The 72,089-nt window shown below is 34.6% G+C and overlaps 1 protein-coding gene across 3 annotated transcripts; it reads left to right on the forward strand.

Annotated features, from left to right (window-relative positions):
- Window positions 1-4,704: 4,704 nt before the first annotated feature.
- Window positions 4,705-50,558, forward strand: LOC127843800 (protein DEK-like). Of its 3 annotated transcripts, XM_052373614.1 has the most exons (11): window positions 4,705-5,332; window positions 6,341-6,481; window positions 7,132-7,232; window positions 7,831-7,933; window positions 8,259-8,434; window positions 9,058-9,148; window positions 9,683-9,900; window positions 47,380-47,581; window positions 47,844-47,999; window positions 48,437-48,513; window positions 49,915-50,558. In XM_052373614.1, exons 7-11 carry the CDS (start codon window positions 9,793-9,795, stop codon window positions 50,029-50,031), a joined length of 660 nt encoding a protein of 219 aa, XP_052229574.1. In that variant the 5' UTR covers window positions 4,705-5,332; window positions 6,341-6,481; window positions 7,132-7,232; window positions 7,831-7,933; window positions 8,259-8,434; window positions 9,058-9,148; window positions 9,683-9,792; the 3' UTR covers window positions 50,032-50,558. The 3 variants fall into 3 exon arrangements, with proteins under 3 accessions (XP_052229574.1, XP_052229575.1, XP_052229573.1); XM_052373615.1 differs by lacking the exon at window positions 7,831-7,933; XM_052373613.1 differs by lacking the exons at window positions 4,705-5,332; window positions 6,341-6,481 and having other exon boundaries at window positions 6,553-7,232.
- Window positions 50,559-72,089: the final 21,531 nt, after the last annotated feature.

A 72,089-nucleotide genomic window follows, 5' to 3' on the forward strand; every position in this document is an offset into this window, starting at 1 on the left:
AATGGACACTGTATTTTAAACAAATAATCTTAGTTAAGCTCACAAAAACATGTTATAAGGTTGTGACAATAAGCTATTCTAATTAAAGTACTGTGGCAAGTCTATTTTCTACTATTACAGTATAACGTATTTCATATTTCATAATATTTAACATTGTTTTTGGCCATATATCATGGTCTACCAAAGTAATTAATCAATTGGGGTTGTTTGTGCACATTTATTTTACTCTTCAGACATTTTTTTTTCTCCTAACATCAACTGTTTCTAAAATTCACGGTAATCCATTACTCAATTGTGTACCTTATTAATAGCTTGTTTTCAGTGTGATCCCAGTCTGTTATCATTCCCTTGCCGAACCACGACGTTTCGTGTATCTGGCATTTGTTAGAAACATATTTGTCCTACACAAAGCCTCTATCGGAGATAATATCGACAATTTTTTGTGGAAAATTAGCGAACACGTATTTTCGTAAACGATTTTGTCTTACGTGTTGTTAAAATTGTTACCTTGATTTTATCAATGTCATAATTTCCTTTCAAAGAAATTCGGCATTAATTCGGGTAATATTTGTCACATAGAATTTCCTATTTTCAATACAAGTTAAACTCGCAGGTTTACTACACAAATTCTATATATGATTTTTTACGAAAAGAGAAGTATATAATGTGTTATGACAGGTTATGTTATTTTCCTTCTTTGTACTCCTTCCCTAATTAAAAATTGTGCAGTTAAAGTAAACCATTACTTGCATCGTGAACAAACAGAAAATTAATTTATTACACAGTGGCAATCGCTTGTAGGGTCCATTACTTTGTTTGCAGGGAGATTCCAACCGGCCGTCCGTTTTACCTGCGGCATAACAAATGCCTTTCACCGCATTTATATAACGCAAACTGTTAGGCAAGACCTTGAAATGTGGTTAACATTTTTGCGCTAATACCATTGAGTGTCAATTTTCCATGACATTTTCCTTGCGGTCATATGTAAGTTTGTTTCTTGGGAAAATCGTGTAAACGTTACGTCGGTGTATACATACATGGATTTACCATGTCTATTTACTCCTAAATTAAGTTGGTTCTAGGCTAAAGCTAAGTTGGCAATGCAAGCTGAAGCAATCTATTAATGCTATCCACGTTACCAAAGCTTTTCTGGATATTTGACTTTCAAGAGTAATTTAAAATTTTAATTTCTCTTGGGGAGGTTGGTACATTATAATTTTGAGTAGAATACTTTTTCAAGTATGTTACACACTTGTAGCATACTGCGATTAATTATACCTTGGGCGTGGATGCTGGATCTGAGAGAGAGTTTGTTGGGTTAAAGATTAAATTCGCTCTGTTTCTAGCGAGATTACATTTTCGGCTGTTTATGTTTGAATGTTGATAAGTGTGGGTCTGTTTTCACTCGGGTGTCAACTAATTCACATGTCATTGCTTAGATTTCCCAAAAACTGTTATACTTTGTTGAAACGCCAGGCTGCAATCGAAAGGGCAAATTGGGCTACTTCTGTTAAAATGTGTTATTTAATTATGGTTTTGGTCATGTGTGGTTTATCAGGATATAGGTAATGTTGACGCATTTTTTACACCTGTTCAAAGATTATTTTTGTCACAAGCAACAATCGCATGGGTGTTTATTCGACTCGTCATTTTGTCAAATTATAATCATTGCTTGTACAAGAAAATATCTTTCTCTTAAAAATTACCATTCTCCTAAAGAAAGCGCTTGCAAAGTACAGCTGCTCCACCAACCAGTTTATTATTAAACCTGGACGACATCTTGGTACAGCGCATGCTCTTAGATATTGTCCACATTGTCTTATTGTAGATTTCACTTGTGTCATCGAAAACGAATTTCATGTATTTTTCATTGCTCTGTTTTTTTTTAAATAATAATAATTAAAAAACAAAAACAAACTATTACCTTGGTATTGCGGACACAACGAAGAATTCGTTTTCTTAACCTTATGAAACGGAAACATTATCTACAATTGTATAAAATAACATTTATTATATATACCGGTATCTTAAATCAAAAAGTATAAAAAAACACATAAATATTCGTTTATATGCGTGAACATTTAAGTTTACAAGATAGAAGTTATACCGTACGAGAAAAACCTTGTATGTGTCTAATCGCTGGTTGAACGATTCTTGGTATTAAAGGTCCGAGTTAAACAGTGTCTAATCGCTATTTGAGCGATTATGGTGCTTACACGGCCGCGTTGTAAAAAAGTGTGACTTCGCTGTGTAAGCAAGTTAAAAAGCTTATTGGTATTAAATGTCCGAGATAAAAAGTGTGTACTGGTCAAGTGACCATTGGTATTAAATGTCCGTAGTATTAAATGTCAGAGTTGTGTCCGAGTTAAAAAGTGTGTAATGGTCAAGTGACCATTGGTATTAAATGTCCGTGGTATTAAATGTCTGAGTTTAAAAGTGTGTAATGTTCAAGTGACCATAGGTATTAAATGTCCGAGTTAAAGTGTGTAATCGTCAAGTGACCATTGGTAAAGTGTGTAATGGTCAAGTGACCATTGGTATTAAATGTCCGAGTTAAAAAGTGTGTAATGGTCAAGTGATCATTGATATAAAAAGTGGTATGATCGCAAGTTTAGCGATCAAGTAAAAGTGTGATAAGTAAAAGTGTGATCGCAGGTGTAAGTGTAGCGATCAAGTAAAGTGTGATCGCAAGTGTAGCGATCAAGTAAAGTGTGATCGCAAGTGTAGCGATCAAGTAAATTGTGATCACAAGTGGAGCGATCATTGATATTAAGAGGTCAAGCGACTGGTAGAGCTAGGTCTAGCCCAATCAAGTAAATGTTTTTTCCTGGCCCGGTTGCTTGATGATCAAGAGCACTTTTATTTGAGTAGGCAGTGTTGCTACTATAGCGTCGTTACTTCACATCGGTAATTCAACGTGTGCTCTTCCACCCCCGGTAGGCATAATTTTCTTGCAGCCAACTTTAACGAGTGTATCATCCAATCTTTTTCGGGGCTCGTGGTTACCAACGGCTGTTTCTGGTTAACGCTGCGGCCATTATATCCCACTTTCTTACTTGCATAACATGTTATATAGATCTGTTAGTGAATACTTTATACATATACATTCGATTTCATTTGTGTGATGTTTATTGGGAGCCAAAATATATTGTAATGATGTCATTAAAACTAGTCAACTGAACAAAGGTGTTGTTTAATCGATATCGTTGCAGTCGTAACATAATATGAATGTTAGTGACAAATATAAATGTTTTACACTTCAGTGAAGTACCAATTGAGAGATTAAGTGTTTTTATTGAAAAACAAATCAGTAAAGTTGAACCTTGGCTGTGCGATGAAAAATTCAGATGGGAATTTACCTACATAATAATTAGCCTCGCTCTGGGTAAACAGGGCTTAATACTTGTTTGTTTTCATAGGCTTATCAGGCACATAGAGAATAATAGCTTAGTGTTGATTATAGATCAGGTTTATCATGCGAGGCTTAGAAAACAAACAGCACGAGCTTTGGCGAGTGCTTTTTCGTTTTCGTGCCGAGCATGATAAACCTCATCTATAATCAACCCTTATCTATTATTCTATTTATCCCACTTTTTATTTTGTAAACCTTTTTATTTAAACAAAATTAGTTTGACTGGATAATTTCACTGGATTTATGACGTCATTTCGTCGAAATATTGACGTCATTTCCTGCCGTTGATTATAGATGATATTTAATCAATTTAATCAACCGAAATCGCTGTAAAAGTGGGATAAATAGAGAATACTAGGTTAGTGTTGATTATAGATCAGGTTTATCATGCGAGGCTTAGAAAACAAAAAGCACGAGCCTTGGCGAAAGTGGCACCAAAGAATTATGAGGCAAAGTTGTTCGAACTTGAGAAAGACATTTGCTGGTGAAGTGACTGGGTGGGGCGAACATCAAGATCAACTTGTTCGGCGGTAGACAGTGGTTATCTAGGCTGCATTTCGGCCATAGTTTCGGTGCATGAAGGTGAACAAGAGGAATCTGTTGGATTGTTACATTTACTGGACTGTGAAAGATTGAACACTTTTGCTGCTGTTCAACAGATATGTTGGAATAATTGGTTATGGACTGGACATTTTTGTGCCCTGTTATGGCCATGGTTTCAGTGGGTGGAATGTTTGCATTACGAAGTTTTTGGACCAGGAATTTGCGAACTGAGTGGTTCGTTATTCTCTTGTGCTTGAGAAAGCCGGCGTTTTTTGCCATGGCCTTCAGCATCTGACCTAGCTTGTTGACACCCAATTGTTGACGCACGAACCACTGGGATGCAGTGTCATTTGTGCGTATTGCCAGGTTGAAAAGATGCTTTGAAGAAAAGTCAGATGGACGCATATCCGAGTACAGCTTGTAAATTAACACAGGATTTCTTGGTCCAGACGATTGTTTTCTACGGTCAAAGGGGAGCAACTCGAACTGACTTCTTCAAAGGGGAGCAACAACAACAGAACCTATTTGCATAGTGTTAAATTTACCTAATACTAGAGGTTTTAGTAAAAATTAATGACAAAAAAACCCACGTTTTTTTGCTACTTTTCTTTGTTTTAAGGTCATTAAGATTGACAAACTTTTGAGATTATTGATGCACTTGGCAAATACAGGTGACGAGGTGCCTGGAAAAAAGTAGTCCCGGTTCGGCAGTTGATGACGTCATTACGTGCCATTGATTATAGCCTTGCCGTTGATTATAGATGAAATTTCATAAACGGGGCTTTAATCAACCGATTTCGCTGTTAAAGTGGGATAAAAACTTTCTACCTAAACTGGAAATTCTTTTAAAAAAAACACGAAAGTGTAAAGTGTTGTCCCAGATTAGCCTGTGAAGGGTCCACCAACTTATATGCGCCAACTTTTTACGCGCATGCATTGTACCCTGTTTTCTAGGAGGAAGGCTCATATAGTGTCAACTGTATCCTTAAATAAACTGTTTTTACAACTTGCACTGTATATTTATAGAAAGTTACTTTGAACGTTACAAAGATGCCTATCGATATTCAGGTCAACAAGGTCAAAGTGAAAACCTTGCATGACTTTACATAGGACAGTGTAGCTCCTGATTTGAAAGCGCAATTGCACAGGCTGGTCTGGAGCTTAGCTGGTCACACATTGCATAAGGCCCATTTTCACATGACAAGGCTCACATGACATTTTTTGCTAACTAGAAGTGTGACCTGTTTTTCAGATGGTTTATAGCAACTCTGGTTACGGCTGCTGTGGCCCTAGGCGTGGTCACGGGCATTCATCTCACAGAGTTCATTACTTACTTCACAGATCAGACCAATAGAGACATTTTGCAGCCATATCGAGGTGAAATTAACAACCTTTACTTATATAATTAGAGTTATTGTCCCCTATCAGTGAAACCGGAGGGGACTTATGGTTTGCGCACTGTTCGTCTGTGAGTCTGTCCGTCAAACTTTTCTGGATCTTGCGATAACTTTAAAAAGTTCTTTATATTTTTTCATAAAACTTACAACATGGATAGATGGTAATATGGAGATTATGCACGTTATTTTATTTTGCTCCTACATCAATAATTATGGTTGCTATGGCAACAAATAAAAAAATAAAAATAATCTGACAATGGTGGAGTTTCACCGGTAGGGGACCATATTGCTTGGCAATCTCTTGTTATTGTATGATTTGTATTTTGTAGTTTTTGACAAGATTTGTTTCTGATTTGTATAGAAAAATAATTATTGTCAATTTTGTATATTGATTTAATGTTTAATTTCTTTTAGTTGTTTTGAAAGTTTGCTGCAATATTTCCACTGAATCATAGTTTAAAAGCTAATAACAATTAGTTGCAGTAACATATCGATATCTTTAATGTGTCTGTACATTATAACATGTACATTTGTAATTTTCATACAATATACATCATGAATTGCATCAGTCTCTGTTTACATTAAAATAGGATTGTCATGAATTACAAATTGCTGACAAAACTGATTGTTTCAATTGCTGAGTAATATAATTGTTCTTTCAGGATTTACACAATGACTGATTTTCAAAAAAAGATCAATGTACACAATTGGTCATAATAGCAACACTATGGACATTAACAGAGAATACCCGTTTGTATATGAGTAATCCTTATTTAAAATTGATATAAAAATGATAAGATTATATAGCATTTGAAATACGAAACAAACAACAAAAATGTCCAAGAAGGAAGCTCATATACCCGTGTAGATTGCAAGGCACAAGCTATCTTGTGTGTATGCTTGTAGATCTGAACTCCACGTTACACTACAAGGCTCATATACCCGTGTAGATTGCAAGGCACAAGCTATCTCTTTTGTATGCTTGTAGATCTGAACTCCACGTTACACTACAAGGATGCAGACTTTCAAATCCTCCACCGGAGTGTTCCACACGAGGCGTGGCTGGCCATTCTGGCGGCCTACTTCATACTCGGCCTTGTAGCAGTGGCTCTTGTCACGCATCTCTTTGGTTTTCACATCTATCTTAGTGTTTTTGTTTTTTTTATTATCGCGTACATATTAATATATACATAATTTCTAGATGTACACGGGCTGTTTCATAAATTTGCTGATTTGGCTTTTCTTCAATCTTTAGAGATTAATAAAAACACACAATATATATGTTCAAATTCAATAAGATATGTTTGATTTACTTTTTAACACAGTTTTGCACTAGTGCTAACAGTTGATTTTTTATAGAACATTATAGAACGACTCGTGTGTCTTTCTTGAAGCACGCAGGCGTCAATGTTACATACATTCCATGAAGTCGTTAATTTGAAGTGTGATGTCAACATTATCCTTATCAGAACCATGACTCAGATATGGTCTTTATATGAGCAGCGCTCTGTGTAAAAAGGACTTAATGCATATGCGTAAAGTGTACTCCTAGATTAGCGCGTGCAGTCCACAGAGGCTAATTAGGGACGACACTTACTGCCAAGACTTGATTTTTTCTGAGAAGAGACTTCCTTTTAATCACATATTCCATAAAAACAGAAAGTTTCATCCTTGATAAGCCTGTGCGGACTGATCAGGCTTATCTGGGATGACACTTCAACCACTCGCATAAACGCATTTTTCCCAGAGCGAGGCTTAAAATTGATCTTTTCCCTTCAGTTAACCACAATTTGAGCACGTACGACTACATCGTTGCCCAGAGGGACAAAGAAAGCCGTTAAGAAGTAGACAGCAATACCAGTAGAGGTTTAAAAAAGAAGGTATTAAACCAACAATCATAAGGGCTTTTAATTGAGCCTCGTTCTTGGAAAACCGGGCTTAATGCCTGTGAGTAAAATGTCGTACCATATTAGCCAGTGCAGTCCACACAGGCTAACCAAGGACGACACTTTCCTCTTTTATTGTATTCTACGTTTGAAACAAATTTCTTCTTAGCAAAAATTGTGTTAAGGCGTAAAGTGTCATCCCTGGGAAGACAACACTGGCTTATCTGGGACAACACTTTATGCAAATGCACTTAAGCCAGTTTTCTCATATTAGTTAGTTGCTAATTCCTTTCCATTGAAATAGTAGAGTATTTTAGGTTTACAAGTTATCTGCCAGATCATCCTTATCTGGATCTTGTGATGATTCAAAAAGAAGGTACAATTGGTTGATGAAACTCTGTATGTGAATAATAGGCCAAATGGGCAATATGCATGTGTAATTCAATTTGTTCCTGTGACAAAAATTGTTGTTTCGATGTTTACAGAAATTAAGTAATAACTAACATTTTGATCTTGTTGCAACACAATTTATATTAATGTTTTTTCAACAACATTCACTCCATGATAAACTTCTTGTTTATTCACATTTTAGCAATACACTACGTGTTGACCGACCTGTGGTAAAAAAATGACCAAATTTTCTTGCAATAAATTCAAGAAAAAAGAAATTTTACCCTGTTGACCCTGGCCCTAAGGTACAAATGACCTCATATTCTAGCAGAAAATTTTCTACTTTGAACCCTTTGTGGTAAGAAAGGGTCATATATTCTAGCAAAAAATTCGATTTTCAGTACTGAAGGAAAAACAAGAGCATGTTTTTTGTTTGTCATTATTAAAGGTGATGTAAGCATACACTTTAAAACATTTTTTTCCTCCTAATATTACTTTTATTTATTTTTGTCACAAACTGCAATATAACAATTATTCATTTCACCTAAATTAACAATACCAACCCATGTATTGTAAATTAAGCACATAACTTGGCTCTAAATACACTCTTACATTTGATGCAATGATCAGAACAAAGTGAACCCATCAGCAACTCGAACAAGAGCGCAGGCCATACGACGCTGTCCTCACATGACTTTCAGACAATCCTACAGGATGCAGAGAGGGAGCACCTGTCCAAGGGGGAGACCCCGCCCCCCTCGGCCATCCCCATACGTTCGGAGAACAACAACATCAACTCAAAACTGGTACACTAATAAATGCTTGTACCAGAATTACAAGGCTTTAAATTAAACAAGACCGGCTCTGGAAAAATGGGCTTTATGTATTTGCGTGTTGTCCCAGATAAGCCTGTGCAGTCAGCAAAGAGTTGTTCCAGATGAGCCTGTGCAGTCAGCAAAGTGTTGTCCCAGATAAACCTGTGCAGTCAGCAAAGTGTTGTCCCAGATAAGCCTGTGCAGTCAGCAAAGTGTTGTCCCAGATAAGCCTGGGCGTAAAGTGTTGTCCCAGATAAACCTGCGCAGTCAGCAAAGGCTAATCAGCAATGACTCTTTCTGCTTAAACAAGATTGTTGGTAAGAAGCGATTTCTTTTAAACAAAACATACAAGAAAACTGGAATGTGTTGTCCCTGATTAGCATGTGTGGACTGCACAGGTAAATTTGGTACAAGATTTTATGCACATAATTGAGTCCTGTTTTTAAAGAGAACGCTTATTTACATTTGTGAATAATTAACGTATGCTTCATGTTCTTGATTTATTATATTATAAAAAAATATGGTGCATTTTTTTAAATGTGTTTTTCCCCCATTTTTCACCAAGAAATACTGATGGATACTTTGCACATTATGACATCAGAATCCATATTCAGGTTACAGACAATGAGAAGACAGAGGTGAAACGGCTACGGAAGAAGAAAAAGAAGACCACCCACAGCACTTCCCAGTCAATCTCAACTATTGGCAAGTTCCTTACAATATTGTGTTTTGCTTCAGTGATCACAACATATAGTTGTATACAGGGCATACTCTGCCATAAAAAGGTAAATTTGGCTACAGAAAATTTTGAGCCAGAGGGAGCCCTGATATGCTCGACATAATTATTTCTTTCCATAGATGGAGGTATATTGTTTTGGCGTTGTCGGTTCTTTGATCTGTCTGGAACACTTTTGTGGCAGGAGCCATATTTTGAAACTGCTTTGACTGATATAATTGAAACTTGGTCTGAGCAATTATATGGATAAGAGGATGATGCACATTAAATGCCGTGCAATTCATTAGCAAATAATAGGGTTTTGTCCTTTTTGAATTAAAAATAAGCACTCTTTTGTGTCCTCAGCCACATTTTTGAATAATTTGGGCAGATTTCATTGAAACGTGGTATTTGTGTAATACTAATGACTTAAGTATGTTCATGATACTAGGCACTTGTAGTTTTTGATCATCAAGTTTAAAGATCATCGTCATTGATTTCTTATTAATATTATCTCTGCACAGACAACCCTTGCGTGTACCAGAACAAGGGCTACACAATCTCCAGTGTGGACATTCCATCGTTCTCTGCTGTACCACAGATCCTTCCTGCCCCTGTCATAAACCCTCGGGGGATGGGTTTTACCCAGGAATACCACTCAGACTCTGCAGACTCTCTGCTGGAGGTGCCCACTGATCACTCGCTGTCACTTACTTCCACCGCATCCGCAACAAAGAAAAAGGTATTAAATGACGTTTATTTGAGATGTGTTATGCAAAAATGGGTCTTATGACATATGCTGCCAGTGTACCTCCAGAGCAGACTGCAGGTTGGGCGCAATTTGGTAAGAAGACAACCTATCCCCTTAGGAGACCAAAAGCATGGCACTACTTTATACTGTATTGCGTAGGTCCTAAACAGTCGGTGTTATTGCATATGACATAAAACCCAGTTCTGCATGATGTGGCTAATTTTACTGTTTACTATATAGACTCTAATATGCTTCATAAAATGAGTCAGCTGTGTTTGTACCTATATAGTAGATTTTTTACCAAAGTTGAATAGATCTTTATCACCACTATTGCTTGTTGCATGGTAAAGGTCATTATGTTTTATGCCTTTTTTATTCGCCCGTTTTTCAAAATAGGACGTATTATAGTTTCACCCTTGGCAGGTTGCGGGCGGGCGGCGGCAAGCGGCTGCGTCCACAGCAGTGTCCGCTCTCTAATTCAAATTGTTTTCATCCCATCTTCACCAAACTTGGCCAGAAGTTGCATTTAGACAAAATCTAGGTCAAGTTCGAATATGGGTCATGCCGGGTCAAAAACTAGGTCATGGGGTCACTTAATGCATTTCAAGGATTTAGCATGGTGTCCGCTCTCTAATTCAAGTAGTTTTCATCGGATCTTCACCAAACTTGGTCAGAAGTTGTATCTAGACAATATCTAGGTCAAGTTCGAAAATGGGTCATGCTGGATCAAAAACTAGGTCATGGGGTCACTAAGTGCATTTCAAGGATTAAGCATGGTGTCCGCTCTCTAATTGAAGTAGTTTTCATCCGATCTTCACCAAACTTGGTCAGAAGTTGAATCTAGACAATATCTATGTCAAATTCGAATATGGGTCATGACGTGTCAAAAACTAGGTCAGGGGGTCACTCAGTGCATTTCAAGGATTTAGCATGGTGTCCTGTCCTATTGAAGTAGTTTTCATCCGATCTTCACCAAACTTGGTCAGAAGTTGTATCTAGACAATACACATGTATTTTACGCAAGTATTTTATATCCGTATAATGTCCAAACGCGATTGCTTGTTTTCATGATGATGTTTCGAACACTGCAGTAACGCACAATCTTAGCAGAGTTTACATTTTTACATTTTAGCAGAGTTTACATTAGAAGGTACCCGTTAAATACGTTAATTGTGTAGCAGTAAATTTGTAAAATATTTTAAATGTATAGGTATTAAACACTTTATTGTCATGTTTAAACTGGTTAATATATATATATATATATATATATATATATATATATATATATATATATATATATATATATATATATATATATATATATATATATATATATATATATATATACTTAATAGTTCCTAGCTGTTAATACATTTCGGACAAATTTATATTTTCAAATATTTTATTAAAGCAACTGTTAAGTTTTTGACTTAATATGCCAAGAGATGGCACGGAGGTATCATAAATTGTGTTTAATGACCAGACACATGTGGTTTATGCAGAGACCCCATACAGAGTCATACAAGTATAGGTCCCTGGGTTTATTTCACACTGTTTTCATAGTAATTGTCTGGACAGTATCCGATCATATTGAGATAATCGGTTTGTGATAAACAAAGGGGCAATTAAACACTGGGTTAAAATGCTAAAACAAAGAGTGTCAACACTGGTGTGAACAATTAAATAAAAGCATTTACATTTATCAAGAGGATTTAGTTAATCTGTAACACGGCAAGTTTTTTCAGACAAATAGGTTCAACACAGTTTCTATATGTTGATTACATAAATTCAATCAGTTTGTTGTTTGTTTTCGTCCTTATTTGTGTTCGTTCATTGGATACACTTTAATCTGAAATAATTTCAAGTTCTGAGTATTTTTTATTTTTCGAATGGGTCGCGAATATGATTGTAACCTTATCACGATGCGGTTCATCACATGCAAACACTAGCAGAATGGCCGCAGTTTTGACGGCCAAAATTTGAGCATGCGCAAACGTGACGTCATTATCGGAATCCCCAAAACCTCCTATTGGGCAACTTTTGCAGTGGCATTTAATGGTAGTGGCACAAAATGACCATCCTGTTTAGACTGGTTTAGTTATGTAAATAACAATCAAAATAATTACCAGGTACCACAATACAATGAAGTGCAAATTAAACGTTTTTTTCAGTGTGTCTTGCCTTCCTGTTGTCTGGGTTAAAAAATATATCGAGAACATTTAACAACGAATCGAAGTTGAAATGAAAATTCAAGACTCGGGACGAACACGATTTACACGTAAAATCATACGGTATATTGGATTGTTGTTTGTAAGTTTTACGTGTATAACAATAATAATAAAACTGACGAAAAGGATAGACATACCGTAGTGTTCATTTGCGTAAATGAAACTGATTGATTACTGTCTTTATGAAGGTTGTTGTTGTTGTTGTTGTTATTATGTGGTTAAATGTAACCTATGGAGGGTTACGAACTACTTTTTGCCACAACCGCCGTCTCAGGACATTTCTTCCACAATTTAACACGTCGTCCTTATGGTGTTTTCCAACAATATGGTTATAATACCATACTGTTAACAAACTTAACAAACAATCTAACGAAAATTGCCTGGATTGTCATAGAATAATAAACGGCAAAAACCGATAATTATTCAAAATGTTGAATAATATTACTTGAGATTAAAATTGCTATCAATCTGACCAAAAGATGCTGCTATAGTATTTTCCAATGTTTCCTTAATTTCAATTATGGAATACCGGTACTAAAACTGGTTTCGATCACAAATCAAGCGTCAACAACAAACAGGTTTCGGTGACGCTCAGTGATCTCACGTGTGGTACGGACTATGCATTTTCGGTTAAAGAGGTGACAATTGTTATATTTTGACGAACTAGTCTTTGATTTTGAGTAACATTTGTAATCTATTTATATTTTATGCCGTAATAACATTGACAATATAACTGGTTTCAACTGTTATATACATTATAATTTTACACATTAAAGCCTCCTCACACATAGACGAATCCATATGACGAAGCCTGGCGAAAAGGGTAAATTTATGAATTCTTGCGAATTTTTACTGAAATTGTTTGAACATTTGCTGCATTGTGTTATATTTTAACGAAAGGTGAACGTATAGGAAATTTTTGGTGCGAATGATTTATGAAGTTTGACGAACAGTTACTGCAATTCGCTAGAAAGCGGTAGGTCGCGCAAATAATATTCGTTCTTTCGGTTACCGATTAGGAGCTATTAAGAGCGTGAAGATATTAATGTAAGCGCAACCTTGCTCATACTAGCGCATACCGCCGAATTTTTCCGAAACAGTGTTTCTGCATCCGGGCGTTTTGATATAGATAAGCTTTTTTGTGACTCGACTATGCATGTTGATTATGCATGAAGTATTTTTCATGAAAGATTTTGCGTAAATTTCGTGTCTTACTTTTACTATTACTTCCCTTTATAAGGCCAATATAAAAACAACAATACTCTTTATTAATTTATTCCACTAATATGTTACACTTTATTTCAATCTCTAATGTGGCACCATCCTGTCTTGCTATGGCACACATCCCGCTGGAGAGTTGACCCACTGCTTCAGAGTGTTTCTCACAATCTTGCCTTTTTTTATTGCTGTGTTGTGGCCCCTGGTATTGACATTCCTGGTATCCTCCAAGTTGCGACTTCTTCTCCATTCCGCAAGAACAAGATCGCCTCTTGTATCATCATGTTCAACCAGCGCATTCTGCATGTAGGGGTACCTCATCCTCATCAAGTTGTGGAGAATGAAGCATGTCTTTATAATCAGCATTACTGTGGATGGGCTGTAGTTCATCTTTGTAAGAAGTATCTGAAATTACAGATGACCAGTATTGTTATGTATTAAAAGTTAACGTGAACATTTCTTTTATAAATGAAATTGTGTTTTTAAAAAAAGGGTATTGCAGTAAAGTTCCGCTCTTAAGTCACTTCGAAGATTAAAACATTATGCGCTTTTTAACAATATTCAAGTCCCAAATAGTTAATTTATGAAAGAAAATGGTCCGATATTAAGAACACTTCGCTATTGAGACCACTATTTTGCCCGGTCTTAATAGCGGAACTTTACTGTACCTGGAATTTGTTGGCCAAAATCCCAAATGCATTTTCTGATACTCTCCTAGACCTGGATAACCGGTAGTTCAGGATGTTTTCGTCTCTTGTCAGGACTCTATGTCCATAGGGTTTCTGCATGTTCTCGCTAAGGCAGAACGCGTCATCTCCAACCAAGAAATAGGGCATGTCAACGGTGTCATTTGGAAAGGGCTGTGGGTCTGGAAATCCAATGGAACTATCCTGCACCATCTAAAGGAATTCTGATTCATCATAAATCTTGGCTTCTCCACTTGAACCGTATCATGAAAATACAAAAGGATAAGAAATTGTCAGTATACAACTGTACATTGAAAATAGCGCTGAATGTATATAATTTATGTAATTACAAAATAATGCAGTTAAATTTATGTCGACTAATACTCACAACCCAGATCACACCATACGAACTTGTAGTCCGAGTCGACAATTGGCAGTAAGATGCTGCTGAAGAATCCCTTATAATAATTATATAAGGAACCAGAGCTGGCAGGCTTTCTGATAGCTATGTGCGTGCCATCAATAGCAGCAACGCAATTTGGAAAGTTCCAATTCTTGAGGAAACCATCAGCCAGTTGTCTCCATTCTTCAGGTGTGGAGGGGGCTGTAATAATCTCATCAACATATTCTTTACATATAGCATGACACATGTCTCTGACCACTACAGAGAGGGTATTCTCAGCGACCCGCCAGGAATACTGCATGTCTGAGTATTTGACACCAGAAACCAGGTTACGTAGTGTGACAGCTAACTTTAGCCCTAACTCCCTGTACCGAGTGTGTTGCTTCACGAGGCGATGACGAACCTTCCCAAATTTGTATCGTACATTTCAGTAGGCATGCGGAAGAATTTCTTGAATGTTCCAGGATCTTCACTTCTGAGCTTAACCACGAGCTGATCATAGATGCCAAATTGGCGGCGTCTCCCGAAATGCAGCCATGGTCTTCTCCAAATATTACGTGCTCTGGCTACTCTTCTCCACGTTAGTCGGCCTCTGAGAAAGCGGTATATGTTAAGTTGATGCTTGACTACTTCTTGATTGGCCATAGCAGCATAATACTGCAGTTTTAGGCGTTGTATATCTTCCTTTTGACGAAGAAATAATGATACATTCAACGTTATATATAAGAAATATAGACATATGTCTGCACAAACTACTAAAACAATCAGGAGCGCTATTATTCGGATGGATTCGCATACATTCGCCTATCGTAGTTCGGATTGATTCGTATACGAGCGTATACCATTCGTTTTCTGAACGTTAACTTATCGTTATAGATCGCTTAAATGCGTCGGATTCCATTCGATACAATACGCAAATCCTCGCTATAGTTCGCAAAATTTCGCAAGCTATCGCAAAGATTTGTTTTCGAATCGTCCTCTTTCGCTTGATATGCAAATCCAGTAATCATTATATGCAAATTAGCTGAGAGCTGCGACCTCTAACGCCAGTTGACGAACTCTATGTATGCGAAGACTTTCCGATCGGCCAACGTATTGAAACGAATTTTAACGAACGATAGACGAAACTTTTATTCGCCAACAATTCTTTAACATGTTTAAAATTTTCCGACGAACAGAACTTATCGCAACGGACGCAAAAGCTCACAAACACATCCATACAAACACCACCATCGATGTGCAACGTTCATATACTAATGAGAACGAATTTTGCTGAAGTCTTATTCGCCAGAACACGCAAGATGACGTCGGGAGACTTTCGCCTATGAGGAGGCCTTTAATGACATTGTCCACCTTTCTGCTAAGTTCATCTCTTCACCATTCTTGATAGAGCCATTGCACCTTATGACGACCTCCACGTCTTGATAGGACGTGGCGAAAACTGTCTCGATCCTGGTGCGATTCTTGGCAGACATGGAGAGGTTTTGAGCATGCTGAAACCTTACGTGGTTTAGACCTGGCATTAACATGGACGCTTTCCTTACCTTGTAGAGAACACAGAACAGTTATTGATTATTTTGCAAAGTGCTGACGTTTGCTGTCATGTCGAGTTCTCATTAAGTTTGTAAAACGAGCGTATCGTGGTTATCGTGTTCACGTTGCGTCCCACCAAGATTTCATGCAGACTGTTAAGATTCTTCGTATGTTTAGGAAGGGTTTTACAATATCTTTAAAATGTGTACTGCGTATAGTCAAGTCAAGTCAACAGTTTATTAAAGAAACAGAGGTCTCCGGCCGAAAATACATATCATGTTATATACAGAAATTGCAGAGTTGTGTCATAGTTATATTGTTCAGATGTAAATGTTAATACACGTATCTAGTCTTTTATAGAATTCATAATATAGAAAACATACACTGCTGATTTTCTCATAGTTTCAAAATCATTCGTTGACAATAAGTCATAGAAGTTATTCAGTTCAGTACCAGAGTTATACCAGTTGAACAGAAACTGATTTCTAATACGTGTATACTAAGCACGATGGAAAAATGCATGATATTCACAATTCACATATGTCATAGTATTACTAATTTGTGAACAAACATTACACACACGATTTTGGAAAGTAATATTCAGATGTTTGTCAGTTTCAACTTGTAGTTTATGATTTGAACATCTAAACTTAGCATAGGCTCTTTTGTGTCTGACTGGCATTTCTATTATCAAATATCGCTCAATATTAAGTAGTGGTTTAAAACGATTTTAATGGTGACATCGACTTGAGTTATTTACGGTGTCATGCCAGTTTTGAGTTAAGCAGTCAATCAATCTATTTCTGAAAAGTTTGATAAACATATCACAATCACCAATTTCGTGTGATATCAACACATATCCAAAACCGTATGTAAAAAGTATAGATTTTACTTTGGTTGCCCAACAAATTCTTCCAGATCATCTATTGATTTAAGCATAATATAACATTTCCTAGGGTATCTATCAGATGTCATAGTTAACAGTTTACACCAGTACCTGATACAGTTGGTACAATAAGTGATAAATAATGAGAGTCTTCCACATTCTCCCAAAACCATGCAAGTATTGGTATTTTTATGAACATGTAAGAATTTTTTACAAAACATATTATGGACAGATTCAATAGTTGGGCTGTACTCATAACCCCATATCTGGGAACCGTAACATAAAATTGGCTTTACCATAGTATCAACTATTTTAAATAAATCCTTTGCAGGAAAAAAGCCAAATGGTTTCTGATTAAATCTTATTGCAAATAGTGCATTTTGTTCTTGGGAAGCTAGTTTATCGTGGGCTGAGCTCCAGCTTAACTTTGGAGTCAACAATAACCCCGTGTACTTGTATACAGGAATAGTTGTTGTCCACGGAAGAACCAAGTTTCATATCAAAACACGGTGTTGAAAACGTTTGCATTCCCTATATTAATTTATACACTAACAGTTCTCCCAAACCCACCAAATGTTATTAAAGATATACAATCAGAAATATTTAACTTCATATGGGACGGTAAACCTGATAAAATTAAGCGAACTCAATTAATTCAATCTGTAGAAAATGGAGGAATCCAATTAACGGACATCGACTCATTCTTGAATGCAATCAAAAGCAGCTGGGTTAAAAGATATCTAGATAATACCAATACAAGTTAATGGAAATTATTCTACCAGGAAATTCTAAAAAAATATGGTGACTCCTTACTTTTTGAATGTAACATCAGCAACAACATTTTGCATGAAATTGCAAACGAAAACATGTTTCTATCAAATGTTTTATCGGCATGGACTAATGTTACTCATAATCTAGAAACCCCAATCACCAGTAAAACTATTTTATGGAACAATAAAGACATAACTTCAAACAATAAGACTTTTTTCTATAAACATTGGTTTGAACAAAACATTAAATATGTCGACCAATTGTACGATTACAGAATAAAAGACTTTTATTCTTTTGAGAATATATGTTATATATACGGAATACCTTCAGGCAATTTCCTAATGTATTACACATTAATTAAAAGCATACCCATACATATTAAATCTACAATTAATACAAATAACACACCATGTACTCAAACATCATTCACGGAAAACATACTTGCAAAACAAAACAAAACAAACAAAATGTTTTACAAACTACAAATTAAACACCCTGCAGAAAACTCCAAGATTCAAAATAAATGGCAAAGCCTTATTCGAGAACAAGAATTTAATTGGAAACAAATATTTATCATGCCATATAAAACAACTATAGATAGCACACTGAGAAATTTTCAATATAAATATGTCCATAGAATCATAGCTACAAATAAATACCTTTTTAAGTGCAACCTATCCAACACAAATTTATGTGATATATGCAGCGAACACATTGAAACAATAGAACACCTTTTCTGGGAGTGCAAACATATTCAAATTCTATGGAACCAGTTAACAACATTTCTAGAGAAACAACAATTAAAATTAAAACTGTCTCTCTTAAATATCAGTTTCGGTGTGAATACTTTTAAAATACCAGAAATTAATAACACTGTGAACCACATTATCATACTCATGAAATATTTTATATTTAGCTTCAAATACAAGAAACAAATACCTACTTTCAACTGTTTTATAAACTATTTAAAATTAAAGATCCAATTTGAAAAAGAAATAGCCCTTAACAACGATAAACTTCATATTTTTGAACAAAAATGGAAACGCATAAACTTCCATAACCCAGTCCAGTTGTCTTCTACCTAACTCTACGCAAATCATCTATAGGATTGATTATTACATTTAAAAATGACAGCATACACCACAGGTAAGCAAAAAAACAACAAAAACAGTATATCCTAGAATATCATGTATAATATGTGTTTGACATTATTACTGTTGTATTATACCACTTTTGTTCTTGCTTATGCACATATTTGCATTGTATGTTTTATATTGAATAAAAAAAAAGTTTCATATCTTCGGAGGGGACCACCATTGCGAAAAACAATCATTTCAGTCTTATCCAGATTATTTTTCATACCAGTCTCAATACAAAACTGATCATCAATGTTAATTTATTTGTAACTTATGGGCGGTCTCAGCACAATTGGCGACATCGTCTGCAAACATTAGACACAAAGTGTCTGGGATATCATTAGGTATGAACATACCAGATTCACATTTAAGCCGTAAAAGTGACAGCTCATCTATAAATAGAGCAAAATAGTCGAACTCGATTTATCGCCTTGCCTGGTTCCAACATTGAAGGGAAACGAATATGTAACATCATTATTTGAGACTTTAACACAAGAAGTCAAGCAAGAATACATAGATGTAAGAACTCTTAGGAATTTTCCAAATGCTCCTTTCTTTTCTAATGATGAAAATAGTTTGACATGGTAAACTTTATCAAAGGCTTAACGGAAGTCATAGTACAAACAATAGAATCGACCACCCCGTTTTGAGAGATATTTTTGGACCATCGCTTGCAAACAAAAGACATTATCAACTGCCGAATATCCTCTACGAAAACCTGCCTGAGATTTATCAATCTTATCATTGTCCTCTGCCAAGTCATACAATCTCTTATTAATCACTTCAGAAAATAGTTTATATAGAGTATTCGTAATAGATATACCACGATAGTTACCAGGGTTATTACTTGGAGCTGACTTATGAATCGGTGTAATGATTATTTGACCCCAGGACTCGGGAAAGTTACCAGTGTCTAGTATTTTATTTAACAACAACAACATTATTGGAGAAATATCTGTTAGTGTACACTTGTAAAATTCCGACGGAATTCTATCCAGACCACAACTTTTACCATTTATTAATTTGGATATTGACCATTCACTTTCTTGGCATGTGAAAGGATCATTAAGTGAATTTGCCGTATCATCAGAATAAGCATGGTCATTTCCAACAGTGTAATCAACAGCAATAGAGTTCTCATCGAATAAATTGCCACTGAAATATTGTAACCATTTTATTTTTGAGAAACTAGAATCAATTGATTTTGCCGATTTAGTTTTCTTTGCAATTTTCCAAAAAATTGTAGGAATATTACTACAATTAACTAGTTCTTAGCGGTTTAACCTTTGCTATTCATGTACCTTTGACCTACAATGATTCTTAAAATTATTCCTTTTATCTTTAAACACTCTGGGATCCGACTCTAAATTGGAGCTACGAAATTTACGAAGAGCGCTGTATTTTACCGACTTTAAATAGTCATCCCACCAAGGTGGTTGTGATGAAAAATACCGAAAATTAACCAGCATTTACCGGCATTCTGATATATAGATGTAATCAGATCTACTGCAGATTTAACATTCGAATCTATTGTATCAAGTGTAGTGGTATACTGACTCTGCAATAAGCCACTAAACGTCAGTACGAACTCGTCACATAACGAATTACGCCATCGAAATTTCCTCAATGTGGTAATTGGATACTCATTCATATTAGTTACAAGATTATTTGACCTGTATGGAAGTACAAACACACAAGAAACCGGAAAATGATCCGAATTATCCCTGTCTAAAACTCTGAAGTCGTTATTGTATAATTGCTAGGCATGCCCTATATGCAAAACGTTAGCCATTTTTAAAAGTATACATAGATGTGAAGTAACGGTTAAAATGATGAGCGAACAAAATGGAATGTTCACTATACAAAGACAACAACACATGATTGTAGCGGAAAAAAGTCAAGGTCTGCTGAGACCGAATGTGGTTGTTTTTCGACAGCGGGCGTCTGTATACATGTAATCATTTGCTAAGTCAAATTTATTAGCTGTGCTTTGTGGATGAGAATGCATTTGAAATCTTTCTACGCATACCTACCGCATCTGTTCACAGAAATGGTCACATATTTTCAAGCAATACTACACGAAATGTCACAAAGCACACAAGCCTTATCCGAAAATAGCCATCAGTATTCGCGATTTGATATACACATATATTGCTTTGGGTTACATGCACTCGAAGCATATGAGTTAAAGTACATGTATCATGAAGCACCATATGCGAATTCATTTCAGATTGTCAAATAATGATGAGAAATTGGGTGAAATATTTGGGTTTTCTTTATGTACGAAATATTGACAAGTATATAAGTAGCGAGTATGCATTAACAACAAAGGGGTTACAATGCTGTTGACACAAGCCTTAGGCTGTATTTGCATTATTTATTATTTGTACCACAACGCTCATAAATGTGTGCATACTTGAATAGTGACTTCTCCAGATTGTAATTCAGCCAATTAGAAATAAAGACACATAGAACACTGACCAATGGGATTCATAACTGAGTTTCACGGGCCAGATGTTAGAGGGAAACAAGACAGTTAGCGTTTAGACTTGGAGACGTACGGATCGAGAAAGATACGATCATGTAGCAATCACAACGTATTTGTATAACTGAAAATATTAAGTATGTTAGACATTAAATTGGACTAGAAACTGATACATGGTGTTGTTGAATATTTTATCCTGTATTATGCAGAGAAATTAACATAAATAGAGAGGGACCGACTTGTCCCATGCGCGGCACGAGAAAATGGGAGTTAATGCAAAACTCGTCATCTTGGCAATTCGCGCATGTAACCAGTAACAACAACCGTGAGCCGGGAACAACGACATCAGACCGCACATATTCTGCAACTTCCGGTGAGTGACTGTTTTATTTCCTAACGCTTGTATCAAAATGGCAAATCAAATAATCCCTGAATTATTTCAAAATTTAAATGAACAAATTAAAGATGTTAAAACCGCCATAAGAACTCAGACTATTTCACAGGTGGTACAATCATTTGATGGAAATTCAAAAGAATTCAAAAATTAGATTAAAAATGTAGAAAAATATGGAACGCTTACCAATTTAGATGAGAATAAATTAAAATGTGTTGCTTACCAATCTAGTAAAGGGCTTGTTAGTGATTACATACATCGTTTTTTGACTGATGATCCGACAGGGACGTGGACAGATTTAAAGGAACAGCTTAAATTAAGATTTGCAGAAATTCAAGACCCACAATACGCTTTCTCATTATTAAAGACGACTAAACAAAAGACCGACGAAAATGTTCAAATATACGCTGAACGACTTTTATCTCTCGCGACTGACGCATACGAAAATATTGAAGGAAATTTAGAATATAAAGAAAAACAGTTAGTAGAAATTTTTATCGACGGATTATCGCACGATTATTTGAGACTTAAATTAATGCGCGAAAATCATGCAACGTTATCAAATGCTTTAAAAAGCGCTATACATGAGCAAAGTGTCAGAGCTAGGTTTGAGTTACGATCACAAATAAATGGACTTGATAACATTACGACCGATAATATTCAGACAGATATCGATTATATTAGGTCATCTATTGTTTGCACATATTGCAAGAAACACGGTCATTCTATTGAAATCTGTCGCCGTAGGCAACGAGAGATAAGTGCATATACGGTAGGGCGGAACTGTCATACGATAGATAAAAACGGTAACGGGCGCAATAACGAATATGACAAAAATTGGAAAGATAAAATTGATTGTTGGAATTGTGGTAAATTAGGACACTTAAGTAGAGAATGTACTCAAAGAAAAACGTACATTAATAAAAAAAACTAAGAAATTCTTACCAAAAAGGGGTCTATGGTAAGAATGAAAAAGTCGAGACATATAATATCGCTTTGTGTGGTAGTCCAAATTCTTGTGTTATTTCAACAGGTGGTTATCAATTTAGGAGCTTGATAGACTCGGGCGCTGAAGTCAGCATCGTGAGTAAACGTACTTATGATATGTTAAAACAAAAACCCGCACTGATAATTAAAAAAGTAAATCTAAAGTCGGTAAACGGAAAATCATTACATGTCCACGGAAGTGTAAAATTGAGATTCAAAATAGGGAGCATATATAAAGAGCACATGTTTTTTGTAGTAAGTAACATAAATAGAAATGTTATTTTAGGAAGAGACTTTTTACAAAATAATGGTGTCCGTTTATACTTTGATTTAGGATGTTTGAGGATTGATAACTGTTATGTACCCCTAGAAGAAGATGTACATCTTTCAACGATAGCGAGATTAACTAGACATACTGTGTTAAAACCACAAACTGCCTATAGACTCTTTGCTCAAGCTAAAAGAAACTGCATACGTTCAAATACGAATTATGAATTCAATGGAATAAGCAATTCTTTCTTTGATAATGAACCCGGTTTAACAATTGTTAATTCAGTCGTCAAGACAACGCGTGATAGACAATTTCCCATTTTAATTATAAACAATACGCACAAAACAATAAGGCTTAGACGACACTGTGCCATAGGGCGAATAGATTCGGTAAACGATAATGAAATACGCTCAGTACAAGAAGTTATTAAAAATAATCAGCCGAAATCAGGTTTATATAAAGATGAAATCTTATCAGATTTACGTGTAGATGAAAATCAAAAAGAAAATATTCTACCGATACTCTTAAAACACAGAACTCTCTTCGCAAGAAATAATTTAGAATTAACACAAACTTCAGCGATAGAATTTACCATAGATACAGGGGATCATCCGCCCATTAAATTAAGGCCGTATCGAACACCATTAAACAATAAGGTATTCATAGATAAAGCCATCGACGAAATGCTAGACGCAAACATAATAAGTCCATCAAGAAGTCCGTGGAGCTTCCCTATTGTTTTAGTAGATAAAAAGAAAAATAACCATGACTCAAACAAAGATAATAAAGACGAGAAAAGGTTTTGTGATGATTTTAGACAATTAAACAAAATTACAAAACCAATTGCCTATCCATTACCATTAATAGATGATATATTGGCGTTATTAGGTAAAAGTAAATATTTCACCAGTTTAGATTTGATATCGGGATATTGGCAAATACCTATAAAGGAAGAGGACAGAGAAAAAACGGCTTTCGCTTCGGGATTCAGGGGTCTATTTCAATTTAATGTTATGCCCTTCGGTGCCTCCTCTGCCGGTGCTATATTTCAAGAATTGGCTAATAAAGTACTCAAAGGTTGTGAGAGCTTCGCTGTGGCGTATCTAGACGATATTCTAATATTTTCACCTGACTTGCAATCTCATTTATCACACGTAGATACAGTACTACAGAGTCTCAGTAAACATAACCTAAAGCTAAAACTATCAAAATGTCAATTCTTACAAAGAGAGACTAGGTACCTAGGCTTCATCATAGATCAAAATGGTATAAGGCCGGATCCGTTAAAAGTGGAAGCGATTCGACAATTCCCTAGGCCAAAGTGCGTGCGCGATGTACGATCTATCTTAGGTGCTGCAGGATTTTATAGGAGATTCTGTCCGTCGTATTCAGAAGTAGTCGAGCCTCTCATTAATCTCACGAGAAAGAATGTCCCATTTAAATGGTCAAAACAATGCGAAGATAGTTTCATACAATTAAAAGACTCATTTACGCAAATCCCTTATCTTTCATACCCTGATCCAAAAAAAGGTTATATTCTGTATACGGATGCATCTGATAAATGCGTCGGAGCCTGTTTGACTCAAAAATGCGACAGTAACGAGACCGGGGATTATGTGGGCGAAAAGCCGATATTTTTCATTTTTTTTTTTTTTTGCAAATATTTTTCATATCGCACAGATTAAGCCCCACACAATGCAAATATAATACCATTGAAAAAGAATGTTACAGCATATTTTACAGTCTAAGTAAATTGCACCATTATTTACACAATGCTGAATTTGTTATAAAGAGTGATCACAAGCCGCTTAAGTATTTATTGGAAAGTCCGATGCAAAACAAGAAAATACAATTATGGGCCTTAAGTATAGCGGGTTACAACTGCAAAATTGAATATATACCGGGAAAAAAGAATATTATTGCCGACTTTTTAAGCCGACCTCCAAAAACCAAAATAAGGAATAATCAATGCGATCAAACAAAAATAGAATTAGATATTAACGATAAACATTTTACGATCAATTCGCAAATAAATAAACAAGACCAAACACGCGAAATTAACGTAATCGACTCTACAAACATTGACCACAAGCAAATAATTGATAATATTATCAGGGCTTAATATGCAAATAGAACAAGAAAAAGACCCTCATATATCTGAGATTAAAGCGAGATTAAGATTAGGGAAACAGAACAAGAGTGAAGATGATAGATATTTAACGGTTGATGACATACTGTACTACATATCAAACGTAGATGAGGAACCTACTCTCAGGCTGTTTGTACCTAAACACCTGACTGATTCAGTTGTCAAGCAATACCATGATGAAAACGGACATCCTGGGTCTCAAAGGCTTTTTCAGACACTAAAAGAGAAATATTACTGGCCTAAAATGTTCAAAGAATTGAATGATTATGTATCTAAGTGCATTATATGTCAAAGTAGAAACTTAAAAGCAATTAAAGCTCCCATATCGTCGGATACCTCAATACCGCCCTTTCCGTTTTCAGTTGTTTCCATAGATATATGCGGTCCATACCCAACAACGCTTTCCGGAAATAGATATATAATATGTTTCGTGGATCAATTTTCAGGATATATAGAGGCATTTCCGTCGCCGGATAAATCTTCTGATAGCGTAATACACCTGTTAATGAACGAGATTTATTGCCGTCATAGTTGTCCTATAAGAATTATAACTGATAACGGAAAAGAATTCACAAGCACAGCTTTCACTGAAACATTAAAATCAATGAACATTGACCACGTAAAGACGACAATATATCATCCCGCGTCTAATGGCATGAACGAGCGTTCACATGGGACTATGAACAATATACTATCAAAACGGGTTCAAGAAAATGTACAACAATGGGACGTACATTTAAACATGTCTTTAGCGGCAATGAGATTTTGTACATCCGAGACTTCGAAGCACACACCGTTCTTCTTACTTTTTAATAGAGACCCTATTCTTCCAATAGACAACTTGTTAAAGCCTAGACGTAAATATCACGGTGAAGATTATCATAAAATAATATTAGAAGAACAACACAAATCATTTAAAAAGGTATGTGCCCTAATTCAAAAATCGAAACGTAGACAAGCTGATTATGCGAATAAAAATACGAAAGATATTAAATTCGAAATCAATGACCCCGTTTACTACAAAAACTTTCAACGTACAAATAAATTAGACAGTAAATGGAGGCCATATTATCGTATAATCGAACAAAAGTCGCCGTTAACATACGTAATAAAGAATCAGTTAGACAACTCAACTATTAAAGTTCACGCTGATCAAATAAGGCACGCAAATATCGATGAATGGCCAGTGATAAATCAACCGTTAACGCGCCCGATTAGAAAAGCAAATTTAGCCTTTGCGGACGACACATTATCTTCTGATAGCGATTCAAATAACTCAGTACATGGGTTACCTGTAATTACGCAACAGACCCGACAGATTAGAGATAATACGGACGACGAGGAAAATATTCCGCTTGCAGAACTGCAAAAACATTTGAGAAACAAACAATTCGCGGATATACAGTCAAGCTCCAGTGAATCAGATACGATGCATTACAATAACGGTAATTCACAAAACTCACCTGTACGTAGGTTTGAAAATGATTCTTCAGACGATCAGATGCAAATTGACGCGGTAGCGTTAAAACACAAAAAACGAAAATTGACAAAAAAGACTTCACGTTCAAATAACGCAATGAAGAAAGCAATTTTCACGTGCCTTCAGACAATGGCTGAACACATGTAAATGAATGGACTAAAAAATAAAGCGAGATAGATGTCGAGACTTAAAGACCCCAAAAATTTTGTATATAGAGAAATATGTTTTGAATGTATATGTAGTATATATGTAAAAACAGGATTATAGAGGACGGTATCGTCCGATTTTGATAATGTATCGTCATTAGCATTGATTTACGGGTTTAGAATGAAATGAAAATGTCATATTTAAGTCAACGGGTGATATAATAGATATATTTCAGTAATATGTAACAAACAGAAAATATAAGAATCATGACTCGCAAAATGCACATAAACAATTAATAGGTACATTAAGAGAAAAAAAACGCGACATTCCGATGCGTAAAATATAAGAATCGTGACTCGCAAAATGCATACAAACAATTAGTAAGTACATTATCTGTCTATGAACGCCAAGATACACACGTTTGACGCCCATTACTTGATGACAGGCGTGGGTCACGAATTGGGCGAGTACGTAACGAAATTGGTATAAATAACCCTCAAATAGGCAGACAGGGCCTCGCCTTCTCTCAGGAAATATTCATTTTGTATTATTTACCTTGACACGCTTATGACAACGCACTTGTCAACGACATTAACCAACGCTAGCTTATGCCCTACAGCGCTCAGGTAAACAACATTTTAGGCATAAATAACATTTTAATACAGTTTGTAAATATCCTTAAAAACAAAGCAGTGTCCCTTTTATTAGTATAATGTAAAAGATACAACTATATTGCTATGATTCATTACAAATTTGATACTGATCGAATATCTAGTTTATTCTTTTTCGTTTCTTTATAAGAATACCTACATTAAGACAAGGGATTTTGTTTGTAAATGTTTGTTCTCAAGTAAATAAAACATAATAAAGCACAATGCATTTCATAGAATAGACAAACGCGTATAGTTTAAATAACACATCATAAATTTGCGTCATGAGAATCGCGTTCCTTTAGCACATTAATTTTATTTGGGTATATCTTATAATAGGTGTGAATAGTAATCTGAGTGCTTATATAGCAAATTCCATTAACATGTAAATAAAAGGCCCGTTTATCATTTCATGTAATTGACCCTATAAGATTTGCCAATGCGATACAAGTTAAGGAGAAAAGCAGCGCTCCTGACATCGTTGGCGTGGTTTGCCTGCAGCAACATGCGTTCATAACGCATTTGAGATCGTGATCAGATCTTAACACCCCGACAAAGAAGAAGAATATGTCATCGACATACCGATATCTTCGACGACGATGTATCCGTCGAGAATCAGATGACGTAACAGACGACTTCAATTAGGATCCAACATTGTCGACATGGATCCAAATTGTGAACCAGCATCAGTACCATACAACGAGTGGACTGTTAATGGACATTTCACGCATCGTCGAAAATGATTTTTAAAGATACGATGATATGAATGGACTTGATGATGAAAAATCGCGCGTACTTTGTACATATATTAGATGAACATTTTATCGTCTATGAACTTATATATATATATGTGTGTTACCTTTATTACATGTACATAAACACTAATTATAATACTACAGTCATGAATGCAGACATTCTCCAGAACTATAAATAATAAACGTTTGAAGTATTCTAAATCGTGCAACAGCCGAGGACCAACAGCTTCTCCGACCGACCATCATCGTCTTCATTCGGAAGCCGTCGTTTCAATCGACTGCATGTTACCATCTACAACCAGATGTCAAATACTCTCCAACCGGACGTCTCATCTCTTCACCTAGACGCCACATCACCTCCAGCAAAGATGTCAAAAATGGACACTATTCGTATTGGATTTCCCAAACCAGTGACACATTCCACTTCATTGTGATTGACATTGACTTTTTAAATATTCCGACGTTTTATTATTTCAGCAGAAACATTCGATAAAAATTTCATTAATAATATGCAGATTTTCATCATATATATGTTTTAGTCACTGATGTTTTCATGTTTGCGTGTTTGATTTTCTACATCGTATGTATTAATATGTTTTCGTTTACTTCCATACTTACATTCTTAAAGATTTTTCTGTATCCTGAAATACATAAAAATCAAATTGAGAGGATAAGTTGTGTCAAATAATGATGAGAAATTGGGTGAAATATTTGGGTTTTCTTTATGTACGAAATATTGACAAGTATATAAGTAGCGAGTATGCATTAACAACAAAGGGGTTACAATGCTGTTGACACAAGCCTTAGGCTGTATTTGCATTATTTATTATTTGTACCACAACGCTCATTAACGTGTGCATACTTGAATAGTGACTTCTCCAGATTGTAATTCAGCCAATTAGAAATAAAGACACATAGAACACTGACCAATGGGATTCATAACTAAGTTTCACGGGCCAGATGTTAGAGGGAAACAAGACAGTTAGCGTTTAGACTTGGAGACGTACGGATCGAAAAGATACGATCATGTAGCAATCACAACGTATTTGTATAACTGAAAATATTAAGTATGTTAGACATTAAATTGGACTAGAAACTGATACATGGTGTTGTTGAATATTTTATCCTGTATTATGCAGAGAAATTAACATAAATAGAGAGGGACCGACTTGCCCCATGCGCGGCACGAGAAAATTGGAGTTAATGCAAAACTCGTCATCTTGGCAATTCGCGCATGACGAGATATCGAATGATAGGCTACATACCGGTAATATAAGAGTATTGAACATTGTTAGTAACTATGTGTCGTCTATGAACTATGAACGATTACGTGACAAGATATATAAGACAGATGTGTCCTTGTTCGTGGTAAAAATATAGGATAGTCCTTTAACCACTCTACAGACGACTGCTCTAAGCCCTCGTGTCTGATATTACCTTGAATTGATTTAGCTTCTGCACATGAATTTTCAGGTTCATTGTTACACAAACAGCTTTACTGTCGCTAGACTGCTGTTTGTGCTTTTGCTCTATAGGTTCCAGCGACGGTATCCTCTGGCCAATTATTAACATTCCTTAAACACGTGTTTACTGACATGATACATTCAATTCCTGGAAGCAAATGGAAGTCAAATATCTACACGAGAGAAAACCCGTGTGGATGTTGTAAATCCATAATGCTTACGTGAAATCCACATTTTGACGTTATAGTCACGTAGTTCTTGCGTACTACCCAAAGCGGCACTGCGAGCGTCACTATGTGTGTTGCACAATCTTAGTGAGGACATCTTTGACGTAGTTACGTGGGTCGAGATGGCATTGTACAGCCGGTTATCGATATATATATTTCGCCCTTTCGTCTCATCCTCATCACGTAAACTTCAGATCAAAGTGTTGTACTAGTATTTGAGAACCAAGTAAGGAAGAAGTCTTGTGTGATGGAGCCATTAAAAATGCGGCGCAATGTCTTTTTGACTTTTGAGCCAGGTTTGCACTTGCTTTTTTATTACTTATTGGAAACACAATTTGTTATGATGTTAGAAAGTGAAGGCGTTCTGATTCAGAAACATAACACGTCTAAAAAGGTTCGTATTATAATCATTAAATTTATATTTGATATCGAATCGATAACAGTTGCAGGGCTAAATCCAACTTTTTTTTTTTTTTTTTACTCAATATCAAACATACATTGTAAGCATGTATATGATCATACAATATAGTGATTGTACAAAGCAATACAGTTCAGACATGTTTTACAAGATATGCTTATATATATTTTTTTTTTGGAGAGAAAAGAAACAACAGAGGAATAGTTTTGACAAATGATGAGTTGTATAAAGTCGGAAGAAAGCATACTGGACTTGTGTGTTTTGTTGTATATTCACAATGATCTTGTCAGATTGAAAATTTAAAAATAAAAAAAAATAAACAAAACTATTTTAGAGAGATACACTAACATTAGAGTGAAATGTGTATAAGTGGACAAACCATTATGAGAATTTAATCCGATTCCATTTTTGTTCAAAGATTTGTAATGTGTCATTACTGAGGGCTATTTCTTTCTCAATCTGGATTTTTAGTTTAAGACTATGGACAAAGCAATTAAAATTTGATACTTGTTTTTTGTACTTCATGTTTAAGATAAAATATTTCATCAATATTACCATAAAATTCACAATATTATTACAGTCTATTGATTTAAATGAGTTAATTCCGAAACTTACATTTAAGAAAGATAGTTTAACGTTTAGTTGATGTTGTTCAAGAAAAGATATTAATTGATTCCAAATAGGCTGGATGTGTTTGCACTCCCAAAAAAAGAGATGTTCTATAGTTTCGATGTTTTCACTGCAGAAGTCACACAGATTTGAGTTAGATCATTTGCATTTAAAGAGATATTTATTTGTAGCTATAATTCTATGGATGTATTTATATTGAAAATTTCTAAGTGTGCTTTCAAAAGTTGCTTTATATGGCATGGTAAATATGTGTTTCCAATTAAGTTCATTTTCTCCAAAGAGGACTTGCCATTTATTTTGTATTTGGAGTTTTCTGTAGGGTTTTTAATTTGTATTGTGAAAAATATTTTATTTGTTTTGTTTTTTCTTCCAAGTATGTTTTCTACAAATGTTGTTTGAGTACATGGTGTATTGTTTGTATTGATTTCAGATTTAATATGTATGGGTATGCTTTTGATTAGTGTGTAGTACTTCAGAAAATTATTTGAAGGTATTCCGTATATGTAGCATATATTATCAAAAGAGTAGAAATCCTTAATTCTGTAGTCATATAATTGGTCGACATATTTAATGCTTCGTTCAAACCAGTCTTTATAGAAAAAGGTCTTATTGTTTGAAGTTATGTCTTTATTGTTCCATAAAATAGTTTTACTGCTGGTTTGGGTTTCTAAGTTATGAGTGACATCACTCCACGCTGATAGAACATCAGACAGAAATATATTTTCGTTTGAAATTTCATGTAAGATAGTATTGCTGATGTTACATTCAAAGATTAAGGAGTCACCATATTTTGTTAGGGTTTTCTGGTAGAATAATTTCCATTTACTCGTATTGGTATTATCTAGGTATCTTTTAACCCAGCTGCATTTGATTGCATTCAAGAATGAGTCAATGTTCGTTAATTGGATGCCTCCATTTTCTACAGATTAAATTAACTGAGTTCTTTTTATTTTATCAGGCTTACCGTCCCATATGAAATTAAATATTGCTGATTTTATATCGTTAATAACATCATTTGGTGGATTTTAAAGAACTGTTAAAACATATATTAATTTAGGAAGTGCACACGTTTTCAATACTGTGTTTTTTCCGATAAGTGTAAGTTTACGATGATGCCATGATTTTAAGCAGTTTTTAAAATTCTGTAATTTAGGTAGTATGTTTTTAAGAACTGTATCCTTTTCATTATTTGTGAAAGTAATTCCTAGCGTTGTGGCTTCATCGGATGTCCAATTAAATTTCATTTCTTTTTTGTATTGAACATTACTTTGTTTTAATTTACCTACTCGTAGCACAGTACATTTACTTTTGTTTAGTTTAAGACCCGATGTCATTCCGTAAAGGGTTAGCGACTCTATTAGGTTATGGAAAGAATCGTAATTGTCATTTAAAAAATAAGTTGCATCGTCAGCAAATAGGGATTGTTTGATTTCTTCGTCAGGTTCTAGTGATATGCCTTTTATGTGTTTATTTGATTGGATGTGATGTGATAGATACTCGATGCAAATAATAAATAGCGATGATGAGAGTGGACATCCTTGTCGAACCCCTCGTTCGATGTTAAAACTGTTTGAAAAGAAGCCATTGTTAATGATTATACTGTAAATATCAGTATAGAATAGTTTGACCCATTGAATGAGACTTTCACCAAAGTTCATATTTTCTAAGCAAGAGAACATAAATGAATGATCAAGCGAATCGAATGCCTTTTCAAAGTCTGCAAAGAATATTAGACCAGGATTATTTGAATTGTTGAAATAGTTTATGCATTCTTGGATAAGACGAACGATTTCACCAATGTAACGTCCTTTTATGAAACCAGATTGAGATTTTGAAATGATTGATGGTAATATTTTTTTAATTCTGTTTGCTATACTTTTAGTTGCAATTTTATAATCATTGTTCAGTAAACTAATCGGGCGCCAGTTTGATAAGGATTCTAAGTTTTTTCCGGGTTTTGGAATAAGTGATATAATACCTTGTTTTTGTAGCGTAGTTAAGTTTTCGTTGTTAAATGAGTAGTTAAGTGAATTAATTAGATGTGTTTTTATATCATTCCAGAATATTTTATATAATTCGATTGTGATGCCATCAGATCCTGGGCTTTTGTTATTTTGCATTTCTTTTAGGGCTAATCCACATTCATATTCATTAAGCAATCCGTCGCACAGTTGTGTTTCCTCCTGGTTTAAAGCGTGATGTGTATTTTTAAAAAGGGTGTTATTTTCAACATTTTTCGTTTATAGAGGGTTTCGAAAAATAAACGTTGTTCTTCTAGTATTTGAGTTCTGTTTGTTATGTCTTTGCCATTGACTACTAATTTGTGTACAGTTTTTTGTTCACTTCTACGTTTTTCAATGTTTGCGAAATATATTGTATTTTTTGCATTGTGTTCAACATGCTGTGCACGCGCTCTTAGTATTATTCCATTGAGATGTGTATGATAGATTCCATCTAATATTTGTTTTTTTAATGTTATTTCATTTTCAATGTCGGTGGTATCATTTGTGTTTGTTTGATGCAATTGTTTTTCAAGTGTTTCAATGGTTTTGATGGTTTCAGTTTCAAGTTTGTGTGTTTCTTTTTGTTTAAATGATGTGTATCTAATTGTTGTGTTACGTATATTTCCTTTAATTACTTCCCATAAGGTGTTTGGGTTTGCATCTTTATTATTTTGAACTGTATTTAATATTTCCTGTTTTATTTGTGTTTGATATTGTGTATCTAATAAGATGCTGTTGTTAATTTTAAAGTATCCTTGGCCTCTTTCAGGTTGTATGTTGTGCAGTTTAAGTTCAACTAGAGAGTGGTCAGTCATGAATCCTGGTTTTATGTCACATGTGTCAATTATATTGCAAAGAGATTCAGATATTAAAAAATAGTCTAATCTACAAAATATTGTTGGTTTTGTGTTTGAGTGCCAGGTGAATTTGCTTTCGTTTGGGTATATTGTACGCCAGATATCTATCATATTGTAGTCTTCAATTATGTTATTTAAAATTTTTCTTTTTTTAGTATGAGTACAAAGGTTTCCATTCTTTTTATCTAATAATGGGTTCAGGACAGTATTGAAATCACCACCGATTATAATATTTTTATCTTGGTTATTAATTATGAAGGATTGTAATGTTTCGTAAAATGTGGAAATGTGAAAACGTTGATTAATGTTATTTGTGTTTCGTGTATTTTGATATCTATACTTGCTTGTCTGCCAATTATTATTTCCTTAAAGTTATCGGCTGTGACCCCTATATTATTTTTTATCAGAAAGGCAATGCCTTGTTTATTAGTATGTTCTCCACTGAGATAGATTTCTCCGTCCCATTCATCTTTTAAGGTTTGTGCTAAAGTATGTGTCAAGTGACTTTCTTGTAAAATGCATATACTATATTTTTTATCGTCTAACCATTTGAAGATTTTAATGCGTTTGTCTTTGTTGTTTAGCCCTTTAACATTTAAAGTACATAATTTAATCATTTAAAAAAGTGGAGGGTGATGTTAATGATAGTTTGTGTGTGCTTGTCCAGTTAGTTTCTATCTTAAAACATGTTCAGTTTGTTTCTCTTATAAGACATAGGATGTCCATACATACAAACAAAAATTGGAAACAAAAAATAGGGATACACAAAGATGAATATTCCATAGATATGAAGAAGTGAAAAGAAATAATCACAGAAGTGAGAAGAAAACACAATGAACCACTGGTCCCAACTAAAAAACAAACATAATAGACAGAGAAAAACGTAAAGGTGAAAATGACAATGAATGTAATGGTAGCTTGGCTAAACATTACAAAGATAAAAAGAATAAAAGAACATATGCAATCAGTGGATAGTAAATTTTTTCATTATCTTTCGAACAGTTATGTTAAAATTAAGTATTTTTGTAATATTTTTAAGTGCAGATATCAATCAATATAATATTATTTAAATTTATTAAGTTGATTTTTTTAAATAACAAAAATGTATTAAAATTATGCTATTTCATTGGACGCATTTGTTAAATGCAGAAATGAACCAATATCAAGTTAATACGAAATAAATAATTTTGTTTTTATATATAACAAAAAAACACACGTAATGAAACACTTTTAGATTTCTTATGGAAGATTATTGTTAATTTCATGTGATCATAAGATCAAAAAATTAACGTATAATTGCCATTTACAATTGACTATTTACAAATTATACATATAATAGTAGCATTACACAAAAATCGATAACAGTGGTTATGCGACTGTTGGTTTAAGTTATGTACAATAAGGTAGGCAACAAGAGATGTCAATGGTTTAAGTTATGTACAATTAAGTAGGCAACAAGAGATGTCAAAGGTTTGAGTAGTGTACAATTAAGTAGGTAACAAGCGATGTCAATGGTTTAAGTTATGTACAAGTAAGCAGGCAACAAGAGATGTCAATCTGAAGCGGTAACAAATAAGATTTTTTTCCAGATATTTTCAGATTAAACGTGGAAAAAATATACTTAAAAAATTACTTAAAAGTAAGCAGGCAACAAGAGATGTCAATCAGAAGCGGTAACAAATAAGTTTTTTTTCCAGATATTTTCAGATTAAACATGGAAAAAATATACTTAAATAATCACCTTCAATCCTTTTTTTATTTGTAGTATTAGTATATTTTAATCGGCATGTAGGGGAGGTATGTATTTGACAAGCATATTTTTTTAATAATATTGTAACTGATCTATATGAGGAAGAGAATACTTACAAAGACAGTGATATTGAATCAGACAGTGTAGTTGTCTTTTATATCCAAATTTCACTAAACACTTAAATGAAGTAAGAGTTAATATATTATTGAAGAATTGTTACTTATAAAGTGTTAAGTGAAAAATAAAAGGATGATTTTAGTCCTCCACTGTTTACACCTTCATAAAAAAAAAATAAATAAAAAATCCAACTTACATCAAGAAAAAAATAAGCATAAAAGGTCGCCGTGGTGTTACGGTGTCCGCCTAGCGACCGGGAGGTCATAGGTTTGATCCCCACGGTCGGAGCGTTCTTCAGATCTCCCCAAAAGACACCAAGTACTGGTTTTAGGCCCAGGAAACGAACTCGAGAGCGTTTCAATAAGCATGAGGCTTTCGATGCAATCGAGCTAATAAAAAAAGGTTTAAACTAAATAAACATAATTAAACATGTATACAGCAGACGCCGTATGCGCTCCTCTTTCTCCAACTAGAACCGTCATCGCCTGAACCGATTGAAATAACATGTATAATTAGCACAAACTTTATAGGAAAGTTAGGAGCGAATTGCATATTTATCCGTTAATTTTTTTTCGCTTTATATATGTCCATTTATGTATGGCCCGCGAAATGATAGGGGATGCGCACGCCGGTTCGCCCCCGTCTTAAGTGGCCTACACAAATACGGGATTCAAGCTTACGTTGAGATATTTGTCATCCATAAATATGCGAAATCCTTGCTGCTCTTGAAACAAAAGCAGAGGAAAACAAACCATTACTAAATTAAATAAATGCTGATACATGTGTACATCACAATCTAACGGTGAAATAATTGTTGTCGAGATACGACCATTTTGTACGTAATTTGAATAAATGTTAATTACGTATTACTAAGACAATGGAGTTGAAAAAATAAATTATTATGAAATAACTGACAATTACGCGTACCGGTAATAGGTTTCATGTATGACAAAGAAATGCTCGACTTATAGCAGACTTCTTACAGGTTGAATTTGTGCGCATGCGCACTAGTTAACGGCAACCTCCACCAACGTTCTACTTCACGCATTAAAGAAAAACCTTATTACCGCTGTATTTTTACAGATACGTTTTATGGTAAGTAGGTTGTGCACTCTGTTTGCTTTTTTTTTAATTCTATGTTGTATCGCAAACAATTTTCGAGAGTTTAAAGGGGCCTTTTCACAGATTTTGGCAAGTACTGAAGCTTGTCATTAAATGATTATATTGATAAATTTAAACATTGGACCTAAACATCTCCAGTAAAAAAATACAATTAAAAAAAGGAAAAAAAGTACCCTAACTGGGCTCGAACCACGGACCCCTGGAGTCCTGGAGTAAAAAGTCTCCCACTTAGACCATTCGACTATCCGTGCTCATGCTATGACCAGATGTATTTTTCACTATATAAGCAATCCTCGTAATTTCACAAAATATAACGACAACAATAGAACTTTCCAAATTATTCAATCGTTTCGCGTTGCAACGCTTTATAATTTTCAGGTTTTTAAATCGTCAAAAGCTGCATATAATAGATATTTTAGAGCATGGCTAATGGTCAGTATTAGTATTTCCTCACAAATACCATAACTAAAACGAAAATGTGCGAATCTGGAACAACTTTTTCTAATTTTGTCAATTTACCAAAGGTGAAAAAGCTCCTTGAAATCTAAAAGCATTAAAACAAACAAAGGAGAAATATATCAAATGAACAACACGTTTAGATAAGTCTTCCTTCTTGACTAAAGTTTCAATATGCTTTTAAAACCAATTTATTATACTAAAATTAGTCGTAGCCTTTTAAAACACTGCAAAATGTGCGCGAGCTAGTGGTTTTCTGAAAAAGAAGATAATGCGATCAAATATATTGTGCGATTGCGTAATACTGGTAAAATCGATGTAAACTTAAGGCTATATTGTTATTAACACATCTGTTACTACTACCAATTGTATGGGGTATTTTGATAAATACCCCGGTAATGTACTTGATAGAGGAAATAAATCTGTTTGACGGTTAAGGTTAAACATGCAAAAATCATTGGCGGATTATGAAAGAAACGAAGGGGAAAATGCAGCCCCTTATAAAATATGCCTAATCCAGTGGTCTAGTACACTGTAGTAAATATGCTCATTTACGGTATTGTGTTGATATTGGGTAATTTTAATGTGACTAGAAAACAACAAGAACATCGAAAATATTAGTTAAAAAATGTAATCGGTAAATGCGCATTAAATGCTAAATCAATACTAGTACATCCATTACACAAACAGATACAAATTGTATATCATAAAGTCAAATTAGTCCGATTTGTAATTTTTATCTTATAAAGTTTTGTTATTAGTTTGTATGATTGGTATTGAATCACATAAAAATGCTAGTCAATTGTCAAATTTGTTTATGATCTAAAAATGTGCTTTGTTTAAGGTTAAAAAAATTATATTTAATATAATTATTTTTTGACGAATAGCCCACTGAAATGAAGGTAAAGTCACGAGAGAGAGAGAGAGAGAGAGCACACGATACATGATATACTCCAATGAACAGTGACCAACGACAGTCAAGTTTAGAAGCAATATTTTTTTTTCAAATCCTAAACCGAAATTGCAACAATCAAAATTCTGTCTGCCCGCTTACAATTGATTCTCAGTGCCTAACTATTTCTCTCTATTTCTGTTTCTTAATACGCAAAACACTTATTTATACTTTAACGGTGCTTTAATAAAGAAAAAATAAAACTTGTTGCAAACCTACGCTCATCTTGGCTTTGAAATTCGCGAGGTGTAATCAGAGATGAAATGGCGGCTTTTTTCTGAAAGATTGCAAAACACAGACAATATGTTTAGGTAAATCATCATATGCATTAAGCAGTGTGCATTTTAAAATGATCGAGTATTTTACGTTTGTGGAGGATAAGCTTTTAGCAGGTCATTAATTTATGTTTTTGAAATGGATATACTAAAACAATATCAAAGCGATCTAAACCATTACTCATCATTTCACAAACATTCCAACAAATGGAGAAAAACTGTATTGAAAACAAAATCACTATTGAAAAAATAAAAAACGAAAATAGTAGTGATAAAAATGGAAGAACAGTTATGGAGAATAGCTTTGATCACAATCTTCTCTCTCTGTATTTCCTAAATAATGATAGGTCGAATGTTGATGAGCATATCGAAGGAGCTCTCGAAATTGACGAAGGAAACATTATAACGTTAACGGGTCAAGCTTATTTTTATTTAGAATACGAAGAAAAGTTCAGTGAAGTGGAAGGAATCCTCAAGAAATTACACAAATTAAATGAAGAACGACACCGTGTTCTTCAAGCACATGCTGAACTTGAATACGGTTATTGTAGAATTGGTGCCAAATTTTACCATAATTCGGTCTCACATTTGGAACAGATTATAGCAGATGCTGAAACAATTATTGCACCGCCTTCGGCTTGGAAAACAAGCATATGCATTTGGAATTTTGGGTTAGCTTTGGCAAAAGGTCGATTGCTATCTTTGTCAAATTTAACTTCCTCAGAGGAAATTGATTGATCCGATAAGAATTACAAGCGTGTTATTGACATATTGCTTAAAATCACAAACAGTGAAGACAATGAGAACGTCGACAAAGTTACTGTAAACAAAGCACGGGCTTACGCCGAATTTGGAAGCTTGACTTTAATAGCGGTAAGACATGTAAAAAAAATTCCTAATGGACTAAACGACATATTGCCAGAACATGAGAAAGAATGCGATAACACGTCACTCACGTATATTGAACAGGTCCTTAAAGTATGTGATAATGACGTATACGTTTTGTTTAAGTGTGGGAAATATTTTCGAAGTGTCAATAACATCCAAAGGGCAGTCGAACTTTACCAGAGAGCTTTGAAGTTCAATCAGACGTCATCGGCACACGAGCACATTTTTCTGGTGTTAAAAAGAAAATTAGAAATAGACATATTAACAAAGAGATTTGAGAGCAAAAATCCGGTACACGACAGAAGGTCAAAAATTGATCATTTGTACAAGGTTATTAAAAGCCCGAAAGAGGTGCTTAAAATTGACAAGATACAATATAAACGAGATATAAAAGACATATTTCATCATTCAACGAGGCATTGGAATCACAAAATAGATCTGCCTTGTACAGTAAAGGATTATTTCTGTGACAAATCTGGGATATAAAAGAAGCAAATGACACATTAAAAAAAAATCATATTTGACAAAAACGATGGGAAGTGTTCCTTAATGCATTTAGCAAATGCATATGAACAAGCTGCACATTGCATTATGGAATTCAAAAGGAATGAGCATTATAAAGATGAAATGTTTAATTACCTCAAATTATCATTAGAAATATCTTCAGACTTGGTCGCGAAAATACCGTACCGAATCGTGCTGGTCTACAGCTCCAACACTTAAAAGCTTACAAAAACGCGAGGCTCAAACAAAACAAACACAACACGATCTAGCATTTCTCAGTGACAAATTGCAAACCTATGACAAATTAATTAAAGTTTACAAGGATCTTTTAAATATTTTGGAAGAACCGGGGGAGAAACTTAATGTTATTCTGAGAATGATATCAACCCAGGTCAAACTAGGCGATTATGACGGTTCAATTCTTGCATTCAATCTGATAGCGTGTTTACCCGACGGTCGTCAAAAACTTGAGGTGACTGAATATATTGAGGTGCATATAGAAGGTTGCTTACAAGCGTTCGAACAGGGTGAATATGATGTTGCCAAAGTCAAAAACGCTTTGCAGTTCATTGATAAGTTACTGACTTCAGCGTGGATAGAAGAGATGAGACAGCCAGTGAAGATATGCATGAGGAATTCGATGTGTTTCTGTTGTGCGATGACAATGACGACAAGCTGACAGATCACTACCGATATTTGCGAGACCATTTACAATTACTCGGAATATCCGTTACCATAAACTCAACAGATGTTCGGCCTGGCTTTACTCTACTAAAGGGGGTAACAGATGTCATGAATGCCTCAAAGGACTTCGTTATTGCGCTGAAAGATAGAAATCCTTCCCGAGAATTTGAACAAAGGGTTGCTATGGTACAAGAAGTTTTGAAAAGAAGAGCACGCAGTTATTGCGTTGTGCTGAGCAGTTGTGAGTTACCAGTGTGGCTTACAGGAAGTCCCGTCATTATTGGCGATGACGTCATTTCACTGTTTTACGAGGACATACGCCAGATGTTGGGAAATCCACGCGGACGTGAAATTCTGAAGCAAATTCTGCTTCACCTTTGTCAAAACAAGCAACCAACGGATGCGAAGAGACATCCCTAATTTAACAGCACTCGTTTAAGACAGTTGATGTGTTTTGATAATATATAATTTAATATTTACTGTCAAGTGGTAACAGAAATCTAACATGAAAATGTGAATTTCGTTTTAAAAGTGCGTTGTTGTTGGGGTTTTTTTTCAAATAAAAAGTTAAACTCGTGGCAGCACTGAAGGGTTGTATATCATTCCTAAATGATCTAAATGTTTTGATGCACATGTATCATTTTTCAGAACAAATCAAAGTAATTTAATTGTTAAATTATGTCAGATTTTCGGACAGAAATAAGTGTTTTTCTTAAATATTCTTTATTAAATGTATAAATATATTTAATTGCATATGTGTACGTCTATACAATAACTGCAAAGGTCTCTTAAGTGCATTAACTCATATGGATGCCACTTCGGTTGAATTCGATTGTCAAATGCTGAAGCATAGTATGCTCTTTATTGACAACTTAAATGTCTAAAACATTGACCGCTTTTTTCATCACAAGATTAATGAATTATATATGTATTAAGTGATGTGTGTGCATTCTGCAAATTTATTTGATAATTTAATTGTTTTTAATGAATTGCATGGATATTTATACTTGTCATTTTTACACTCTGAAATGCATTACATGTATTATGTATTCGGGCTATTCTTTTATAAATAATGAAATTAACATTTGTAATGAACGAACCTTGCCTACTTTTGAATGAGTAGAAGAAACCGGGATTACAATTATATAATAATTAAAGACAGAATCTAAAAGTTTGTCAGAAAAAAGACAATGATGAATTATTTTTTATATTATCATATCCATTTTTGTGTCATACATTTTTAATATGAGATACACCGATGAGCTGGCGAAATCGAAAATCGTGTTATATGTAAAAGATATAATGTAGGAAAGGCGTCTTGTCTGTCTTTGAAAGTCAGGATTTTGTATTTATGGAAGATGTTATTAATTGTTTTGTTTGAAAATAGATCATGTCTAAAATTACTATTGTCCGTTCACCATGCTTAACCAGTAATTGCTGCATAACGTTAGTTTATAATTATGTTAATTATTAGCACGTTATTAAGGAAGTTTAGAATTCGAATTTTCTCTATCTTAGCAAGATTCAGATAATATATAAAATAGTGCTTTTGTTCAATAATCGTTGTCGCTAAGTTACATTTTTAGGAACTTCATCATTCGTTTTATCTTGTTTAACAAGTTGAATTTTACATTCAATTTGACGATAATATAATTCTATTGTAAGAAAAGAAAAAATGCAAGTGTACCAAATATCAGATTGAGATGGTAACATCTCATTACTTTAATCGAGCTATAGTGAACTGACGCGTTGTCATCAATATTTGTTTTCACAATACGCATATATTATATTAGTAAAAATACATAAACCCAATTGTGGTTATTTTGACGCATGAATATTAATGTGTATTTGTTATTAATATATTGTTATTTTGACGATGAACTGTATATGCGTGAGTCGTAAATACATTTTTCTGTTCTGTTGTGTTCATAATGTTAAACGATGATAGCCATTATATTTCAGTAAGAAAATAAAGAACTTAATAAGATAATCTTTAACATGAACAACATATGTGTATCCGATTCATCACCAAAAGAACATGTAGTTGAATTATTTTTATTTGATCAATACATTATACGCTACGCAAATACGTTGCTCATAGATTCTATTTCGCCAAACATACACATTTCCTTATATCGAGTTATGTGGGATTTGCATCCCCCTCTTGCTCGCGAATGAAGCTGATGACGTTGAACCTTGGATTGTCATTAGAGACACATTATAATGTTCATTACATAAAATGTTCAGTAAAAATACAAAATGTTATTTTTATTGTGTGTTGTTTTTTTTATAGATATTTCACAGTCGACGTATTTATTGGAAGTGGATATTTTGAAGTTTCAAATAGTTTTAATAAAAACATGTTGCGTGCGATGCAAAGGAAATCTCAAATATTTCATCTGTTAAAGCGGGTATATACGATTTTTTATATGTGTTTAATTGTAATATATTGATAAAATATGTTACAATAACACAAAATAGGCAAGAAAAATTATACATTAAAGCCGAATTTCATAAAATGCAGCAAAGACAATTTAGCGCCCCGAGCCGATAGTGACGTACATATTTTCCTACAATAACCGAAGCATTCGTCTTTGTATTATAAACCGTTAATCTACGAGGGTGTTCCAGAAGTTCGTGGATTTTCGCTATAACTTATTAGTTTGCTGGTAAAAGTCAATGAAATTTACATAGTATACACACCAATTATCACGGACTTTATATATAAGCTAAAAATGCATGAATTCCATAAAGCGCGTTTGAAACGCGTTGCCATAGAGACCTCAGTAACGACATGCGGCGCACGCGTGTATTTTATTATAAGTATGAGCGTTACGCGAATTAAAATTTGGTTTAAATGTCGTTGATAAACAGAATTTACGGCAAATTTCACGTTACAGCGCCTAAGTCCTCCATACAGCCCGGATTTGGCCCCTATGGACTTCCGCGTCTTCCCGGAAGTTAAATCACAGTTGCGCGGTATTCGCTTTGCAAGTAAACAGGAACTTACAGTTGCAGCAAAGCTAATCGTGTTGTCTTTTGACGCTGACTGGTATAGAGACACTTTTGACAAGTGGATTTCCCGACACATAAAGTGCATTCGCGTTGGAGGTGATTATGTGGAAAAGATTTGACAGTTGTTAACTTCATAACGTCATTGACGTTGAACAGAAACGTTACACGTGCGTCGGTGTGCGCATTGTGCACATGTTGAAATCTCTGATATATATTTATTGTTTTATATATTTCCATGATATTTGGAGAGTAGATTTGGAAAGAACGAAATATTCTTAACATGCTATTTGTTTGTCCATTTATGTTACCAAATGAAAGTTATAGCGAAAATCCACGAACTTCTGGAACACCCCTCGTAAGTTTAGATGCACATCGTACATGTATGGTATACATGCTGGCGAATTCGGCTGTACAGCCGTTTTCAATTTCAGAATTAAATATCTGGCTTATTTCGCATTTTTCGACATATGTTCTTCTTATCTTTTATTTTAATTTATATTGAAATATATATATAATAAGTTTTTTACACAGTTTATATAAATTCATAAATATTTCACAAAATCGTATATACCCGCTTTAAAACTCAGACTAACAATATTTGAATTGTTATAGTTTAATTGATTGTTTAAAGGAAAAAATCAGACTGTGCTTGAAGAGTACTTTGATATTAAGTGGAAAGTGTCAAAGTGCACAGGCTAATCTGGGACGACACTTAACGCACATGAATTAAGCCCCATTTTCCCAGAGTGAGGCTCATTTATTATGCATTCTAATTATACCCCCACAAACGAAGTTTAGGGGGGTATATAGGAGTGAGCTTGTCTGTCGGTCGGTTGGTCCGTATTAAGTGTCGGCTCTCTAATTCAAGTAGTTTTCATCCGATCTTCACCAAACTTGGTCAGATGTTGTATTTAGATGATGTCTAGGTCAAGTTCTAATATGGGTCATGCCGGGTTAAAAACTAGGTCACGGGGTCACTTAGTGCGTTTAAAACATTGAGCATGTTGTCCACTCTCTAATTCAAGTAGTTTTCATCCGATCTTCACCAAACTTTGTCAGAAGTTGTATCTAGATGAAGTCTAGGCCAAGTTTGAACATTGGTCATTGCAGGTCAAAAACTAGGTCACGGGGTCACTAAGTGCGTTTTAAACACTGCACATGGTGTCCGTTCTCTAATTCAAGTAGTTTACATCCGATCTTCACCACCCTTGGTCAGAAGCTGTATCTAGATGATGTGTAGGTCAAGTTGAACATGGGCCATGCCAGGTCAAAAACTAGGTCACGGGGTCACTTAGTGCATTTTAAAAATTAAGCATGGTGTCCGCTGTTTTTTTTAAGACAACATGCAAAATATTCTGTGTCAATGCGGCATGTGAGGGTATTTATCATGTCTGTGACAAAGCTCTAGTTTTATTTGATGTCTTAAATTCCATATATTTCAGTTGTTATATATGTTATTGATCGTTACTTTGAATGGTTAGATCTTTGTTTATTCATGCTTAATATAATATAAGGGCTGTTTACCTATTTACCTCGAATCTGCTGGGCGCAAAATAATTAACAATGGCAGACAGTGTTTTTGTTGTTACATGTACCGCAGTTAATACCGGTATTGAAGGATTTTCGTCATAGAAAGGCAATTATCCAATTAAGTTAAGTTAAATATGTTTATCTTTTAAATAATGTATCTGTTATATGAAGATGTTTTCTAGACGCAAGTGAATATTCTTTAAATACCGCGAGACTACAGTGTTTGAAGCTAATTCTGCTATAAAGACACATTTATATCGTTTACATATATGTCTCAATAATAATAATTCAATGTCTTAGCAAAGATTTATTAAAAAAACGGCCCTTTCCCCTCAGATTTTTTTCCCCTCAGGTAAAATTCTCAGATTGCATATTCTCTCCCCCCCCCCCAATTTTTTTAATTAACTTTAAATACATATGTAAGTTAACCTGATTCAGTGTAGAAAATAGAAAAATATTAAATATTTCATAATTAAATTATTTGTTGCCTTGAATTTGTTTAAAAAATATGTTAAATTGATTATTTAAGACTTTCCTTATAAATTTTCCCCAAAATGGCGTTTTTCGCTATTTTTTCCACAAAATCTGGCGTTTCGCGCTATTTTTTTCCCCTAAAAAAGCAGGGGTGGCGAAATCTCAAAAAAATATACTTGTCAACGGACAACCATTTAAGAAATTTAACTTGTCCGTTGCTGAACTACACTTGTCCGTTATTGTTTATATAAACTATAAACGCATTTATTGATTAATGTTCAGGCTTGGCAAAATTGCCGGTCCGCCGGTCCTGACCGGCAGATTTCCATTTGGTCCGACAGGTTTAACCAGAATGTCGGTCCCGGCGACCGGCAAAATGTGAAATGAATGCAAACAAATCATATTTGTTTCAAAGTTGAAAACTCGAAGAGCAAACCCCTTTCTACATCATGAAAATGAAATTGCTCATTGTTTTGATGTTTGCAATAAGTTTGTTACGTACAATTAGCAAATCCGACTGGTTACACAACACCTACTTCAAACTCAGTCGCAGTATCGGCAATTGCGTTCTAACAAAAAAGATCTTGATTGCTTTGACATATTTTTCCAGTAGATAAGGTCATGAAAAAATGCATTTCTTTATGAAGCATGGCTTTAAAAAGGTTGTTTATTAAATATAAACAATGTTCTAGTGATATCTTTATAACATGCACTCGCCATTGGTCTCCAAAAATGTTATCATTTTACATTGTACAAGTCAGTGTCCGTTAACCGCAATTTTATTTTCGATACTTCTTGTTACTTTAGTTTATGTTGTTTTAATGGCTAAATGGATATAATTGGTCAGTTAAGTATAGTTTTACCAATAAGATTCCATGATACATATTTCGTTGGATGATCATCATCCTATATGTCGTTTTTATGTTGTTGTTTTTTTGGTGCGGCTAAATTTTCTCCGGACCGGACACATGCTCCCGGTCTCTTATAGAATAAGAGAGATCACTGCGCAGGAGAGTGCCCGTATTATAGCTTCATTGCTCCGCAAATTGCACTGACAATGTAATCGCGTGTCAACATCCGGTTTTGTAAAAATTAATTACGGCTTTAATTCGATGTATTTTTTGTATTCCTCGACCCGACTGGTTGTCCACGGGCAACTTAATTGAAAAAGATCAGTTGCCCAGACAAGCAAATGTACGACTCGGGCAACTCGGACATTTGATTTCGCCACCCCTGAAAAGGCGAGGCCCTTTTTCCAAAATAAGATAAAATACCCTGGACGTGATTGGTAGATTATGCCTAATAATTGAGACTAGGATTATAGATTGCCCCAGTATTCTCAAATATACCTGTTTGTATTATTCTATATTTCATAATTTTTTTCTGACTTAATACTAGTCGTTTTTTTCCACTTTTTGGAAGATAGCCCATGACTTTGGAATTGGGAATTTTATCGGTATTTTCGTGAAATTGGGAAAATAAATTCATTAGCATTTTTTTCCACACGAAAAGTCCACTGATTAGGGAAATACTGAATTTGATATTACTCTTTATAATCATTCAAATTAAAAGAACAAAATCATATAATACTTTGTTAGATGTAATTGAATTAAAATTGAGATAAAAAAAACGCATTAGACACTTTTTTCTAAAAAAAAAATTTTTTGGGGGGGGGAAATTGGGAATTGTTTGCCACATTTTGGGGAAGAAGTATACTTTTTGGGATTGGGAACATAGCCGAATTTCGGCTATAAAAGCGGGCCAAAACCCTTTAATATAATATGGGATGTTATGGTATTATTGTGATCCTGTATGTTTACCAAACAGAATCTGGACTGAGGTTCCAACAAACAATAGTTACATTAAGATTAACGTTCACAGTTGTATTTTAAAATCGTACACTTAAACACGATTTGCAACCTTCAGGCAGAACAAAACAAAATGGAGACTGAAGAAAATGGTAGCAATAAAGAGGAGCCCCTATCAGACACAAATGAGCAAAGATCTTCAGAAAAGGAGGATCATGATGAATCGATTGGGAAAGATGAAGAAAAACAGAACACATCATATGAACAGGACGGTGAGAAAGACAACAAATATGAAGAAGAGCCTGATGATGAACCCCAAGGTATGATCTTATAATCTCAGATCTCTTTGTCTTAATCCACTGCTAGAAATCTTATTTGTTTTAATGTTTAAAAGGCAGTTGTTTTTCTTATTATTAACTTGGGAACAATAAATGTTACAAATCTACCTACATACGTCAAACTGAGAATCATCGATCATTGTTTAAAAATAATCTATGATATTGATGATGATTCAGAATCAGAATATTAATGAAGAAGAAATAATCATTGGTGAATTGTATATTTTGTAACATTTTGTTATAGTTGGAATGTTAGAGAGACCCTTGATCATCGAAGATGGAAAGAAACGAGAAAGGAAAAAGGTGGAAAGGATGTCAGATATCATGAAGGAGTCATTGGATGCCAAGCCCGTCGAGATATTGGAAGGGAAAGGACGAGCTCTGGGAGATATTCCATTCAGTAAGAAGCTTGATTAACAGGGTCTGTGAAAATTTGAACTGAGCATGTTACCAAGAGGATTATAAGAATGTTGTATTAGGGCTACTGCTGCTTTTATCGACTTTTTTTGGTAAACAAACGGCATAAGCTAAAAGCACATTTATGAAGTGTCCGTGTACATGCATACTCGTCTACACATTCTGAAGCAGTAGTGTGTCAACCCATTGCTTCTCCCCTTGCTAGGTGAAATGAAGGTAGTGGATATGTCCATTCAAAACGCTGTATTTTCCACCAAAAATCATACTAAAAGCAAGATGAGGTTGATTATTTTCCATTGATTTCAGAAATATGAAAAACTTTGAAAGTGTTTAGGCAACCCAGCGTAAGAATAATATTGTACTGTTATCAATAAAACTGTTCATATATTAGTACTTAGTGATATAATATTACTTTTTCAGTTGAGCACAAGATCAGCCGAGCAAAGCCAGAAGATCTGAAACTTTTATATCGGGTTCTGTTCAGGAAACCTGGAAAGGTATAACCCTTACTATCAGTTTATTGAAGAAAATACTTGAAAGCATGTTTGTGTATCACAGGAGACAATAGGTTTGAACTGACCCTGGCGTCTTATCGCCCAAATCTGGATTACTCAAAAATTAATAAAGCGACAGTGCTCTGGCTAGGCATAAATGGAAGGTTGCAGCACCCTGTCACCTCTGACCCCCTCCCAGCCCTGTTAACCCCCTCTCAGCCAGTTTTCGATCTGATCACATTATACAGACATAGAGAATAGCAGGTAACTGTCCCATCGTTTTGTAATATATCAGGCAAGGCTTAGAATAATATAACGGCGAGGCGTTATTTTATTCGTGCCGAGCCTGATATATTACAAAACGATGGGACAGTAACCTGTTTTTCTGTTTATCATACCACATGTTTTTAAAAATCTGCAAAACAATCCATTTTTTATGTTTAAAATGCACGGATTCCCGCTGATTTTGCTGATCCGGCTTTTACACGTTGACAAAAATGTAGCAAAGGCGTTCGAAAAGACGACACATATAATCGCTTATTTTAAACATCGTATAGAGAAAAAAGTTGTTTGCACTACGAAGGAGAAGAGTACACCCGCTTTAATTATAAACGTCGTGAATTGGAGATCAGGAATGGACTGCAGCGACAAATTTAATCGAAGAACACACTTCACCGAATAGTTTGGAGACGCCATTTTGGAGATGTGTAATGAAATTGACATTTTGATGATGGTGTCAATATTGACATAAGCGTGTTAAATCGTTTGTTAAAACGTTGAGGATTAGCATACAGTTATCATTTGCCTTGACTTTCTGTGCAACACTTGCGAGTGCAATGACTATATCGATATTTTAGACTTATCGTCCCATTGATGACGTCATTTAACTTTGTAGTGCGGGCTGTGGTTATTTTTTTTTAAATAAACGTTTTTGTGATTTATGATTTTAAACTAAATAAAATATATGCGTTCTTGGTATCAAATTGTTTGTTTTGTTGAACCTGATTAATGTTTATAAAAATTGTTGACTTTATTGCAAATCCCACGGAACTCCAAACATTGACTGATATAAGAACTTCCTGTTGACCATGATATAAAAAAATATATCAGGCAACGTTATATCAGGCAGATATCAATGCGGTGGTATAATAAAAATTAATATTATTTTTAGTTCAATATATCAACTCAATGTTTACAGTGAAACTAGTTTTACAAATTATATCAAGAAAGAAAACCTTAAATTTTTAATTATAATTGTGTAACAAACATCACTGTGACATTGAACATATGCCAGAGGGATAGTATGACTGTACTCCCTAGAGTGCTCCTTTTGACAAAAAAACAACCATTTTGTTTCTCAAATGGAATACATTATTTTTATTTATTTTTTATTTTATCTTGCAGCAATTAGAACACCGGAAACACATACGGCAGTTCTCTAGATTTCCATTCCCAAAGACTGATGAAGAGTATAAGAAGCGTTTGGAAATTTTGAAGAAACTGTATCTGAAATTGTTTTAACACCTTTCCGCGAAAGCCAGTAGTGAAAATTAGCACAAGGACATACATAGAATAACTGTAGTTTAAACTGGGCTTGTTGAGTACTCATTTTTTGGTGGTGTTTGTGAGGTTTCCCTGCTCAAAAGTAATAGATACCTTTTGTCAAAAATAGGAGAATATAATTTGAGCTGCGTTCTTGGTGTAAAGAAAGTGTACAGACTATTCAGGGAAGACACTCTCAATTTTTATTAATTTTTTCATTTGGATGAGGTCTCTTCTTAATGAAAATTCAGTCATCCTCGATTAGCCTGTGCGGACTGCACAGGCTAATATGTGATGAAACTTATGATACATTAATTAAGCCCAGTTTTCTCAGATCGAGGCTCTGAATTTATCTCAGGTCCTTCACAAAAAATATGATCCAGCATTGCTGTGAGATCATAGACGTCCCCAGGAGCGGAAATAAAGAGGAGTTGATAGATAGACTCATGGAATGGCTAGAAAAACCTGCTGACTCTGGCAGGAATGTACCAAAATAAAAAAAAACGTAAAAGTACTTATTTATATTTCACAAATATATTTTTATGTCCCCGGATCGAATGATCGGGGGTATATTGTTTTTGGCCTGTCTGTCTTGGCATGCATGTGTATCTCATGGAGCTGCACATTTTAAGTGTTGAAAGGTCAAGGTCATCCTTCAAGGTCAAAGGTCAGCAGCAACAAAAGCAGCGCATTAGGGGGCATTGTGTTTCTGACAAACACATCTCTTGTTTACATCATATTTTGGTGACACAAGAAAATTAGTAAATCCCCGCTAAGAAGTAAAGGGGCTTTTGTGGGTATTACCATGAACTACTGTTTATTTGTCCCTCTATAAGTCCGTTGAGAATTGTACGACCGGAGAAATTCACCTATGCTTTTCAACATAACTGCATTCCAACTAACAAGCATTATGATATGATGTTGTACATGTGCCATTTTTATTGTCCTAAAAAGTACAATTATTGACCTTTTAGTAAAGTTTAAAAACTTAGTTTTCCATACACTAAAATTGCAAATGATTTATTTGACTTTTAGTGAGTTTTACCACAAGGCCAAAACATTTTCACTAAAGGCTACATTTATTACCTAATTTTGAGGAAACTTAGATCCTTTGGCCCAAACAATATTTTTGCCTAATTTGAAACTGGGTCATGTGGCTTTGATATTCTATCATGAAACATGAAAATCATGAAAATTTGTCCCATAGCCACCTAATGGCAGAGCAGATATTTTGTAATATGGCTAATTTAAAACGATTTTAATTTGCAAGAATTCACACTTTAAACCAGTTTTATGAATTACTAGTATTACATAATTACTAGTTGCTAAGGTGGTACAATTTATTTTTAAATTTGTACAATTTTAATTTTTAGCTCATCTATTTTTTGACAAAGTAGTAGTAGAAGTAGTAGTAGTGGTGGTGGTGGTAGTAGTGGTTGGTGGTGGTGGTGGTGGTGGTGGTGGTGGTGGTGGTGGTGTGTGTGGTGGTGGTGGTTGGGTGGTGGTAGTGGTGGGGGGTAGTGGTGGGTGGTGGTGGTGGTGGTGGTGAGTGGTGGTGGTGGTGGTGTTGTTGCTGTGGTGGTGGTGGTTGTGGTGTGGTGGTGGTGGTGGTGGTGGTGGGTGGTGTAATGAGTAGTAGTAGTCGTACGTACGTCGTCGTCGTCGTACGTCGTCGTACGTCGTCGTCCGTCGTCGTCGTCGTCGTTCGGTCGTCGTCGTCCGTCGTCCGTCGCAGTAGTTGTCGTCGCGTCGCCGTCGCCGTCGTCGTCGTCCTGGTCGTCGTCGCCGTCGCCGTAGCCGTCGCCCTTCGGTCGTCCGGGCCGTAGTAGACCGTAGACGTCGACCATTACGTCATTCTTCTTTATTAAAAAAATCAGGATCAAGAAAATAATGATTAAGAAACGAATGATAATGATGCCAATACAAAATTTTAAAGTACGAACTATACTTGCGTGTGTCCATGAACTGAGAAAGTATCCCAATATAAACAAAGCAATCCTTTGCACATACATGATGAATAAGGTAACTGCTTGAAACCCGGCTACGTTTTCTTATAATGGTCGAGTATATTTAAGCCAATTTGTATACCAATACTTCCGGTTGTAAAACATCCTACTATACAAACAATTTAATCAAGTAAAGATTGACGCTTGATAGTTTATCTCAAGTGAACATTAATTCATGTGTGTTTATGTTGGTTTAGTAAATATGTGTTTTGTCACATACATTTATATCGTGTCCCAACTGTTTGTCGACTGATAAATAACGAACCACATATAATAATAAGGTTTCTGTCCTGCTTGTGAAGCTGTAGTTTAACTTTTCTTATATTATATTTTAAACGAGACCTTAAATAGCAATTTTCAGTAGCGCCCAGTATACATATTTGATATAATGCAGAGTAAGTTAGTTAATTGTTACTTTTTTCTTATTTTAAACATGAATAAGGAGAAGAATGTTAAAACCAACTTACTCTGCAGTTCAACACGAGGCCTTTAATCAACATGCATCTTTTAAGGAAAAAATAAATAAAAACACACACATTTAGAACAACGTACAAAGCAATGCAATGAAATCATTAGCGATACAAGATAAGAGTACGCGCACTAAACAATATGCATGTGTTTTAACATAAAAACAAAACATTTACAGATAAACTCAGTAACATCTTTAATCCATTAGATGCAGCATACAACAAGAGCTCAGCGTTAATTGTATTATAATGTAGACCTACTTTACATTTCGTAAAAAGCGCGTCTGAACAGTGGCTGTTGTATATGCAAATATGTTTTTCCATTTTATTTTTCATATAATTCATTCAGTACCTGGTACTGTTGGAAAACTTATGGCACAACATTGAGCTAGAGCAATATACTCACTGCCTGAACGTATTCCTGTATTAGGCATTGTTTAAATTGCCTTGCTTTATCCCAAATTAAAAATGTGTTATTATTGTTTATATTTGTTTATCATGATAAACATAAGGTAAACATAAGTTTTTGAAATTACTCTCTGCAATTATCTGCTTTTAAATTCCCCCCCCCCCCTCCATGATAATTGTCTTGCATAGCATGATGTGAAGCTTTATAAGGATTATAACCTTACTTTGTTCTACTTATTCATAGTATGCGTACAATTTATTTATATGCAATATATACCGTAATGACCGTTTGTATTCAAAAGTTTCCATCAGCCCTAAAAACATGCGTATCTAAGCCTTTACTGAGGCGTTTTAGCTTCAATTATCAGTGATTATTGTTAAACGAGATCTTGGGATTCACGTGTTCTCTAGACTTTTATGGTTTTCATAATGATTTTATACCATCGTCGACCATTAGTCGGTAAATGAATCGTATGTAGCACCAAACGAAGCCTGCTCGCTTATCGTGAGAAGACCATGCGATGATAGTGCGACAAACGTCTCCCAACAGAGATATACATGTATCACGAAGTAGGAGCAATTGCCGAGAGAAGCTTGCAAATAATCAGCTTGAATTTCGACGATTTTCGTAAGACCATAATGTTAGCAAAAAAAATTTGCACTCAACTGCCAACCTAAGTACATACAAAATCATAGCACGGTAATAGCATGTATTTATAAAAAAGGAAGGCGTAGTCAGTTGCAACGATGCACAAAAACCGCACAACAAAAACAGCGTTAATCGGCGTGACAATCGTAAACTAGTCAAACATCTCGGTCCGAAACGCTTGCGATTACCACGTGTGTTAAAAAATATTTTCATCTACAAAAGCATCGCGAACGAACGATCATGAAACATACGGGAATTTTTCTTTTGAAACTTCAAATGTGCATGCCAAACTTTATGAAATTGAGAGATTTGTACGGAACCATATTTCACAGAACTTGAATATGAAATGTAACACACACAACTTACAAACCTTTTAGTGTATTACGTTTTACAAACAATTATGACACACTTTTCTCCAAGTGATATTAATGCACGTATTTTTTTCCGTTCTATATTTTTTATTTGCCTCGTCAATAGGTGTGTGGGGGTCGAGGGCAACCCCCTTCATACCGTACATTATAATCATTATATGACACATGATAATGCATGGTGTACAATATTGCTTTGTATAACAGTGTTAATAGCTGCGTAATGAAAAATACACTAACTGCCATTAATGCATAAATAGCAATAAATGTATACATGAATTGAAGAATAAAGTAGACTACTGCTCACAGTTGCAGTTGCAGAAAACATCCATATCCTTTAAAATATTATACTGGAATTAAAAATATTATTTTGCCGCGATAACGGTAGGCAGTTTTTCATTCATTTTACAATTATATATAAAAATTTAGTAAGAAGGAAAGTAAGATTAAGAGGATCACTTGTGTTTTTATGTCCTAACATAAACGAGGGTGTATTTATAAGTTCAGTAAATAAATCAAAACCTTCAAACAGTTCTGTAATAAACATTTTTACATATTTACATTCCCAAAAAAATTGCTCGACCGTTTATCCCAAAAAAAATTGTACCAATAATTCGGTGTTTAATTCTATACTGAAACCATTGTAGTGTAGAATCTTTGGTTATAGAAAATGGCATTCCAAAAATATGGTTCATGTCCTTTAATTCAATAGTTTCAAAAATGCTCGTCCATTTTGACATACATATAGGTAAATTGTCATTCGTTTTAACAATATTATGCATTGGCTGAGTACCTTTTTGATATTTTAAAATAGATATCATTTGTAAGGGAACAAATGGCTTAACAAAGTCAAGATTATTTAAATCTGTAATTCTATTTAAAGCAGGTGTTTTATCGAGCAAACCATTTTTTTTAGTATTTAGTTACTACATTAACAATACCCATACATGTTTAATGCAAGTGGTTTTGAGAGAAATTATATTTGTTACACAAATCTTCATCGCCATATAACTCTAAACCCTCGTGATTTGTTTATCAAATCACCTATAAAATGTACACCATGTTCGAACCCTATAAAATGTACACCATGTTCGAACCATGTTTTTAGGAAAACACTCGTATTACCGATCGTTATATCTGGATTATTAAATATTGGGGTTTGAAGTATGTACTTTATATCACTGATTTAGCTTTGTGGAAGTTGACAAAGGATTTTGAAGTGTCTTTCCAAAAAGCATTGATTGTTTTATGTTAGAGGTTTTCCGGATAGTGAACACCACAATTATAAAGTTTCTGAGTATCAAATGTCATTTTTACAATATTTATCCATTTTCCATTTTCTGTGGTGAACCTTCATATCCATGAGCACTTCAGAGCAGTTATAAAGGAAAAGATGTCGATCATATTAAGGCCCTCATCAGAATATTCTTTAATAAGTATATTTTTGTTAATTTTCGAACTCCCATTCCACACACAGTTTAAATCAAAGTACTGGCAGTACTGGTGTGACGATGCTTTTGAAGAGGATGGATATAAAACATCAATTTAAGTTTATCTATATCACCACAATTGTGTATGTTGATACGAACATTTGGGTACGATACAAAATTTGGGTACGAAAATTTTGGGTACGAAAAATAATTGGTACGAAAAAAAATGCGTATGAAACATTTTTGGTACGAAAAAAAGTGGGGTACGGGGAAGTAGTACCCGAGGGTAACTTGAGCTATTGAGCGAAACTGGAAGGCGGGTCACATTCTTGTTCATTGAGTATGGCAATACCTTCATGATGATTCTCGTAAGTAGGTATGAGCACATAGCCGGACCATGTGAGCTCAATCGTATGCGCACTTGACTATCCGAGTTCGCCCACGAACATATGGATAAGTTAACTAATAGCGAAATGACCTTAAACATGTAAATGCTGAAATCTAACAATCGAACGAAATATCAAACATGGTATGTACACTTAGGTGGTTGTGTAATTTCTGTTAGAATATCGTATTCAATATGTACATTTTAAATGATCGTGCCCGCACTTGAGTTTGTTGCCTTGTTTGAGTCTATACGCGCCTAGGCTGCACCCAGTGTGTGTATTTGTGTTTTTCCAAGGTAACGAGTTACCTCCGCGCTGAGGCTGCATAATATTGGGCCCTGGAGTGTGTCCAGCACTCCTACCTAATAAGATTAGATTGACGACAGTTGGGACGAATTTTGATTGATAGCTGCAATTTCCAGCTATTTGTTTTGTACTGAAATACTTTTTGATTTTGTATATGGTCAAATGCTGCGGGGGGGATGAGATTATCCGGAAAAAAACACCTGTCCAGAATGGTGAAAACAAAACAGACAAAATGTAACATTGCGCCGGGAGCGGGAATCGAACCGGTGTCGTAAAGGTGAAAAAGCGAACGTCCTTACCACTGCGCTAGCGGGACGGACAACTACGCAAAGAAATGTTGTTTTATCTATATATATTATATCAGTGCAGCGTTTACAATTTGCAGGTTCGTATTTGTTCGCATTCTTTAGTTTTGTGATCACGTAAAAAGTTAATTTTACATGTTTTTATTCGCAATTTATTTACTAAATCGAGAACAAATATCAAACAAAATAGAGAAAATATATAGTTGTGTCATTGGTCCATAAAAATAAAATGGATGTAAAACTACTAATTTGAAATTAACGTTCTGATACAATTATTGAATCTGTTTCCCCAGGATATGCTGTTCTATTAATATTTACCTTTATCGACACGAACGGCAACTCTGCTAGGAGAATGTTATCAATGAAAATCAACGAGCAATCTCCTACGCAGTGGCGAATGCCAAGGGAAGTAACTGAAAAATCGAGTTATCTCAATCGGACTGGCTCGGTCTTTTACATAGGTCGCCATTGTGGAGATTTTTTTTTACTGGTTATCATACCTTAGACGATGTTGTTCCAGCATCGTCTAAAAGGTCATTAAGCTCTACCAACATGTTGTGTGGTGGATTAAAAAGCATAACAAACACATTTCCTCTTCTTTCCTCGTGCTCTAAATATTATCTTCGACATATTGGAAAGGGCCCTTTGATACAGTTTCTTTAACGGTAGGTCCAATGCTTCTTTAGTACATTATCTACATTGTAACTGCAGCATAAAAATACATGCATATGTAGGTCTGAGCTGAAGCCATTTTCTATACAAAGAAATATTGGCATTTACCTTGATCTTATAAACCAAAAAGTATTTCTGGTATGTTTGCAAGCTTGATAAAACCAAGATTTAATCAACATAAGTCGAGTAAAGTAATTGGCCATAGATTACTCGCTACTGACCAACCGACCTTCATCATACCCTTGTCAAAAAACAAGGATTTTCAAATGTGTTGAAAATTATCAGCTGTACAACAGTGGCTACCATAAATGATAGCAGGTAAATAAACTGTGTGCGTAAAATTAACGTTTCATTCCCAAAGTAATCGCCCCTTCGTTGGTGAGAAAATATAAATACAAATGCAATCTGTTTTAGAAAAGTTATCGTGATTGAAATTCTCATATGGTCTTTTTCTTTTATAATATAAGAGGTATTTATAAACACCAAAGCCTTTTTCGGAATTAATTTACTACAAATTTCGATTTTATCTAGAATGGAATTTCAATTATCTGGTATTTGATGTGTTTTTTTAATCTTGTGAGGAATAAGGGATTGATCAGATACCGGTATTTACTTCATTTCATAGTGCATCAGATAGATTAAATCCTGATTTTTCTTAAGTGTTTTAAGACATAAACATATTTTGAACAGCTCGTTGATCACAATTTCTAGATAATCATATCAGTCCATTTAAAAAAACAGTGTTCAGTAGTATGGTTGTAAACATTATGTTATGTACTTAAAGTTTCTACTGTTTTATAAAGTCGATAATTGAAGGCTCGATCTCAATTGGCTCGAATTTCCGGTTGGCTCCTCAAAGCAGCTATTTTGTATCTCAATATATTCGCGTAAATTTCGGTCGTTTTGCTCGAATTCGCGAGGGTCTGATCAGCGGGTGGCTCGAACAGTTTCATACATCGAACACCGCAGGCCGTCGGACAATGAGTATTTAAAAAGCCTTGAAACAAAAACTGACAATTATTTTTATTTGTGTATACCGGACGTGAAAGCCGTTCCCAGATGTATTTGGTATGACATGTTATTCATTAAAATAGTGTTTACATAAATTAAATTAAAGATTATGTGATGGAGGTTATTGTGGATGGTATTATAGCTTTAGCTCTTTGTTGTAGTACGCATTTTGACCAAAGTCAGTATTTCTGCATATCAAATATGATTTTCTAAAAATGTCAGACCATATTCAACCCACATACATTATTTTTCACGTGTGTTTCTTTTCTGTTTACGATATGAAAAATATTTCGCCATGAACGTACAACCTCCGTTGCTCTTAATCAGTTCCGTAGAAGATACAGCGGTATCACACTCAACCCTCGAGTTGGGCCTGTATTCACCAACAATTCTTTACTTGAGAATAAAGAACAAAGAAAATTCTTTATTCTTTACTTTTCTAAGAACGTTCTTAGGTCGATTCTTTATCGGTATTCACCAACGCTATTTTAAGCGTTCTTTACTTAGAATTATTTGTTATTGATGTTAGCGACCTTGGTACCCGGCATTTACGGTAACGCATATAAAACTCGGAACCGCTTACGTGTCTTCTGTCATAACATACAAGATGGCAGACAACAACGCTAACGTTGCTATCAATGCTACTAGTAGAAATCGTTGGGCCGAACAGGAGGAAACTGTTATAGCCAACGAAATAATTAAGAACTATGATGTCCTGTTTGGCCCAATGACCGGTTGTGGCGCACTTAAAATTGGAGAGGTTCGAAGGAGAGGCTGGGAAGCCGTGGCAAATGTTCTAAACTGGTTTGTACTTTTGGTGTTATCAACTTTCCAAATTTTGGAAATTCTAGCAGAAGGAATATTTGTACAGTTAATTCATTATTTTGTTTGTAATTATTGATAATAATAAAATTGTTAATTTGCGCAATTTTTAAAAACAAACAGAATGTTAAATATTATGTGACATAAATATAAAAAGCAGTAGATGATTTGAGCACAAAGTATTTACCATGATATAAAGTTATAATGCTTCACTATGGTAAAATTATTGTGCTACCCGGTTTCAAATATTCCAAAATATTCAAGTAAACCCATATTGTGTCATTTTTCATTAATGATGTATTTCTACTAATTCATTTGTTAATAATTCATCAACAAAATTGTTTGTGTCAAACACACATGAAATGTAAAATGCAATGTGGAAAAATGTTTTAGGAATAAACTAATCATTTCTTTGTTTTTATGCATATCTTAGACTCTATTTCTGATTTTAAAATATGTACCCTATTGCATTCCATTTATTTCAGCCAGTTTTCAACCTATAAGCGCTCAGGTTCAGAGGTGAAGAAAAAATATTTTAACATGAAAGACAAAAGTAAGTGAAGTTTAAGAAATGTACTCCTGTCTTATTTTTCTTGCTGCTTCTTATGTAATGAAGATAAAATATAAAATATAAAATATAAAAAAGATAAAAAATAAAATAAAAGATAAAACATTTATTGTATTTCACATTAAAAGTGAAACATCATAGTTACTGTGTAAAGATTAGCTGAAATTTGTAATTGATTTTTTGTTATAGGTTCATGATTATATTTTAAGCCTATTTTGTACATGTAATAATGTTGTTGAAAAATCCATAATTATATTATATATATTGAGGAATTTTATGAAATTTTCAACATTGTTATATTAATAACTATCTGGTACATTGCTATTTTCACCGGTCGACATACTTAATGTACATACTGTGCAAATCAAGATACATGAAAAGTGCTAAAAATAGCATTAAATCAAACATGGGTGTAACTTTTGCTCCTTTTTGCTCCTCATGTTTATTTTGGACTCTTAAATTACACAGTTTCTTCTCAGTATAACTATAGCAAAGACAAAAAATGATGAGATGAGGAGGCCAGGCACTGGAGAAGGGCCCCGGGTGAAAGAGTTCACCATTCCGGAGGGGATTCTCCTTCAGCATTTTGGGGATTCCGCCTCTGTGGCAGGGGTCCCCAATGCAATTGACACTGATGGTTTGTACAGTTTATATAGAATATAATACCATTTGTCAATGTTTATCATTATAATATCTTTTTTTTTGGCATTATGCTTTGGTATTCATTCTTCAATGAAGGTAATGTTTAACAAAGATACTATTAATTAATGACCAGAATGAAACACATATCATGTTTAAGTGCATTAGAAAAGTATGTTATTAAAGATTCATCATAACTCACCTTAGTCTGTTTGTTGGTATTGTTTTCAGTCCATGTAAAAAGTGATGTGTGATTGTTAATTATAAACTGGTAAATGTTTTAAAATTATATGTATGGCTTTATTTTCTTAGCTCCAGAGGGTGCTTTAATCAACATAATTGAACTGGGCAAGATGCCAATAGGTAAACAATTAATGTAGATTATGCTCTTCATCTTGGTTAATTACATGATGGAGAATGGAGAGAGCTTTTGTATAATGGAGTTATGGCCCTTTGTATCTTGAAAAAATGATTTTTTATGTGACAAAGCTCCAGTTAGGCGGGGGATATCAATTTAACGAATTTGCTTGTTTGACTTAAGTCTAAGAATAAATAAGATTCTGTTAATATGAATATTCAAGTATGGCTTGAAAATTGAGTCAAACATGGCATATACCACCTCTATCAATATCATACTTCAAGTAAAACATTGTTAATGACATAATCACCAGTGGTAGAATGTATATATTTAAATGCTGGGTGTTTTCTTCTTGGTTCTAAGTCTATTTGTTATTCTTAAGTCTAAGAATTGGTTGGTGAATACGGACCCAGGCTGATTAATGTAAAATGTTACAAGTAATTATAAAGAAGCTTTATCTGTGTGCCTGAATAGGACTATGTCGCTGATATTTAATAATTTGTCATTTTACTTGAGAAGATGAATGTTATTCTTACTTAAATAGATGGATGTTATTCTTTTCATTATTTGTTCAATTGAAAAATGTGTTGACTAAGTGTTGTCTTACAATGTTCCAAACATGGTTTCCATATATGTCAACATTTTATACAGTAATATATGTCACTGCTGTTGCCAATATTCAAATAGCTTACTATCTATAAGTTTATTTGTTTGAAGTATTGCTAGTATCAGCCCATCGTGTACCTTATTAGACAATTATGTTGGTAAACTACCATCTCTGTTGTTCTCTTGTTTAATTAAATATTACTATTTGCAGTAACAATAAATTACTGTGGATATTTGTTAGTAAAACTATCTTGTATGTACTGTAATTGCATTTTCTGTTAGTGATTATCTAGTACTACATATTTCACAGATTTTCTGGATGTTTTATTCATAAGAAATTTCAGAATATCACAACTTAATTAAAGTTTTGTTATGATTTATCTTACAGACCGCTCGATTTTTAACTAAAACATAGATAAGCATGCTTGTTTGCCGTAATTCTTGTAAGCTAATTATTTTCTGGTAGACGTACCAAAGGATACTTTCATGAATATAAAAATACACATGCAAATTAATTTTTGTGTTTGAAAAGTCTTTTTGCTTAGCTCAAGGCAATATTGATAACAACAAGTGAGTGTCTGTAATATTATTACACTGATGTGTGTAATAATTTTAATAGTTTCAGACAAAAAAACCTGGGTAGAATCAGTACTCATTATGAATGCATATTAATCGAATATAACAATAAATCAAGTAATTTTCATGGGTATGGTTATTATAACCAGTAGTACCAGTACTTACAAAGTATACATATTAATTTAACAACATATTTACAACATAATAAAGTCATGTTCCTGGGTAGAACCAGTACTTGACACAGAAATACATGAATTCAATGAGAACATAATCAAGTTTCCTGGGTATGGTTAGTAGAACCGTACTTAGAAAGTATACAAATTAATTTTACAACATAATAAAGTCACGTTCTTGGGTAGAATTAGAACTTGACACAGGAAAACATGTTACAGTTTAGAATTAGGCAATAAGAGGTTTCAATATTGCAAATAGCCGTTCTTAAACAGACAAATTCATAGCGCAACAATTGAAAAGCGTAAATGAAAATTACCGAAAGAAAAGTACATTTACACACATTTTCATAGTGTTGGAATAACATTGTTCATAAAAGATTATAAACAAGCATAACAAGTTTGTAATAATGTGCATTACAGCTTTATACAATCTTAACAGTTATGAGACTAATTCACATATAGTACAGTACAGTTAAAGAGAATTAAAAGTTAAACGCATCACACTTTTTAGAGAAGTTTAACTCATCACAGTTTATAGAGAAGTTTAACTCATCACACTTTTAAGAGAAGTTTAACTCATTACACTTTTTAGAGAAGTTTAACTCATCACACTTTTTAGAGAAGTTTAACTCATCACACTTTTTAGAGAAGTTTAACTCATCACACTTTTTAGAGAAGTTTAACTCAGTACATTATTTAATTTAATTGAAAAATCTCTGAACTATTTGTTGCCTTACAATGTTCCCAACATGGTTTGCATTTATTTCAACATTTTCATGATAAACATGTTCTTCAAAAACATCATCCAAATAATCCTCTTCAAGGATATCCCCATGTTCAATTCCAAAATTGTGCATAACTACACACGCAGTGATATAGGTCACTGCTGTCGCCAAGTCAGCCCTTATCCCGTAATGGAGTATTGCGAATCTTCTTTTTAGAATACCAAAGGTCTGCTCCACAAGCACTCTTGTTTTGCACAGAGCCAGATTAAACTGCTCGTGATTCTGTGCTTCAGGGGTTCGGAAAGGAGTCATCAGGTAGGGTGTACATGGGTACCCCGAGTCTCCAAGAATGAAGCCATTATGAGCTCCTGTTCAGAAATAAAACATTCTTCTGTTAATAAAATTAGTCAACGTGTAAACGCTTAGCAATTTTGAGGTCAAGAGGTCAAAGGTAAATGACACAAGGGTTTCTCCTTTTTAACCAGGTTTTCAGAAGGAAAAAAACTAGTTATCAGATTGATGAATGTCGTCGGGCGGGCGGACTAAAGTATTTTAATTATTCATAAAACATATCATGTTAATTAAATCCTATTGTACTGTTTTAAATGTATTTAACATTTTATGACACAAGTTGTATGTAATTTGCTTAGTCATAACCATAGACATGTGTATCTGATATATAGCTACCTTGTTCGAACTGGTTCCGTAGATGACACTCTCTCCATATTCTCGCATCATGTGTGCTTCCTGGCCATTTAGCTGTAAAGCTCCTCACTTTTTTGCTGTGGTCACATACCATCTAAATATAAAATTATAATACATAATTTATTATACTATTAATTTTTAATTATACTGATATTATAGTAAATAATGTTAGTGCTATTGAAAATAGAATATTTAATATTAGTTATTGTCATATATCAGTGATAAAAAAACATATAATTATGAGTACTGAAAAACTTTGTTGTGGCAAAAGCAAAGATAACATACTTGCACGTTCAAAGAATGGTAGCCTTTTCTATTTATGAAATCGGCTCCGTGGTTCTTTGGCCTTTGAATGCGAACATGAGTTCCATCAATCAGTCCGATTACATTTGGAAATCCTGAATAATCAATAAGGCTATTATTTAACAATTATGTTCATTTATTTAGGACAGGTAAATGAAATTCATCTGGCATGACTGAATCATTTCTTCAGCACAACGTCTAAATTCCCGTAACATTGAAGTACAATTTTTAATAAAATCTGCAAAAAATGGTCTTATAGACATGGAGCGGAAATAAAATAAGTATCGAGGACCTACAGACTGATGGGAAGACTAACACCGTTGTTAAAATCCCACACATCCTTTGAGAGAAGATATAATATTACAATAACTGCGAATAAGGAACGTAATGAAACAAAGATTCAATTTGGACTAAACTCGGGTGACATCACCCTTATGTTTATATATGCTCAGCCTCTATTCCCTGTGAATTTGCCCTAGGCATAATTGCATAATGCACCAAGCTATACATAAAACTCTTAGAGAGACACACATAATAAATACTTATATTCTCACTTTGATATATAATGCTTAACGGCAGTGCAATAACCACAATGTCGTAATTATCAAAATGTCATTTTCAGTTAAGAATGAAGATATATAATATTACAATAACTGTGAATAAACGACATGAGAGAAGTATCCACTTTGGACTAAACTCCGGTGACATCGCCCTTCAATTAACGTATGCTTCACCTTTCTGTGAACTTGCATTTGACCTAATGCAGAATGTATCATACAAAACATCAAATAGATACAGTGATAAAAATTACTGAATTTAAAATAGTGTATAAATCATTTAATTAAAAAAAAATCACATAAAAAAGTGTTGGTCCTAACTGCGTATGTTGTTTATGCAATAACAACGACAATGCCCCCACAAAAATGAAGTGCAAGTGAATGATTTCCCTTGGATAAATGTTCTCAGTCAAGGTCATTTAGACAAACACAAATCTGGCACTCACCAGCAATGGACTGAAATCTGGATTTGCACTCTTCCCTGTCAGGAAACCGTACGTAACGGCGAGCTAGTCGAGCTATTGCTCGTCCAACTCGTCGGCAGCATCTTGATACGGATGGCTGACTGACCCGAACAGTGTCTCCTACGACGAGTTGGAATGATCCAGTCGCCATGGCACGAAGAAATATGCACAGCTGCTGGATCGGCAGCAGAGGAGAATTCCTCAGCGTTCCAAAGTCCAGAGAATCGGCGACCAAATTTAATAAGGTCAGTATAGTTGCCGGAATAAATCGGTATCTCCTATAAACCTCCATTTCCGACAAACCGTCTAGAGGATTTTCTCTGTCAAACAATCTTCTACGCGGAACATTTTCGACCTTTTTTTAAACAAGATATTGGCGTAACGCATAACGCGAACGGCCATCTTGGAAGCTTAAAGAATTATTCTAAGAATGCCCCGAAGCATTCTTAGAATTTTAAAGAAAATTCTTTATTCTTAAGAATTTTCTTTAGCAAAATGAGTTCGTGAATAAGACTTAAGAATTTTTTCTTAGACTTAAGAATTTTCTTTATTTTCAAGTCTAAGAATTGCTAAAGAATTGTTGGTGAATACGGCCCCTGAATTCGACTAATATGATTGTATATCCTCGAGTGCCCAATTTCGACGCATACAAGCAGTTTGTTGAAGTTTTGTTGCTCAATATAGGGATTTATGTAATTAATTGTGTTATTTCATTACACATTTACCTTTTATTTACACATTTTAAATTAAATTGATTGTGTAATCAACAAAAAATCGTTGAAAAACGAAATGACCCAAGTCTATGTAACGGCGGCCATATTTGTTGAGAGTGCCCTAAAACGACGCATCTGATTGGTTACCTGATTGCAATGTAAATATCACTCCTGTGGAAACTGAATGCATAAAATATTAACTCATGATTGTTATACTTAAATTTGTATTACTGTCAAAGCATTATGGAACAGAAATTAATTAAATCAATCAAGGTTTTTAAATTTGGGATGCCAGTGGCAGTGGTTTATAGGGGACCCTGTCAGCAACCCCTTGTCATAAGCTGTGTTTATGGAAGTAGGTGAATATAACATGTACTTCTTTTGTGGAACCTACAATTATAATTAAGTAAATGAAAATAAGGAATAAACATAATATGCATTTACCAACATTAACACTTGCTGCATGTAGTAAAAATTGTATTACAGCATAACCAAAAACATATCCGGACTTCAAATCAAAGTTTACGCGCACACCTTTTTCATAGAGAAAATTAATCTATTTATACGATGTTTTGTCGAACGGCAGTCACGTGACTTATGAATGAAATAGTGAACTTTTGCAGACGAAACCGATGCATTATCCCACGGTCTTATTTACAAAGACAATTGGGTGTAAAGTGTTCAAAAGTTTTGCATTAAGTAAAATACATAAAAATCCATTAATTGCAAACCAATCAACCATATCTTACCTTTTAACCCGCTATGTTCCACATAACAAACAACAACTATGTGTACCATGTGCTATTGTATGACGTCAACGGATGTCGCTTATGTATCAAACAGAGGCAAAACAAAAATCGCGTCGAATTGTGGCAGCGTCGATTCGGGTCACTCGAGGATATAAGTGGGCGCTAAACGGTTCAGCAGTTTCAAAGATATTTACGCACGGCTTCATAATGTGCAACGTCGCAGCAAGCTACACACGGATAAATGAATACAAAATGACAAACTATTTCTGGTATGACATATGCAATTTGTAATATCAGCCATCATGCGCATGATACATGGCTTTAATGTTGAAAAACTCGATTTGACGGCGATACAATAGAAGTTTATGTGGGCTTTCAACCTTTGATATTTAATACGACTCACATGATTCATATCCAAGTGGCTGCTAAACGGTCCAGCAGTTTTCGAGATATTTACGAGCGACTTAAAAGTGATCAAATTTGCAGCAAGCTTTACGATGATTTATGATTTTAATATGACAAACTATTTCTTAATATATGAAATATGCATTTTGTAAAATCAGTCATCATGCGCATGATGCGTGGATTTAGTGTTGTAAAACTATACCAGTCGGCAATGAAGTAGAGGTTTATGTGAATGTTTAAAGCAAATGTCATGAAAAGCGTATTGCGTACACTCATTTCACAAAGTGTTATTCTGCGATACGACCTCAAACCTTTCCCACACAGAACTTAACATAATTGCAAATGGAAAACGTATAAACGCTGATCATCCCCTCATATCTCGAGACAAACACCAGCAAACAGTAACGTCAACTGAATCGTATGCTTGCTTAATTCAAGTCATATATACAGTCACCAAGAGTACATACTTATGTATGGTCCAGAAGAAAAATGTTTTAACTTAAAGAGTATACATTATTACTTTTAGGGCTGAGTTATTTAAAAAATACTGTATTTTATTTCAAGCAATCGACAAACACTTGATTACCGCTGTATGCATCCACAAATTAAATCAAAAGTTTAACATAAGTTAGCAGGAGCGGTTATCGGGGTGTGGTTAGTCTAGGTTCCAGAAGAAGAGTTGAGAGTTCAATCTCAGTTTAGCATTAGTGTGCCGCCCTCCCGAGAGAGCTGCTGCCAAGCTGCTGCAAAACGACATAGGTACTATATTTACGCTTAACACACCAACAACCCAAAATGATGTGAGGGGGCTTGCACGTTTTGTACGACCAGCTACTAATTGTTGAAGAGAAGATTGGCGCCGCTAAGATTGACCCAAGCCCACTGCCAGTTTACATGGTGGATACGGTTAGTAAGCTAATAGAACTAAAGCCTCGATCAAGCTGCCAACTAAGTGAACACTAAAAGGAACATGGAACAGAGACACACAAACACACGAAGGGCATAAGATATGGTGCCGCGGGGGGATTCTAGACGTCACGACGTCGTTGCTTTTAATCGTCAGGAAGGAGGGAGTCAACAGCGTCATCAGTTGCACCCCAGTCTCCAGCAGACTCCTCTCCATCGGTATCGCCACGAGACCTGACAATATCACCAGTATCCAGGTATACACACCAACATCAGATTACTAAGACGCGGAGATCCAACAGGTTTATGAAGAGTTAGAGCACATAATAGTGAAGACCGCGAAGAAAGACATCATCATAGTCCACGGCGAATGCAATGCCAAGTTTGGACCAGACGCCTACCAAGATAGGTCAGGGACAGAAGGTAGATTTGATATAGGAGAAACCAAAGACAGAGGGTTGAGACTTCTTTAAGTCCTCTGAAACCACCAACTGACCCTGACCTACACGCTGCAACCACACACATTGTCGAGAACAGAGACCTGGCATGCTCCACACGGGAAAGTCCCTAACCAGCAGCCAATTGTATAAACAGTGGTTAAATGTTAACTTACAGAGTATACATGACTACTTTACATGGTTATATAACCGCCGTATATTTTTTACTTGTATCAACGATGGATACTCCTTTGTTACTTAACCATTGAAAGTTGAAAACTGACCACAGTAAAATTACCAAGAATGCAACACTAAATATTACGCCATTGTTCGCGCAATACATCAGACGAACATGTCAAATATGCTTTCGTTCTGTGTCACAAAATAAATAAGCGAAAGACGGTCTTAAACCTGAAGTGATCGAGAGCTGGACGTTATAACGGAATTGATGAAAGAAAATCTTCATAAACTCAAGGCAAACCAAAGCTGTCCGGGCATGGTGGGCGAGAGTAAGGGTGATATGGCATGAACTTGTGTGTACGTGCATTCAAAGAAGTGGATTAAGCCAGTATTAGTTCGTGTTTATACCTTCTTTTTCTGTTTTGAACTCGACAACTCAAAGTACAAAAATCAACATATATTAGTTCGTATTTAAATAACCAAAACTAATACAAAATACTTAAAAACACAATTGATTTATTATATTTATAGCTTTTTTTGCTGAATAAATTATAAAACAAAACAAAATCTTAATGTTACAAAAATCAATGTTTAACAATTTAAATAAAGAGGGTGTTTCCGTTTTCCGCATGTGCTTTGAGTAAACGGTAAACAAACCACGAGTGGCGGGCGCTACAATGGGAGATTATGAGGGGACATAACTTATCTCGCCTAGGTAAGAAAATGCAACTGTAAATGCGTCAGCGTTGCAACGTTATAGCATGTGCGAAAACGTATCTTCGGATGTTGTGGAGCGGTACAACAATCCAAGTGAGTAATTATACGTATTTTCCAAAATAAGGTGACTCATTCGACCAAAACAATTATCGGGTATAACATTAGTGAGCTGTTGGGCCAAATTGTTGACAGTCGTCATAAACGAGCAGCTTAAAAAGTGGGCTCCTGTAAACGATACGCTCACAGACGCTCAGTTCGAATTCAAATCTAACTATAGCACGGTGATTGCTATTTTTCTACTTAAGTCTTTTATAGAAACTATACTGTTGCTAAATTGACTCAATGAAATGCTTTGATTTAATATATCGAATCGAAACGGACTATAGTACAAGCTTATTAAGAGCGGAATTAACGTTAGATTGTATAACAGTATTCGGTCGATGTGTGACAAAGTGAAATTATGCGAAGTTGGATTATTGCAAGGGGAGACAATCTCGCCTATATTATTGTCCCTTTTTTTGCTATTCAAATCGAACTCTTTTTGAGTAATAACAATAAATATACAATAACGGTAGACCGAATTTCTATGTATTCATTATTGTTTGCAGATGATGCTGTATTTTTTTCCGAAACACCAAAAGGATTGCAAAAATCTTTAGATTATCTATTCGAATATTGTGATCGATGAAAGTTGAAAGTCAATGTAGAAAAAAAGTAGTTATATATAACAAAAAGGTGGAAATAATTAACTGAACGTGTTTTTTTTTCAAAAATATTTATATAAAAATGAGCAAAAAGATATGATATAACCATTTAACTATCTCGGTATTGTACTTTAAAGTGTGGGTCTTTTATACAAACTACTCGAACTTTATCAGATAAAGGCTTCAGGCTATAGGGTCGCTTTTTTCAATACTCAAAGACATACATGATCCTGTTAAAAAAAATGTTGAATTTCATTTGTTCGTATTTTCTCTAGCACTGTGTTATGCGTGTGAGGTTTGGGTTTTTTCAAATGCTAAGGATATTGAAGATTTTTGAAACCAATACTTGGTGTCAAAATGAGTACTCCTAATGCAGCAGTAGAATGGGAACAAGGGCGATACCTGCTGTATGTCAATCGCTATGTACGAATTATTAAATATTTAATAAAAATAGTATTCTGTTAAAAAAACTAATTATATATTATGAAGTACACTATGTAATATGAGAAACGGTGCTGAAAATATAATTGGATGTAAACATTCAGTAACCAAAAAAAACGGGAATTGCTTCAAAATACTGGTTTTGTAGATGTTTAGATGTATCCGGAGTCTGTAAATTTAAATGTATTTATTCCTAAATTGAATAATAGACTTATTGATGTATACATATGTTTGTGGTAAAAATGATTAAAATGTAAAAAGTTAATTGACCTCATACAAAGAATTGAATCATCGATTTGAATTTGAATTGGGGATTCTGATTACCTTAACATAATCCAAAACTTTAATTTGAGAAAACAAATTCAAAGACTTTCGTCACGAATGTTACAAATTGAATTTGGGAGACATATACATATTCATAAAAACGAACCCAATTGTAGTAAATGTAGCTAAATTGATATCGAAGAGGGGAATCATGTTGTTATTGCATGTCCTATTTATACCAATATTAGAAAACTGTATATCGACGAATTCTATTATAACCGACCTAGTATGCATAAATTTATCCTTTTGGTAAAAAATACTAGCACTCAAGTTCTAACGAATCTGGCAAAATATTGTAAAAAAAGGCTTTTTAAATGAGAACTATACACTATTTTGGTCACTTTCAAATTGCTTTGCATATGATTATTGCTTATATATTGTCAGTTTTGTACATATAACGATGCACTAGACTTGTTCAAGTTATATAAATAAACTTTCGTCTGTTTTGTTCTGTCAGATATTTAATTACAATATTGTTTTCATTGAACTTAAAAGATATGAATATGCATCGCGCCTTCGTGCCAAGATAATGTATAAATACGTCGTGTGTAAACGACGTCGTTATTATGACGAGACTATTGTACAAAACTACGCTGATTATTCATGATAATTTAATGCAATCTATACGAACTATACCAATTTAAAAAATGCTTAAATAAGCGACCGGTAACTAGGTAAAGTGTTGCTATGTTTGCATATACATATATGCCAATAAAATAATAATTAAATCAAATGTAAAACGTAACCCTACAATTACTGACACATGTTCAAGTCTAGGAAACTTACACTAATAACATTAAAGTTGAAGAACATTCGCCAATGTCTCTGTTACGAGTTTCCCTCGATTTGACCTTCAAAATCGTCGTGTATTTGCAATCATCACGCTTTAAGACAATTGAGAGAGCATCGCCTTACTCCTTGGAGCGAGACAACTAACACTTGTAAACGACTTGCTGGGTGAAAGAGATACATAACTCGTGGTTACGACTTTTTAAGCCCGGCCTAATAACATAAAACAATGAATCAAAATAAGAACATATTATGTCGATTGATTAGAGCGTTCGCTTGCGGAGCGGGATATTGAACGTTCGAGCCTTAATCGGGGCACATTCTGACATTACCGGTTGCCTTCTCAGCAGCCAGTTAGATTGAGAAGTTCCGATTGCCTTACTGCCAAGCGCCCGCGACAAAGGATTCAAATCGTGAGGAAAGATGTTCATCAAAAAGGTGTCTTATAATTCAAAACTTGCTGGCCCTCAACTGACAATGTTTAGACTTTAATCAACAGGCTGGCTCTCAACTGACATGGTTTACACCATAATAATCAAACACTTTACTTTTATGAGGTTGTGATTATAGAGAACTTACTCATGCTAATGATTTTATTAGTCGTGATGACGAGATAACCGACATGCTTTATGGACTAATTTAGCTGCGTGAACACAAGAACTTACTCGTTGTACCGAGTAATTAAATAGATTTAAGTTATACCTATATACATAATGAATTTAATAATGCAAGATAACGAGATAACTAACGCGTGGAAAGGACCCGATCAATAAATCAAAATCACGCAGTTTAAGTTACAAAATCGTGGAAACGATATCAATTCAAACAAAAACCTGCCATATATATGTCACATTTTGTTAAGGCATCCATGTATATGATCATTATTAGTTAACAACACTAAGGTGCTCACTGATGAAATGCACTAATAGAGGAACAATTTCTCTAATACGTTTTTTTAGCTAAAATACCCAGTTGTAATTCGTAAAAGGGTGTTCCCAAAGGAACCCAGTTCGAATCCAGACCCGGTAAACATATTCTATGCCTTATTTTACCTTAATGATAAATATAATGTATATGTTATTAATTATATTATTATTATTTACTTATTATACAATTTTATTGACACAATGACACATTAAAAATGCAATTTTGTTCGATAAATTGACAT

This window comes from Dreissena polymorpha, chromosome 9, assembly GCF_020536995.1.
Source record: "Dreissena polymorpha isolate Duluth1 chromosome 9, UMN_Dpol_1.0, whole genome shotgun sequence".
Taxonomy (NCBI): domain Eukaryota; kingdom Metazoa; phylum Mollusca; class Bivalvia; order Myida; family Dreissenidae; genus Dreissena; species Dreissena polymorpha.

Bases quoted from the DNA above. Each gene is read 5' to 3' on its own strand.
- LOC127843800 (XM_052373614.1), top strand. From the start codon at position 9,793: ATGGGTTTTACCCAGGAATACCACTCAGACTCTGCAGACTCTCTGCTG. The intron at 48,000-48,436 runs GTAAGAAGCTTG...TTACTTTTTCAG, and splicing joins TCTGGGAGATATTCCATTCA to TTGAGCACAAGATCAGCCGA. The intron at 48,514-49,914 runs GTATAACCCTTA...TTTATCTTGCAG, and splicing joins TGTTCAGGAAACCTGGAAAG to CAATTAGAACACCGGAAACA.